General features: G+C 42.9%; 7 protein-coding genes across 12 annotated transcripts in view; 1 reads left to right on the plus strand and 6 right to left on the minus strand.

Annotated features, from left to right (window-relative positions):
• Window positions 1-281: 281 nt before the first annotated feature.
• Window positions 282-2,584, minus strand: LOC134031331 (uncharacterized PE-PGRS family protein PE_PGRS54-like). Its single transcript, XM_062474924.1, has 3 exons — window positions 2,472-2,584; window positions 2,175-2,196; window positions 282-1,755 (listed from the first exon to the last, which is right to left on the minus strand). The coding sequence occupies exon 3, from the start codon at window positions 1,727-1,729 to the stop codon at window positions 1,028-1,030; it is 702 nt and encodes a 233-aa protein (XP_062330908.1). The 5' UTR covers window positions 1,730-1,755; window positions 2,175-2,196; window positions 2,472-2,584; the 3' UTR covers window positions 282-1,027.
• A 150-nt stretch (window positions 2,585-2,734) lies between these two features.
• Window positions 2,735-25,324, minus strand: LOC134031046 (uncharacterized). 2 transcript variants are annotated; one of them, XM_062474518.1, is made up of 12 exons: window positions 24,993-25,324; window positions 8,647-8,847; window positions 8,132-8,316; window positions 7,985-7,997; window positions 7,620-7,730; window positions 6,762-7,322; window positions 6,333-6,395; window positions 5,859-6,212; window positions 5,373-5,570; window positions 4,925-5,103; window positions 4,628-4,649; window positions 2,735-4,208 (listed from the first exon to the last, which is right to left on the minus strand). In XM_062474518.1, exons 2-12 carry the CDS (start codon window positions 8,834-8,836, stop codon window positions 3,481-3,483), a joined length of 2,604 nt encoding a protein of 867 aa, XP_062330502.1. In that variant the 5' UTR covers window positions 8,837-8,847; window positions 24,993-25,324; the 3' UTR covers window positions 2,735-3,480. The 2 variants fall into 2 exon arrangements, with proteins under 2 accessions (XP_062330502.1, XP_062330501.1); XM_062474517.1 differs by lacking the exon at window positions 24,993-25,324 and adding an exon at window positions 9,235-9,879.
• On the minus strand, window positions 10,803-19,289 carry LOC134031047 (uncharacterized). Of its 4 annotated transcripts, none has more exons than XM_062474519.1 (14): window positions 18,954-19,289; window positions 18,157-18,357; window positions 17,797-17,981; window positions 17,497-17,515; window positions 16,574-16,861; window positions 16,370-16,393; window positions 14,516-14,713; window positions 14,158-14,342; window positions 13,992-14,010; window positions 13,239-13,277; window positions 12,867-13,064; window positions 12,524-12,708; window positions 12,296-12,311; window positions 10,803-11,976 (listed from the first exon to the last, which is right to left on the minus strand). In XM_062474519.1, the coding sequence occupies exons 1-14, from the start codon at window positions 19,018-19,020 to the stop codon at window positions 11,663-11,665; spliced, it is 1,938 nt and encodes a 645-aa protein (XP_062330503.1). In that variant the 5' UTR covers window positions 19,021-19,289; the 3' UTR covers window positions 10,803-11,662. The 4 variants fall into 4 exon arrangements, with proteins under 4 accessions (XP_062330503.1, XP_062330506.1, XP_062330504.1 ...); XM_062474522.1 differs by having other exon boundaries at window positions 10,803-11,826; window positions 18,954-19,287; XM_062474520.1 differs by lacking the exon at window positions 16,370-16,393.
• A 42-nt stretch (window positions 25,325-25,366) lies between the features above and the next one.
• LOC134031686 (mucin-2-like) lies at window positions 25,367-33,989 on the minus strand. Its single transcript, XM_062475391.1, has 23 exons — window positions 33,259-33,989; window positions 32,915-33,115; window positions 32,569-32,753; window positions 32,392-32,410; window positions 31,928-32,070; window positions 31,761-31,776; window positions 31,514-31,537; window positions 31,048-31,248; window positions 30,702-30,886; window positions 30,444-30,462; window positions 29,980-30,122; window positions 29,813-29,828; window positions 29,572-29,595; window positions 29,106-29,306; window positions 28,760-28,944; window positions 28,502-28,520; window positions 28,038-28,180; window positions 27,871-27,886; window positions 27,630-27,653; window positions 27,164-27,364; window positions 26,804-26,988; window positions 26,511-26,529; window positions 25,367-26,252 (listed from the first exon to the last, which is right to left on the minus strand). The coding sequence occupies exons 1-23, from the start codon at window positions 33,281-33,283 to the stop codon at window positions 25,747-25,749; spliced, it is 2,700 nt and encodes an 899-aa protein (XP_062331375.1). The 5' UTR covers window positions 33,284-33,989; the 3' UTR covers window positions 25,367-25,746.
• A 1,900-nt stretch (window positions 33,990-35,889) lies between these two features.
• LOC134031335 (heparan sulfate glucosamine 3-O-sulfotransferase 2-like) lies at window positions 35,890-38,613 on the plus strand. Its single transcript, XM_062474927.1, has 2 exons — window positions 35,890-36,669; window positions 37,510-38,613. Exons 1-2 carry the CDS (start codon window positions 36,185-36,187, stop codon window positions 38,126-38,128), a joined length of 1,104 nt encoding a protein of 367 aa, XP_062330911.1. The 5' UTR covers window positions 35,890-36,184; the 3' UTR covers window positions 38,129-38,613.
• Window positions 38,614-46,403: 7,790 nt separating this feature from the next.
• On the minus strand, window positions 46,404-62,937 carry LOC134031582 (ubiquitin carboxyl-terminal hydrolase 31-like). 2 transcript variants are annotated; one of them, XM_062475285.1, is made up of 17 exons: window positions 62,405-62,937; window positions 61,563-62,184; window positions 58,549-58,686; window positions 57,845-57,933; window positions 57,576-57,668; window positions 57,166-57,301; window positions 56,499-56,646; window positions 56,031-56,220; window positions 55,747-55,858; window positions 55,415-55,509; window positions 55,095-55,172; window positions 54,716-54,845; window positions 52,708-52,827; window positions 52,286-52,511; window positions 51,993-52,151; window positions 51,615-51,767; window positions 46,404-51,239 (listed from the first exon to the last, which is right to left on the minus strand). In XM_062475285.1, exons 2-17 carry the CDS (start codon window positions 62,076-62,078, stop codon window positions 49,708-49,710), a joined length of 3,915 nt encoding a protein of 1,304 aa, XP_062331269.1. In that variant the 5' UTR covers window positions 62,079-62,184; window positions 62,405-62,937; the 3' UTR covers window positions 46,404-49,707. The 2 variants fall into 2 exon arrangements, with proteins under 2 accessions (XP_062331269.1, XP_062331268.1); XM_062475284.1 differs by having other exon boundaries at window positions 62,378-62,937.
• A 420-nt stretch (window positions 62,938-63,357) lies between these two features.
• The window catches only part of cog7 (component of oligomeric golgi complex 7), a 7,474-nt gene continuing 2,146 nt past the window's right edge, over window positions 63,358-68,685 (minus strand). The window contains exons 7-19 of the mRNA XM_062475264.1: window positions 68,530-68,652; window positions 68,028-68,226; window positions 67,643-67,770; window positions 67,116-67,270; window positions 66,834-66,950; window positions 66,574-66,639; window positions 66,111-66,297; window positions 65,884-66,024; window positions 65,522-65,605; window positions 64,937-65,051; window positions 64,463-64,606; window positions 63,801-64,083; window positions 63,358-63,673 (exon numbers count right to left, since the gene is read on the minus strand). Coding sequence (XP_062331248.1) covers window positions 63,917-64,083; window positions 64,463-64,606; window positions 64,937-65,051; window positions 65,522-65,605; window positions 65,884-66,024; window positions 66,111-66,297; window positions 66,574-66,639; window positions 66,834-66,950; window positions 67,116-67,270; window positions 67,643-67,770; window positions 68,028-68,226; window positions 68,530-68,652 — 1,626 coding nt within the window. The 3' untranslated portion in view covers window positions 63,358-63,673; window positions 63,801-63,916. The remainder of the gene's footprint in view (window positions 63,674-63,800; window positions 64,084-64,462; window positions 64,607-64,936; window positions 65,052-65,521; window positions 65,606-65,883; window positions 66,025-66,110; window positions 66,298-66,573; window positions 66,640-66,833; window positions 66,951-67,115; window positions 67,271-67,642; window positions 67,771-68,027; window positions 68,227-68,529; window positions 68,653-68,685) is intronic.

Consider the following 68,685-nt stretch of genomic DNA (forward strand, 5'->3'; position numbering starts at 1 on the left):
AGAGAGAGAGAGAAAGAGAGAGCCAGAGGAGAGATCCTAGTGTCACAGTATCTTAGCAACTGCCTCCATCTCCTTGGAGACAAGACCTGACATCATTTCCCGTCTGTGAGAAATCGCTTTTAGTTTGTACACGGTGTGTCTGTGTGTATGTGTGTGTCTATGGAAGACTATGGTGTATGGGTGAGTCTGTGGTCATATTTAAGTTCCCAGGCGTGCTTGTAATGTGTGTGCAATATAGATAGGATTCATTCCAAGTATGTATAAAATGAATCAATTTTGGATCACTATAAATCTAAATTTTATTTTAATATGTAAAAACAACATTCATGTTTTAAGGCAGTGATCTTTTCAAATAATTATAAAATGTAATGCTTACTATATCAATTATTTTCGTGCAGAATACTCTTGAAAAAAGGCAGACCCTTCCTTTCAAATGAGGAAAAAAACACATAACTTGCACATGCACAGCATAGGTATACTATAATCATGTTCAAACTTATTTTTACATTCTTGCTATTATTACTGTAAGACTCCTCTTTTGATGGGAACCAGATTACCAGGTCTTTCCTGCCATCTTGTGGAGAAAGATATGAACCAGTTTTATTTGTCTCTGAATTCTCACAGGCTACTATAGCAGGTTCTAGGAGGACAAGAAGTGTATCTTATGGTACATGAAGTATTCAAATATGGGGGTTGGAGTTACAGACAATACAAATGCATAATTATACATATTTTTGTAAACCAGAAATGACTAAACAAAAAGGATGTGTAGAACACAAAACTGAAAAAGTTAACTCTAGGTGTTTCCTGGAAATGTATTGAAACAAATTAACCATAATTATGTATTACACAGAAAATGAAGAGGAATAAAAAGGAGTTTCTTAAGTTTATATGCAAGTTTAATTATGTCTCAAATTGGTTTACTGTCTGAGTTCAATCTTCCCATTTTTTGTGAATAATGTGTGAATGTTAAGTCCCTCTTTATTCAACCTAACACCCCTGTTATATCTATCTATTAGAAGTCCTCTTACTTCCTGTTCAGACCACCCAGTCCTCCAGCCCTGAAACCAGAGTCCTCTGACTTCATGTTGGAACCAGCCAGTCCTCCAGCCCTGAAACCAGAGTCCTCTGACTTCCTGTTCAGACCAGCCAGTCCTCCAGCCCTGAAACCAGAGTCCTCTGACTTCCTGTTCAGACCAGCCAGTCCTCCAGCCCTGAAACCAGAGTCCTCTGACTTCCTGTTCAGACCAGCCAGTCCTTCAGCACTGAAGCCAGAGTCCTCTGACTTCCTGTTGGAACCAGCCAGTCCTCCAGCCCTGAAACCAGAGTCCTCTGACTTCCTGTTCAGACCAGCCAGTCCTCCAGCCCTGAAACCAGAGTCCTCTGACTTCCTGTTCAGACCAGCCAGTCCTCCAGCCCTGAAACCAGAGTCCTCTGACTTCCTGTTCGGACCAGCCAGTCCTTCAGCACTGAAGCCAGAGTCCTCTGACTTCCTGTTCGGACCAGCCAGTCCTTCAGCACTGAAGCCAGAGTCCTCTGACTTCCTGTTGGAACCAGCCAGTCCTCCAGCCCTGAAACCAGAGTCCTCTGACTTCCTGTTCGGACTAGCCAGTCCTTCAGCACTGAAGCCAGAGTCCTCTGACTTCCTGTTGGAACCAGCCAGTCCTCCAGCACGGCAACCCGAGTCCTCTGAGGTGTTCTGTCTCTTCAGTGGCGGGCTGTCAGACATGTTTTGCTGCCTCTTCTCTTTAATTCCTGACACAGATAATAATATCCATTACACAGTCTGAATCCTACAGGTAAGTATATAAAATGTTCACCATGGGTTTGCAGTTATGTTAGCTAAAGAATGAAAGGTCCCTCCTACTGAAATGTGACCATACAGATTTCGCTTCAGCTTTATGACAGGTATAGTTGATTACGGACACAAACTGTCTATGTACTTACTGTAAGTCGCTCTGGATAAGAGCATCTGCTAAATGACTAAATGTAAATGTCTATACAACGTCACAAACTTGAATTCATATTTTATCAAAATATATCAAAGTAATATATGCATCATAGTTCACAAGACACAGTGTAGACTAGGAATCCAAATGCTGACTTGTAAGGCCTGACAGTTATAAGGCTATTCACCTCTATATTTAATTTGCAACAAGTAAGTGATACCTTACCTAGTATACCAGTAGGTGCCAGCTGCAAAAGAGAACATTGGTATGGATGTTAATTTAAAATGATGATCAAAGTTTGGAAGAAAAGTATGTAAATCCATATGATTATTCGTATTCAGCTGTTATAAACATTTGACCAGTTGAGATTAGAAACACTGGGAGTAAGGCCAGAATTGCCTTGGAATTCTCTCATTTCCACTGTAACCCGTCAAATCTTCTCATACATTATTAAAGGATCTTTGATAAAGGCAAATTCAATTTGTTGTATTAACGACTGTATTCACATTAGGCTTTACGTACCCTCTTGAGGATATGTTTGACAGCTGCTTCATTGTGAGGACATTTCAGTAGTCCTTCCTCACTAAACAGACAGTTCACTGTGAGGATGACATCACTTCTGGTCACATGTCTGCTGGTGTGTCTGTGTGTATGTGTGTGTCTATGGAAGACTATGGTGTATGGGTGAGTCTGTGGTCATATTTAAGTTCCCAGGCGTGCTTGTAATGTGTGTGCAATATAGATAGGATTCATTCCAAGTATGTATAAAATGAATCAATTTTGGATCACTATAAATCTAAATTTTATTTTAATATGTAAAAACAACATTCATGTTTTAAGGCAGTGATCTTTTCAAATAATTATAAAATGTAATGCTTACTATATCAATTATTTTCGTGCAGAATACTCTTGAAAAAAGGCAGACCCTTCCTTTCAAATGAGGAAAAAAACACATAACTTGCACATGCACAGCATAGGTATACTATAATCATGTTCAAACTTATTTTTACATTCTTGCTATTATTACTGTAAGACTCCTCTTTTGATGGGAACCAGATTACCAGGTCTTTCCTGCCATCTTGTGGAGAAAGATATGAACCAGTTTTATTTGTCTCTGAATTCTCACAGGCTACTATAGCAGGTTCTAGGAGGACAAGAAGTGTATCTTATGGTACATGAAGTATTCAAATATGGGGGTTGGAGTTACAGACAATACAAATGCATAATTATACATATTTTTGTAAACCAGAAATGACTAAACAAAAAGGATGTGTAGAACACAAAACTGAAAAAGTTAACTCTAGGTGTTTCCTGGAAATGTATTGAAACAAATTAACCATAATTATGTATTACACAGAAAATGAAGAGGAATAAAAAGGAGTTTCTTAAGTTTATATGCAAGTTTAATTATGTCTCAAATTGGTTTACTGTCTGAGTTCAATCTTCCCATTTTTTGTGAATAATGTGTGAATGTTAAGTCCCTCTTTATTCAACCTAACACCCCTGTTATATCTATCTATTAGAAGTCCTCTTACTTCCTGTTCAGACCACCCAGTCCTCCAGCCCTGAAACCAGAGTCCTCTGACTTCATGTTGGAACCAGCCAGTCCTCCAGCCCTGAAACCAGAGTCCTCTGACTTCCTGTTCAGACCAGCCAGTCCTCCAGCCCTGAAACCAGAGTCCTCTGACTTCCTGTTCAGACCAGCCAGTCCTCCAGCCCTGAAACCAGAGTCCTCTGACTTCCTGTTCAGACCAGCCAGTCCTTCAGCACTGAAGCCAGAGTCCTCTGACTTCCTGTTGGAACCAGCCAGTCCTCCAGCCCTGAAACCAGAGTCCTCTGACTTCCTGTTCAGACCAGCCAGTCCTCCAGCCCTGAAACCAGAGTCCTCTGACTTCCTGTTCAGACCAGCCAGTCCTCCAGCCCTGAAACCAGAGTCCTCTGACTTCCTGTTCGGACCAGCCAGTCCTTCAGCACTGAAGCCAGAGTCCTCTGACTTCCTGTTCGGACCAGCCAGTCCTTCAGCACTGAAGCCAGAGTCCTCTGACTTCCTGTTGGAACCAGCCAGTCCTCCAGCCCTGAAACCAGAGTCCTCTGACTTCCTGTTCGGACTAGCCAGTCCTTCAGCACTGAAGCCAGAGTCCTCTGACTTCCTGTTGGAACCAGCCAGTCCTCCAGCACGGCAACCCGAGTCCTCTGAGGTGTTCTGTCTCTTCAGTGGCGGGCTGTCAGACATGTTTTGCTGCCTCTTCTCTTTAATTCCTGACACAGATAATAATATCCATTACACAGTCTGAATCCTACAGGTAAGTATATAAAATGTTCACCATGGGTTTGCAGTTATGTTAGCTAAACAATGAAAGGTCCCTCCTACTGAAATGTGACCATACAGATTTCGCTTCAGCTTTATGACAGGTATAGTTGATTACGGACACAAACTGTCTATGTACTTACTGTAAGTCGCTCTGGATAAGAGCATCTGCTAAATGACTAAATGTAAATGTCTATACAACGTCACAAACTTGAATTCATATTTTATCAAAATATATCAAAGTAATATATGCATCATAGTTCACAAGACACAGTGTAGACTAGGAATCCAAATGCTGACTTGTAAGGCCTGACAGTTATAAGGCTATTCACCTCTATATTTAATTTGCAACAAGTAAGTGATACCTTACCTAGTATACCAGTAGGTGCCAGCTGCAAAAGAGAACATTGGTATGGATGTTAATTTAAAATGATGATCAAAGTTTGGAAGAAAAGTATGTAAATCCATATGATTATTCGTATTCAGCTGTTATAAACATTTGACCAGTTGAGATTAGAAACACTGGGAGTAAGGCCAGAATTGCCTTGGAATTCTCTCATTTCCACTGTAACCCGTCAAATCTTCTCATACATTATTAAAGGATCTTTGATAAAGGCAAATTCAATTTGTTGTATTAACGACTGTATTCACATTAGGCTTTACGTACCCTCTTGAGGATATGTTTGACAGCTGCTTCATTGTGAGGACATTTCAGTAGTCCTTCCTCACTAAACAGACAGTTCACTGTGAGGATGACATCACTTCTGGTCACATGTCTGCGGGTGTCAGGTATAGTGTAGTCTGTGTTGAAGGTGTGGTGCAGCACGACCAGGATGACAGGTTTACCTGCAGACAAGAATGGGAGGGACCACAAACATAAAGGTAAAAGTGGAAATACAACCTATGAGCGTAAATTAATGATGATTATTAAGATCATTATTCTTTGCTTTAGCCTTTCTCAATCCTGGTCCTCAGGACCTCCTACTGCCCTGCATGTTTTAGTTGTACCCTGTTCCAACACACATGGTTCAAATGAAGGGGGGCGTTATCAAGCTCAGAAGAAGTCTAATAACGACCCGTTGAGAAAGAGATGACACTCTAATGTACTACATTACCTTCAGGGATCTTTTTACATGCCTCTTTCATATCAGACTCAGCACGAATTGGGACAGTGGGACAGAAAGCTATGATGACATCACACTCCTTTTGTGTCAAAACTTCAGTTATTCCTTCCTTCGTTAGTTGACTCATTAAGTCCTTGTGAGATCCCGAAGTGCGCCCTGTTACAAATGTGTAACACCTCTCCATGCTCCCTGCAGAGAGAAATGCTTTCAGACTCATGTTTATGACTACTGTGTTCATATATCAGTAAGGTCAGTGTTGACTAAATGTGTAATTGGGAAGAAATTATAGTTGAACTGTGGCTAAAATAATATGCTCAAATAGTTCATTGTTAACTAAACTGAATCCAACTGCCCATGAGGTTAAGCTACATTATTTCAATTAAAAGCAATACTTGCTCATCCATATCCTTCCTTTTGAAAAACATGTTTTCTTACAACTGGTCAATACTCGTCCTTCACGTCTCTCTTTAAGTTTACCTTCATATTTCTCCAGTCTGTTGCTGTCTTTTAGCTCTTCATCCTTCTCTCTCAGTCTACGGTCTCTCGCCTCCCGTTCAGACTCTTCCTCCTGCAGCGGGACATGGAGGTTCTGTAGCTGCTTGTTCTTCTTCTCCTGGTTCTCCCCCGCAGGCTGCTTGTTCTTCTTCTCCTGATTCTCCCCCGCTGGCTGCTTGTTCTTCTTCTCCTGGTTCTCCCTCTGAGGCTCCAGCCGTCTCTTCTCCACCTCACTGGCAGCGTTCTCCACCGGTCTCTCCTCCTCATCGTGACTCCGGACCAAAAACTCACACACCAATCTGACTGTCTTGTTTCTTAGATCAGTCAGTTGCTGTGCTGTTATGAAAAATACGGTAACAGTAAACACTACTCATGGTTGTGACAGAGTTAAAGGGATTAGTTGGTTGGAACAAATATAAATGTTGTGGATATTTCATCCTTTGGAGAAGAACTCACCATTGTCCTTGGCAGAGGCCTCACTTTTTCGAAGGTCTTTCGTCAGATCCTCCAGGTGTTGTGCTGAAATGACAGAGGTAAACTGTGAGGTATAATTCTGTAAGTACTCAGCCAACTGAGATCAATTCAAACCCTTTAGTCAGCCTAAGATAGGCATGTATGTTTGAGAGATATCTACGATGAACATGTAGGGGACATCATCTACCCCTCCATACAGCGCATGTAACACCGTTATTGGACAACAGCAATTTTAGTCTACTATAAGAGATATCCACAAATATGTCTACAAAGCATTAGCCTTTGGGCCAGGAGGCCAGCTTACAGCTCTCAGTATGAGTGTTACAATAAATAGAGTTGTTTCCTGTTTCCAAGCACACAATTAATACCGTACACATACATGTAAAGTATACAAATAATCTTTCTTCTCACCAAGTTCCACATTTCTTGATGGATAATTCACCACTTGCCATTCCTCGCATTTAATTTTGTTTTTTCTTTCCTTCAATAGTTCATCCTGGAGGCCCTTCAGTTGTTGGTCCCTCTCTTTCATTTGTTGCCTCATTTTTTCCAGGTCTGAGTTTTTAGCATCTAGTTGTTTGTTACATTCATTTAATTTTTCTGTCTGAACTCGCACTACGTCCTTTAGTTGTTCCAGTTCTCTGCTGAGAAGTGTTTGATTCTTAACTTCCAGTTGTTTATCTTGTAACATCGATTTGTTGACCAACTCTTCTTGTCTCTGATTCAAGTCATTCCCCTGGTATCTTTCCTTCAGTTGGTTCTCTTTTAGGTTATGTTCCTGCAAGTCCTTTGTTAGAGCCTCCACCTGTCTCTTACAATCTTCCAGTAGTTGTTTTGGATCTGCTCCAAATGTCAAGAAACCCATCCTGCCTCCGGCATTTTCTATTAAGGATTTGATCTTGGGAAGTCGTTCATTTATTCTCCTCAGTGTGTCTCCCTTCATCAGGTTGGATTCACTGGTATACTTCTCCCCTGGAGAGACATTTATGAATTAGGCTACTGTTGAACTGATCAATTCAATAGTTAGTTAGTTCCTTCAGTCACCCATGTACATACACAACAACAACAAAAATGTTTCGGGTTTTAAATGAGCTCTTAGCCTGACAAGAGAGTAAACAGGAATTGACATCAAAACAGTATGCCTATGTCTAATTTGAGTATTTGTAAATACCATCTGTGTATTAATTTCTAGGTAAACCCACACACATACACACGCCCACCCCCCACCCACCCACACACACACGCCTTCCCGTCTCTGTTTAAGTTTACTGTCTGGTTTCTTCAGGCTGTCTCTATGTTGCTGTTTGTTTGTTTCTTCTTGTTGAGTGTTTCTGTCTTGTGATCCTTTTTTCTCCGTCTTGTGTTCTCTCTCTGTCTTGACTACACAGTTCGGACGAATACAAGTGTTACAAGAACTTCATTTGTAAATGTGGTATGATTAATTAATCTGATCAACAGTATCACATTCCTCCAATCCATCCATCCATTCATCCATCTGTCCATCCATCAATCCACGTCCGTCAATCCACGTCAAGTGACACACTCATCATGCAAACACATTTCAGGAATAGGAGTCTGCATGTGCTCCAGAAAGAATGCATGTATAGAAACAACTTTGTGGTCTAACACTGTACCTGCAGGTGGCAGCTGCAAAAGAGAGAACATTTCAGTTAGTGTTCAATAACATTCGATCAAACCTTGTAAGAAAGCTGACAGAATTACTAAACAAACTGCATAGGTGAAAGCAACTGAACTCTGATGATTCAAACCGAGGCATTCACCTTCCTGAGAATCTCCTTGACAGCTGCGTCATTTTGAGGACATTTCAGTATGCCCTTAACAGAGTCATGAAACAGACAGTCCACCGTTAAGATGACATCACGCCTGGTCACATATCTGCTGCTGTTTTGGGAAGTGTAGTCTGTTTTGAAAGTGTGATGAAGCACCACCAGGATGACAGGTTTACCTGCAGGGTAGAGTTGGTTTGAACGTTCGTGGAGACAAATATTTCCTTTTCAAGCTACATGCCAACACTACCCCACGCTCTGCTGCTAGTTATTATTGGGGACGTTTCTATGGTGTGTTTACATTGGTAGGAACATGTCTTTACTGTGTGTCCATAGACCTACGCCTATGCTTGGAATCAAGAGACAGAGGATAAACATCAACATTGTAAATTGAGTAATATCTGAAATTGCCTTTGTTTTAAGCAAACCCTTAGTTACTTTATGATGACAACTGTACAATCCACAGTCATGATCTGGAATATTTATGTTGCTTTGTGTATTGTGAATACCTTCAGGGATCTTTGTAAGGGCATCTTCAATATCAGTCCCAACACGACTGACAATGGGACAGAAAGCTATGATGACATCACTCTCCTGTGGCGACGTCACTTTAGTTAAACCGCTGTTATTTACATGTCTGATTATGTCCTCATGAGAATCCAAAGTGTTGCCTGTTACCAATGCGTAGAACTTCTCCATGTCTAGCTTCCCTGTAAAACATTTACACTTTATACTGAAAATGACTTACTTGCTGGATTTATGTGTACAGTATGTGTGTAGTGTACTGCAAACTGTACACATCAGAAATGCAAATTAATGTTGTGTTTCAAAAATAACTTTGTACTGCTACGTCTGCTGTCAAAGCAAATGTTACAATCATTACATTTCCCTGTGACTTGTCGACCTTTGGAATCATCCATTTTCATTTTATCAGAAAACTTGGTAGAACATTTATCATGATGCAACAATAATAGGCACAATTTGTATTTTTTATCTGAAAAGAACAAACGACTTTATTTATTCAGTCCTAAATCTTCGAAATGCTTCTTTTTTTTTACAATGATAAAATGTAAATGCTTGCGGAGACCGACACTTACCTTCACCGCTTCCAACGTTGTCAACTTCAATAAACGGCAAATAAGACAGGTAGCCTACCAAACGCAAGATATCCACAAACAAACTCAATACACGGTGTCATACAGCATTTAATACCAGATGTACAATCATAAATTCAGCATCACTGCTTTAACAATAATGAGCCTTGACCAGTTTTATTGAACACACTTTCACTTTCATGTTCTAGTAAAGGGTGGAGATGAACCAATCGGCAGCAGCAGAAGAAGCTCCTCCCTCTCCGTAGTTACGGTGTCACGAGGCACAGCTTTCCTTCCACTACAGTTTCCAAGATCTTAGATGGGTAACTTGGTGTACTAAATCCAAGGGCGTAGGTTTGGTTTGAACATTGGTGGGGACACAGTTTTACAAAATCCTTAACAAATCCTTTTACAAGTTTGCAGGTACTAGCTAGCATAGCTTCGACCGCAACTAGGGGAGACTGGGGACGAGTGCAACACTTTTTGCATTTCTCTCAGTTACTCAGACTATTTGGACTAGACCAACCAAATTTGTATATATTAAACTTGCATCTGTCTGCTAATTACCCATACCATTTAAAGATGATTACATATGACATATCGTTCACAGTATTTATTTGAATGGAAGAAGCCAGATGTTGCAACTGACCCCAACCCAGGGGACAGTTGCAACACAGTCAAGGACGGTTGCAACATGTTAAAAATACCTTAAATGTCACTAATTAACTTTAGCTTTTTGTCTCAATGATCATATAATTCTGAAAATAGTAACTGTTTTACTTTTATGTTGGAGTCAGGTGGCTGAGCGCTTATGGAATCAGGCTAGTAATCTGAAGGTTGCCAGTTCGATTCCCGGCCGTGCCAAATGATGTGTCCTTGGACAAGGCATTTCACCCTGCTTGCCTCGGGGGAATGTGTAAGTCGCTCTGGATAAGAGCGTCTGCTAAATGACTAAATGTAAATGTAATATTAAAGTATTATTTATTTGTACAATAATATTGTATTATTTATTTTAGTAACATTTATCAAATAAGTTATTGAGTTGTGTTTGTTTATGTGTAGAACATAGGCCTACATAGATTCAGTGTGCAGGTGTTACAGATGCTATTCAATCTCTCCATATTTCAGTGTCAGACAGGAAGAATTGAACCATTTGCAATCATGCTCGTTGCAAAATATTGAGGGGAACCCCTGTTAATAACCCTCTTCCTCACTCTTGGCATACTGAAAACTGAATAAAACCATCCTTCTTACTATCCTTTTATGTACCCCACAATGACTTGTTTATGTTGAAAAATACTGTTGTGTGGTCTGTTTTGATATGGCTGCTTAGCTTGGGGACAGTTGCAACAACTTGTTGCAACCGTCCCAACCCTATCAGCCATGACAGATCATCATGTGCCAGCTAGACACACTGACCATGACACATGCTAACCATGTCACAGAAGTCAACAAAACAATAATTCAAACTAAGTAAGTTTTGATTAATTCATACAAAAGGTCAAGCCAGTATGACAAATACAGCTCATGAAAAATGTACTGTCTTCTTGGTGGGAGGGGGGGGGGGGGGTGTCTAACTGCATGTGCAGTATGAGTGTCATCTGATTGGAGGAATAAGACTTGTTGCAACTGTCCCTTGTTGCGCCTGTCCCCAGTCTCCCCTACTAAGTTGTCATTCAATTCCGTAGTTGTGTTCCAGAGCTAGCAAAGCCTCGTAAATGTTAGAAATATACATTTTCAACAATAATATACAGGAGTGTAATATAATTTGATTTATCGTTTATTATTCACTCAATGTTAACGAATACCTTACAGGAGTAGCCTGCCAAAAAGCCAATCATTAAATCTCTTCTCAATCCCGTTTCGACACTCACTGACCACTAGTGTTAGCTGACAGGCTGATACACATTGTGATCAGCGCTCTCCTGCCAATAAGGAGTAACGCTGACCCAGAGCCATTTAACATTTTCTATGGCTCTGCGCTGAGTTAACAGAAAGTGGAGCAGAAAATGTTAAGAATGAAAACAAATTTACACTCGCAATTATTGGTGGGGACAATTAGGCTACATGTTTCCTAAACATTGGTTTGTGACATGTCCCTACCGTCCCACCCTAAATTTAAGCCTATGACTTATCGTCCTAAACCTTTTCAAACATCATTCAATGTAGAATAAAACCATGAACAAATTGACAATACTGTGCAATGAAAATTATATATTTTATAAAGCTAAGAAGGAAAATCATGTTTAAATCTGCACTACATAACATACAATAAATTAAAATAGGAGAAACAGAACACCTAATTCTTGTCAGAATTGTCTTGAAATTGACACAAAATAAGCCAAGGAGGAAGGAACGGCTCTGAGGAAGTCACGCCTCAAAGCTGGCCGAGGGTCAAGGCTGGAGGTGAGATTGAGGCTGGGGATAGAGGTCAGGTCGATGGTGGGCCTGGGCGAGGTGAGGTCGAGGTCAAGGCCGGGTCTGGAAGTGGGGTCGAGGCCGGGTCGGAAGGTGGGGTCGAGGCCGGGGCTGGAGGTGGGGTCGAGGCCGGGGCTGGAGGTGGGGTCGAGGCCGGGGGTGGGGTCAAGGCCTGGGCTGGAGGTGGGGTCGAGGCCGGGGGTGGGGTCAAGGCCTGGGCTGGAGGTGGGGTCGAGGCCGGGGGTGGGGTCAAGGCCTGGGCTGGAGGTGGGGTCGAGGCCGGGGCTGGAGGTGGGATCGAGGCCGGGGGTGGGGTCAAGGCCTGGGCTGGAGGTGGGGTCAAGGCCGGGGCCAAACGGAAGGAGACAAGCAGGCAGGCTTGTTAAAACTCTCTAATCTGCAGATTGCTAATACTTCAATAATTCAACTGAATTTAGTCACTCAATAAATGAAGAGATTGACAACTCTTAAAATCAGCAATACATACGTACAGGACTTAGTACTACTAACATTAAATAAAGCGATAACATTTAAGTGGTTCTTGACAACATAGAAGAGAAGAAAGCAAGGCTATAAAAAGAGTGAATGTGTGAAATAGTAATTTAAAGACGGGTGAGAACGAGCAAGTAAAGTAAAAGTAGTTTACCTGAACATGATGCCAGCTGCAAAAGAAAACACATTTCAGGTATTGATAAGCACTCTGGAAGATTTCGCTACCTTATTAACAGTTGCAGGCATGTAGATGGGGGGGGGGTTCGGGTAGTTCGAACGCCGCCGCCCCTCCCGCCCCCCCCAAATAAAACTATTAACGCGGAGGATTTAAAAAACGTCATGAGGGTAAAGTTTTCATAATTCAACTTGTATTTATAATTACCTTTTTGATCAATGTTTTGACAGCTGCTTTGTTGTGAGGACATTGCAGTAGTCCTCCCTGACTGTTGTGGAACAGAAAGTGCACTGTGAGGATGACATCACTTCTGGTCACATGTCTGCTGGTGTCAGGTATAGTGTAGTCTGGGTCGAAGGTGTGGTGCAGCACCACCAGGATGGCAGGTTTACCTGCAGACAAAGGTGGAAAAAAGACAAAACATAGTAATAAGAAGGTTTAGTATTCCTCTTCTGCTGGCAAAACAAAATGATCAACAACCTGATCTCATTTGTCTAAATCGGGTGATGGATGTAAAGGGACAATATTGAGGATGTTACGAATTTGTTACCTTTAGGGATCTTGCATAAGGCCTCTTGAATGTCGGTCCCAACTCGACTGACAATGGGACAGAAAGCTATGATGACATCACACTCCTCTTGGGACGTCACTTCAGTTAAACCTTCTTCAGTTAGTTTTTGCATCAAGTCCTCATGGCAACCCAAAGTGTTGTCTGTTACTAAAGCATAGAACTTCTTGTTTGGCTTCCCTGTAAAATGAGTTTCATTTTATTCATAGGAGTAATAATAAGATTACATACTACAAATAAATTATTAGTGCGGGCAACACCAAGTTGAATTATTGAATGATCATGTAAAATCATGTATTGCTTTATAGGCTATCGGCATGCACAAAAGGTTTGTACTGCAAACGTGCAACTTACCGGTTAATGACCAATCAGCAAATGGTTTTTTTATTTCCCCTGTGAAATATTTATAATAACTCACTATTAAATTGTGTTTTTGCTAGAACACCAAAAATTACAGATATGGTATAATTTGTTGTATTGATTTCAATAGAGAAAACATTGTTCTCCCTCATTGTGGCAACATTTAGTAGTCTTGTTCTCAAGGGATAGTGTGTTCAGCTGTCCTCATTACCAAAGGATCCCATTTGGTTGTTTATCATATTGGTCCATCCACCAACCTACCCATATAATGTATACATACAGTACCTACATACATGCATAAAGACAGACATACAGTATGTATAACTCATGAATGGATAAAATAAGTGAAGACCGTGGACAAAGAACTGCGACATCCTGCATGATGATTTGCAGGTTTAAAAAGTCAAACTACAGTAAAGTGGAATCAACATAATATACAAAGGGAACGCTTAGTACTCAACTTGTGTGATTCAGAACCCTTCATGCATAGCAAGTTTTAGTTCAAGCAAAATGAAAATCGTCTTTTCCTGAAACCTAAAATCACAGGTACAGTACCATTTGTTGCATTCATTTCAATATAGAAGATGTTGTCACTTGGTGGTATTCTGATGGAATTACCCTAACCCTAAACACACAAGCCTAATACCTATCCACCCTAGCCATAAAACAACATTTCCAGACTAGAAAGAGAAAATGTTATATTTGGCACCAATTCATTATTAACAAGCAAATTATTATTATTTTTACCTGAATACCATGGTGTCAGCTGCAAGAGAACACATTTCAGGTATTGATAAGCGTTTGGAGATGTATCTACATCATTACCAGCTGTCTAACAATATTGAGTCAAACTGAATAAATAAAAACTGTAAATGGTAAAATGTTCATAATTCAAACTTTTATTCATATTTACCTTCTTGATCATTTTTTCAACCACTGCATTGTTGTGAGAACATTGAAGTAGTCCTCCCTTATTGTCGTGGAACAGACAGTCCACTGTGAGGATGACATCCTTTCTGGTCACATGTCTGCGGGTGTCAGGTATAGTGTAGCCTGTGTCGAAGGTGTGGTGCAGCACCACCAGGATGACAGGTTTACCTGCAGATAAGAGATGGAAGAAAGATAAAACATAGTAATAAGAATGTTTAGTATTCCTCTTCTGATGGCTAAACAAAATGATCAACAACCGGATCTCAATTGTCTAAATCAGGTGATCCTATGGATGTAAAGGGACAATATTGATGATGTATTGAATGATATAAATTAGTTACCTTTAGGGATCTTGCATAAGGCCTCTTGAATGTCGGTCCCAACTCGACTGACAATGGGACAGAAAGCTATGACGACATCACACTCCTTTTGGGACGTCACTTCAGTTAAACCTTCTTCAGTTACTTTTTGCATCAAGTCCTTATGGCAACCCAAAGTGTTGCCTGTTACTAAAGCATATAACTTCTTGTTTGGCTTCCCTGTAAAAATAGTTTCATTTTATTCATAGGAGTAATAATATATTTGTAGTTATGTAATCATATTAGTACGGGCAACACCAAGTTGCATTATTGAGTGATCAATCATGTATCACAAATGTATTGCTTTATATCAGGGTTCTCCAATCCTGGTCCTCGAGGGCCGCTGTCCAGGCCGGATTAACCATTATATTAGGGCAACTGGGCACATGACATCTAAGGGGCCCTGGACAATGTCAACTAAAATGTTATCACTTTATGAACGCAGTCCTAACTTTCCTTAATGTGAGTACTTTATTGCAACTCGTTCGATATTATGTTAAATCACGTCAAAAACAGTTTGTGTAGTCTAGTAGCCAGTGCCGCCGCTCCCATAACGCTCACTACGCGCTGTGCGTAGGGCACCAACTCCTGAGGGGGCACCAAAAATTAGCCAACTGAAAAATCATAGTTATAATACCGATATAATTTTTGTATAGAAATATTAGGCACGTATATTACAAAAGGCAGAACAAGAGATATAGCCTATTTAAATGCTCAAAAAAAAGTTACGATGGTGACCCCCCTCCACAATCTCAGTGGCCTGACGAACTTTGACAGCAGGCTAGGTCAACTTTTCTAAAATTGGCTTAAAAAGATAACAGGAGTCAGGGGAAGAAAAAAAAAAGAAAGACTGCGAGATGGTGCCCATGCATCACTTTCAGGTAAGCCCATGTTTAATCATTGTTAAATACGGGAAATGTGCTGCTAATTTAATGGTTAGCCTATGCATAAACCTCAAACTGAGCCTTGTTGCCCAGGGCACAGAAAATTGTTAATCCGGCCCTGGCCGCTGTCCTGCATGTTTTAGATGTTTCCCTGCTCCAGCACACCTGATTCAAATGAAGGTCATTACCCGGCTTCCACAGAGCTTGATAACAACCCATTCATTTGAAACAGGTGTGCTGGAGCAGGGAAACATCTAAAACATGCAGGACAGCGGCCCTCGAGGGCCAGGGTTGGAGAACCCTGCTTTATAGGCTATCAGCATGCAAAAAAAACTGAAGGTGTTGTACTGCAAATGTGCAACTTTATTTCCACTGTGAAATATTTATAATAGCTCACCATTAAATTGTGTTTTTGCGCGAACACAAATTAGATATGGTATAATTAAATTGTATTTATTTCAATAGAGAACACATTGTTCTCTCTCATTTTGGCAACATTTAGTAGAGTCTTGTTCTCAAGGGATAGTGTGTTCAGCTGTCCTCATTACAAAGGATCCCATTTGGTCAATAGTACATCCATCCACCAACCCATATAATGCATACATACAACACCTACATACATAAACACAGTACATAGCTTTTCACCCTAAAACAATACATAGTACTGAAATATACATTAAATAAAGCAGGAATTTTGTCAAATATGCAATAATCTCATTTTGGATGCAATTTAGGAGGCGAACGCATGCCTTTGAAAATAATGAATTTATTAAATAAGAGATCGTGGACAAAGAACTGCGACATCCTGCATGATGATTTGCAGGTTTAAAAAGTCAAACTACAGTAAAGTGGAATCAACATAATATACAAAGGGAACGCTTAGTACTCAACTTGTGATTCAGAACCCTTCACGCATAGCAAGTTTTAGTTCAAGCAAAATTAAATAACTCACCTGAAAATGGTCTTTTCCTGGAACCTAAAATCACAGGTACAGTACCATTTGTTGCATTCATTTCAATAAAGATGTTGTTGTCACTTACTGTGGCATTCTGATGGAATTACCCTAACCCTAGCCATAAACCACATTTCCAGACTAGAAAGAAAGTTATTTGGCAACAATTCATTATTAACAAGCAAATTATTTTTATTTTTTTACCTGAGATCGAGGCTGGGCCTGGAGATGAGGTCAAGGGTGGGGCTGGGGCTGGAGATGATGTCGGATACGGGGCTGGATCTGAGGTCGAGGTCGGGGCTGGAGCTGAGGTCGAGGCCGGGGCTGAGGTCGAGGCCGGGGCCAAGGCCAGGGCTGAGGTCGAGGCCGGGGCTGGAGCTGAGGTCGAGGCTGAGGTCGAGGCCGGGGCTGAGGCCAGGGCTGGAGCTGAGGTCGAGGCTGAGGTTGAGGTCGAGGCCGGGGCTGGATCTGAGGTCGAGGCTGATGTTGAGGCTGGAGCCAAACGGAAGGAGACAAGCAGGCAGGATTGTTAAACTCTCACTCTAATATGCAGATTGCTAATTGTCAAGAATGCAAGTGTGGACCCAAAAGCAGACTCGAAAATATGCGTCTTTCCTCCTTTTATTGGAAGTAGAAATAATATACAAAAAGCAGATCGTCAAATAGCATAACCAAGGAATTCTAACTCTGTGGCATGTGAGAGAAAACTAAGCACAGAACTAAGAATCCAAGCCACTTAAAAAGCACAGAACAAACAAGGCACAGGTGAAAACAATATGTCATTATGAGAACAGATTAACAGAACCAAAACTAAGAAAAAACACAGGGAGGGCCTCTGGTGGCCAACAAAGGGTCACAACCCTGACAGCTAATACTTAGAAACCCCAGAATTCAACTGAATTTAGTCACTCAATTAATGAAGAGATTGACAAAACTCTTTAATCATCAATACATACATTCAGTACAGGATTTAGTACTACTAACATTAAATAAAGCAATAACATTGAAGTGGTTCTTGACACGACACCATATATGAACAGAAGAAAGCAAGACTATAAAAGGAGTGAATGTGTGACATAGTAATAGGAAAGAGAGGACAAAGAGTAAGTACAGTAAAGGTAGTTTACCTGGACATGATGATGCCAGCTGCAAAAGAAAACACATTTCAGGTATTGATAAACAATCTGGAAGATTTTGCTACATGTTTGCTACATGCCTGCAACTAACAGTTGCAGGCATGAGAGGAAAAACTGCAAAAAGGTCCACTTTTGAAAGAAAAAAATGTTTTCCACTAGGCTGGCTACGGGCCTGAGTTGCCTAACAATATTGAGTCAAACTGAATAAATAACATTAACTGTATTGCCGGGGAGAATTAAAAAACTGTATGAGGGTAAAGTTTTCATAATTCAACGTTTATAGATATTTACCCTCTTGATCAATGTTTTGACAGCTGTGTCATTTTGAGGACATTTCAGTAGTCCTCCCTGACTGTCGTGGAACAGAAAGTCCACTGTTAGGGTGACATCACTTCTGGTCACATGTCTGCGGGTGTCAGGTATAGTGTAGTCTGTGTTGAAGGTGTGGTGCAGCACCACCAGGATGACAGGTTTACCTGCAGACAAGAGATGGAAGAAAGACAAAACATAGTAATAAGAATGTTTAGTATTCCTCTTCTGATGGCTAAACAAAATGATCTCAACAACCTGATCTCAATTGTCTAAATCAGGTGATCCTATGGATGTAAAGGGACAATATTGATGATGTTTGGAATTATATAAATTAGTTACCTTCAGGGATCCTACTTAAGGCCTCTTGAATGTTGGTCCCAACACCACTGATAATGGGACAGAAAGCTATGATGACATCACAGTCCTGTGGTGAGCTCCCTAGAGTTACACCTTCTTCAGTTAGCTTTTGCATTAAGTCGTTATGACAACCCAAAGTGTTGCCTGTTGGAAAGGCATAGCATCTCTTCATGTTTGGCTTCTCTGTAAAAAGATAGTTTCATTTTATTAAAAGGAGTAATAATAATACATTTGTAGTTACGTAAGAACCTTATTAGTGCATGCAACACTAAGTTCTTAAAAATCTGAAGGTCTGTACAACAGGTGTTGCACCACAAATATGCAATTTACCAGTTGTTCGCCAAAAACCTGCAATTTTTTCACTGTGTGAGTAAGAAATGCATTATTACCACATCATCTTGTAAACTATTACAGTAACACAGCCTGCCCCTTCTGGTGGAAGTTGTGGGTGTGGGATTTTTCCAGAATATTAATTTCAGGCTACTGAACATGTTATAGGTGGTACATGAACACGGCTAAAACACCTTTAAACTTTTCTCATCAAAAATGTCTTCAAATGTTTTCAACACTATAGGCAAAAATATAATAATTATTGGTAGTGCTTAACTTTTACTGATGTCTAGACCTACTATTTTGTAGTTTGTAATAATCTTATTAGTGCGGGCAACAAGTTGCATTATTGAGTGATCATGTAAAATCATGTATTGCAAATGTATTGCTTTATACATATCGGCATGCAAAAAACACTAAAGGTGTTGTACTGCAAATGTGCAACTTACCGGTTAATGATCGACCAGCAAATGGTTTTGTTATTTCCCCTGTGAAATATTTATAATAACTCACCATTGTGGTTTTGCTAGAACACCTAAAATTACAAATATGGTATAATTTGTTGTATTTATTTCAATAGAGAACACATTGTTCTCTCTCATTGTGGCAACATTTAGTAGAGTCTTGTTCTCAAGGGATAGTGTGTTCAGCTGTCCTCATTACCAAAGGATCCAATTTGGTCAATAGTTTATCACATTCATCCATCTTTCCATCCACCAACCTACCCATATAATGTATACATACAACACCTACAGTACCTACATGCATGCATACATACATATATACATACATACATACATCAGTGGCAATTTATTTAAGACTGCAAGGGAAGCTCAGCGTCCCCTAAAATTTCAAAAAATGAATGGTCAAATATTTAGTATTGTGTTAACATTTTAAATGCGTTAGAACACGTTCATATTGAAGACGAGTTCTTTCAGAATCAGATACATATATTAGCAGGTCGACTGACTGATTTCCTTCTCATACATTCCCGTAGCGTCACAGCGCATTTCCCTGTTGAAGCTCAGCTTCCATGGACTTCAATGGGGCTGCTTTCAACAGTTTTTTTCAGTCCTTCAAAACTATACGTTCATTGGATGAATGCTGAGATTATGTCCCGCCTCGGACGCTCAGCGTCTCTGGGGGTGAATGGAGGAGTGGGCTGGCCTGGACGCTGAGCTTCCGTGTGATGATTGGAGGGTCTGTCGAAAGACTGCATCTCCTTTTGATTGACAGTAGTTTTGTACTACAAAAAGTCACCGAAGCTGCAGCAACCTATTTCTTGGTATTTGCTTGGCGAAATTGATAACCAATTTTCATCATACATTTCATACAATTACACACCACGTTTCTTGTTTCAGTTTAACCTAATTTCCACATTTCCTCCTTGATTAATATTGTTTTGTTAGATCGTTCGTTCATTCATTCAGTAGGCTAGGCTAGTGTCATAGGGGTGAACTAGCCAGTGAATAGCCAAATAAATAAAACATTTTTAGGATGTAGGCGAAAATGAGCTTCCCCTCTTTGAAAGACCAGCAGCCGCCACTGACATACATACATACATACATACATACATACATACATACATACATACATACATACATACATACATACATACATACATACATACATACATACAGTTAGGTCCATAAATATTTGGACATTGACACAATTTTCATCATTTTGGCTCTGTATACCACCACAATGGATTTGAAATGAAACAATCAAGATGTGCTTTAAGTGCAGACTTTCAGCTTTAATTTCAGGGTATTTACATCCAAATCAGGTGAACGTGTAGGAATTACAACACATTTGATATGTGGCCCCCCCCTTTTTAAGGGACCAAAAGTAATTGGACAATTGGCTGCTCAGCTGTTCCATGGCCAGGTGTATGTTATTCCCTCATGGGAGTTCGTTATTTCATTGACAAGGAGCAGATAAAAGGTCTAGAGTTCATTTCAAGTATGGTATTTGTGTTTGGAATCTGTTGCTGTCAACTCTCAATATGAAGTCCAAAGAGCTGTCACCATCAGTGAAGCAAGCCATCGTTAGGCTGAAAAATCAAAACAAACCTATCAGAGAGATAGCAAAAACATTAGGTGTGGCCAAATCAACTGTTTGGTACATTCTTAAAAAGAAAGAACGCACTGGTGAGCTCAGCAACACCAAAAGACCCGGAAGACCAAGGAAACAACTGTGGTGGATGACAGAAGAATTCTTTCCCTGGTGAAGAAAAAACCCTTCACAACAGTTGGCCAGATCAAGAACACTCTCCAGGGGGGTGTTCCATCAACGTCGCTAACGCAAGTCGCGCTAACACGAATAAGTCTCACTTGGGTAAACGTCAACTTAGACTTAAGCCTCAAGCCGTTCCACTAACGTTCCGTTCCACTAACAGGCAACGCTAATTCAAGCTAGACCTCAATAAGCTTAGACTGTGCAGCCCAGATCAGGCGATCGTCGAAAAGAGGAGTTATGTCGCAAAAAGTATAGCGTAAAGCAGCAGAGGTGTGTTGTTTCAGCAGCGTAAATTGATTTTTTGAGTTTTTTTGTCCCCAAAAAGGGCAATGCGCAATTAACATGACAAGGGAGACAACTTGTCAAACCATTACGACCGTTAAAATGCGTAAATTGTAGACCTACCAAATCTACTTAACATATATATATATATATATATATATATATATATATATATATATATATATATATATATATATATATATATATATATATATATATATATATATATATATATATATATATATATATATGCATTTAGGCATACTGATAATTAGCGTAATTTGATGAGCTGTCTGAAACCGTTCTGACAGGCTAGCCTATGGTCGATATTCTCAACAGGAGATTGAGAATAATAGCCCAAAAAAGAACGTGGCAGCAATTGAAAATTGTAGGATAAAATTCAAAACACTGAAGAAGGCCATGGTTAATTGCACTTGATGTGGGCTAATAATGTTTTTGTCTTCACATCTTGAACAAAATCAAAAATTACTTCAAAATAACTTTGCCACACACATTTATTAACTGATAGGCTAAATGCTGAGCTTTAAGATAAAAGGGAAAGATAACCATGACTTAAATGGGGATTCACTGAAATGACTAGTATTGCACAGATCCAGCACTGACTTTTTAGATCAGAAGGTGACCCAAACTGCACACTTTGTTTGGCAGAACAGTCATTTAAAATTGCTCAGCATGACTATCATTATTATATTACGAGTATTTCCAATTAACATAGTCTGCCTCCACAGATCCAGAGGGGGCTTGGACAGTGACAGACTGTGGCTGTGCCAAGTGTTGTCACAGACTCACTTTGGGAAAGCATGCCCTACTGGGAACATTAGGGGAGACTGTTGGGCACAGAATCTAATTGTCTTCTTTGGAAAGGGCAACATTTGGGACACTGTCATGTAGGGGCAGCATAAAGGGCACTTCATAACAGCACCTTTTTCCACTGGAAGTAAGGGCATGGGAACAGTCCAATTTAGGCCATTGTAAGGGCACCTTATAGGGTACTGCATCACATTTTCTATACTATAAAGGAACTCTTTTTACATTTATAGAGGGCACACTGTCATTTATTGCATGGGGCATCCTGTGCACTCAAGCATATTTCACAATGTGAATGGCAGACAGTAGGGCACTTGGTCTAATTTTTGCCACTCTGAGCATTTTAGAAACGCTTTCAACCATGGGGGCACCAGGCAGTCACCCCCTGAGTCTTCCAATGGGCCTGGATACACCCATGGGGACAGTATATTGCACCTATAATATTGGGGAAGCCAGAGGAGAGGTAATATACAGGCTTGTCAACATATAGGCTACTTTAAATAATGAAAATACTTTATACAATTGAATAAAAAGTCCTCCTTGATTCTTTGTGTTTCAAGATTACCTGAAAAACTGATGATAATATTCAGGTACTGCTTTGGAGCAAGGTATACCCTTCATATTTCCTGGCATAGTTGCCCGTTCAAGAATGTCCCACATGCAAAGACACAGACAGATGCAGACAGACTGAACAGTGTCAAGGCTTGGCTACAGTGGGTTTGCTTCCTTGTGTGTGATTCCAGCAGACTACATAGTCTAGGCCTACCTACATAGACTGCAGTCTACTACCCTCCTTTCTACTATTATAGTCTACTCTCCTTTCTATTACTTTTTACAAAGGATGGTAGGCTGCTCTTATGTGTTCATTGCCATCCTTAAGAGTTGCTAAAGTGTTATTTCATATATATATATATATATTTATGTTTTTTTTTTTTTTTAAGAATGACAATTACATTTATCTAGATAAACTATGCTGGGCCTGCTGAACCTATACTTCTTCCACAGATACTGGTCAGGGAACCATTACTTCTGTCTCTGAAGACCCTTGGGGCTGGTGGGATAAACGCTCTTTGTATAATCTGAGCACCTTCATCCACCACAGGGTTGTCAAAGAACGGATACGCCATAATTGATTGTAACTTGTCTAGACGCTCTGCTTAGTTTCTAAGTCCTTATTTTATGTCAATTAACCAATGGCTTTTGAAAACAAAAGTGACATTATTTCTTAACTTGTTTATTTAAATTAATATATTTTTTGGAGATGAAGTAAACATGTAGCTAAATCATTAATGTCTGCACTTCAAAAAGTCTGAATTTACGTTTCCGAACACGGGACTAAAGTGGTTTGCGCGCAGGAATTTACTTGACGGAACTGTCTTTTGAGATTCTGTTTCCGCCTGTTTGAAATTATTTGCAACACATTTTAGTTTAGCTTGACTTTTAGCCTGACACGGATCAGGCTAGTTCCGAAGTATAAGTTACCTTGGTTACGTAGCTAGAACTAAAATAAGCCACCTTAATGGAACGGAACTCTCGCTAAAGTAAGTGAGACTTGGCAAGATAAGTCTAGCTTTTCCTAAATCGACGTTGATGGAACACCCCCCAGGAGGTAGGCGTATCTGTGTCAAAGTCAACAATTAAGAGAAGACTTCACCAGAGTAAATACAGAGGGTTCACTACAAGATGTAAACCATTGGTGAGTCTCAAAAACAGGAAGACCAGATTAGAGTTTGCCAAAAAACATCTAAAAGACCCTGTACAGTTCTGGAACAACATCCTATGGACAGATGAGACCAAGATCAACTTGTACCAGAATAATGGGAAGAGAAGAGTATGGAGAAGGGAAGGAACTGCTCATGATCCAAAGCATACCACCTCATCAGTGAAGCATGGTGGAGGTAGTGTTATGGCGTGGGCATGTATGGCTGCCAATGGAACTGGTTCCCTTGTATTTATCGATGATGTGACTGCTGACAAAAGCAGTAGGATGAATTCTGAAGTGTTTCTGGCAATATTATCTGCTCAGATTCAGCCAAATGCTTCAGAACTCATAGGACGGCGCTTCACAGTGCAGATGGACAATGACCTGAAGCATACTGCGAAAGCAATTTTTTAAGGCAAAGAAGTGGAATGTTCTGCAAAGTCAATCACCTGACCTAAATCCAATTGAGCATGCATTTCACTTGCTAAAGACGAAACTGAAGGGAAAATGCCCCAAGAACAAGCAGGAACTGAAGACAGTTGCAGTAGAGGCCTGGCAGAGCATCACCAGGGACAAAACCCAGCGTCTGGTGATGTCTATGGGTTCCAGACTTCAGGCTGTCATTGACTGCAAAGGATTTGCAACCAAGTATTAAAAGTGACAATTAGATTTATGTTAGTTTGTCCAATTATTTTTGGTCCCTTAAAAAGGGGGGGGGGCACATATAAAATGTGTTGTAATTCCTACACCGGTCACCTGATTTGGATGTAAATACCCTGAAATTAAAGTTGAAAGTCTGCACTTAAAGCACATCTTGATTGTTTCATTTCAAATCCATTGTGGTGGTATACAGAGCCAAAATGATGAAAATTGTGTCAATGTCCAAATATTTATGGACCTAACTGTACATACATACATACATACATACATACATACATACATACATACATACATACATACATACATACATACATACATACATACATACATACATACATACATACATACATACATACATACATACATACATACATACAGTACAGTACATTACATTACATGACTTTTCAAACTAAAACTAGCCTACATAGTACTGAAGTAAAAATTAAATAAAGCAAGAATTTTGTAAAATATGAAATAATCTCCTTTTGGATTCAATTTAGTCAAACTTCTCCATGTCAAAAATAACTACTGTATAGCTACGTCTACTGTCAAAGCAAATGTTACAATCATTACATTTCCCTGTGACTTGTCGACCTTTGGAATCATCCATTTTCAGTGTATCAGAAAACTTGGTAGAACATTTATCATGATGTATAGGCACACTTTGTATTTGTTTATCTGAAACGAACAAACTAGCCTATTTATTCAGTCCTAAGCCTTCAAAATCGTTTTTTTTTACAATAATAAAATGTGAAGGCTTGTGGAGACCGACACTTACCTTCACCCCTTCCAACGTTGTCAACTTCAATAAACGGCAAATAAGCCTACATAGTTTACACAATAGCCTACCAAACGCAAGATATCCACAAAAAACTAAATACACGGTGTCATACAGCATATAATACCAGATGTACAATCATTAAATCAGCATCACTGCTTTAACAAAAATGAGTCTTCACCAGTATTATTGAACACACTTTCACTTTCATGTTCTAGTAAAGGGTGGAGATGAACCAATCGGCAGCGGAGGAAGCTCCTCCCTCTCCGTAGTGAGAGGCGGAGCTTTCCTTCCACTACAGTTGCCAAGGTAGTGGGAGAGTGAGACTGAACATGGATCTTAATAACGTCGTGTACTTCAAACTTTTATGAGATCATTCAATGTAGAATAAAATAGAGGATACTGTGCTATGATATTATATTTTATTTCAATTCTAAATCCACTTAGTATAGCTAGTTCATGTACCCTTAGTATAGTTAGACTTCATATTAACTTTTTGAAGATTCCTATATGTTTAATGTATGCACCTTCCTGCCAAAGCAAATTCCTTGTCTGTGCAAACTTTCATGGCGATTAAAACCCATTCTGATTCTGATTCTGATAATTATATATTTAATACAGAAAAGAAGGAAAATCATGTTTAAATCTGCACTACATAACATCATACGATAAATTAAAATAGGAGAAACAGAACACGTAATTCTTGTTGGAATTTTCTTCTTTCCTCAAACTCGAATTACAGTAAATTGTCATTCTAGGGGCCTGGGCCTGGGTCTAGAGCTGAGGTTGAGGCTGGGTCGGAGGTTGAGGCTGGGTCTAGAGCTGAGGTTGAGGCTGGGTCTGAAGCTGATGTTAAGGCTGGGTCTGAGGTTGAGGCTGGGTCGGAGGTTGAGGCTGGGTCTTGTGCTGAGGTTGAGGCTGGGTCTGAGGTTGAGGCTGGGTCTGAGGTTGAGGCTGGGTCTGAGGTTGAGACTGGGTCTGGAGGTGAGGTTGAGGCTGGGTCTGGAGGTGAGGTTGAGGCTGGGTCTAGAGCTGATGTTGATACTGGGTCTGAGGTTGAGGCTGGGTCTGGAGCTGAGGTTGAGGCTGGGTCTGGAGGTGATGTTGAGGCTGGGTCTGAGGTTGAGGCTGGGTCTGAGGTCGAGGCTGGGTCTGGAGGTGATGTTGAGGCTGGGTCTGGAGCTGATGTTGAGGCTAGGTCTGAGGTTGAGGCTGGGTCTGAGGTTGAGGCTGGGTCTAGAGCTGATGTTGAGGCTGGGTCTGGAGCCAAACAGAAGGAGACAAGCAGGAAGGATTGTTAAACTCTTTATCTAATCTGCAGATTGCTAATACTTCTTTAATCATCAATACATAAATACAGTACAGGACTTAGTACTACTAACATTAAATAAAGAGATAACAAGTGGTTCTTGACAACATAGATAAACAGAAGAAAGCAAGGCTATAAAAAGAGTGAATGTGTGAAAAAGTAATAGTAAAGACAGATGACAAAGAATAAGTACAGTAAAAGTAGTTTACCTGGACATGGTAATGCCAGCTGCAAAAGAAAATATATTTCAGGTATTGATAAACACTCTGGAAGATTTCACTACCTCACTGAGGCATGTAGACATGGGGGACCCCTAACTGCCAAAGGCTTTTTTTTATACCTCATAATTTAATACAAAATGAGAGGAAACACTGCAAAAAGGTCCACTTTTGGAAAAAGAATAACCCCTTATTCCGCTAGGCTGTCTACGGGCCTGAGTTGCCTAACAATATTGAGTCAAACTGAATAAATAAAAAAAACGGTATTAACGCGGAGGATTTACCTTCTTGATCAATGTTTTGACAGCTGCTTTGTTGTGAGAACATTGCAGTAGTCCTCCCTTACTGTTGTGGAACAGACAGTCCACTGTCAGGATGACATCACTTCTGGTCACATGTCTGCTGGTGTCAGGTATAGTGTAGTCTGTGTTGAAGGTGTGGTGCAGCACCACCAGGATGACAGGTTTACCTGCAGACAAGAGATGGAAGAAAGATAAAACATAGTAATAAGAGTGTTTAGTATTCCTCTTCTGCTGGTAAAACAAAAATATCTCAACAACCAGATCTCAATTGTCTAAATCAAGTGATCCTATGGATGTAAAGGGACAATATTGATGATGTATTGAATGATATAAATTAGTTACCTTCAGGGATCTTACAAAAGGCCTCTTGAATGTTGGTCCCAACTCGACTGATAATGGGACAGAAAGCTATGATGACATCACAGTCCCGTGATGAGCTCCCTAGAGTTACACCTTCTTCAGTTAGCTTTTGCATTAAGTTGTTATGACAACCCAAAGTGTTGCCCGTTGTAAAGGCATAGCATTTCTTCATGTTTGGCTTCCCTGCAAAAAGATAGTTTCATATTCAAGTTTCAAATAAAGCAAGAATTTTGTCAAATATGCAATAATCTCCTTTTGGATTGAATTTAGGAGGCGAACGCATGCCTTTAAAAATAATGAATTTGTCAAATAAGTGAAGACCGTGGACAAAGAACTGCGACATGCTGCATGATGAGGTTCGCAGGTTTAAAAAGTCAAACTACAGTAAAAAGTGACATCAACATAATATTTTTAGTTAAAGCAAAATTAAATCAATCTAATAACTCACCTAAAAATGGTCTTTCCATGGAACCTAAAATAACAGGTAAAATACTATTTGTTGCATTCATTTCAATAGAGAATATGTTGTTGTCGCTTACTGTGGCATTCTGATAGAATTACCCTAACCACACAAGCGTAATACCTAACCACCCTAGCCATAAACCACATTACCAGACTAGAACAAGAAAATAATGTGTTTTTTGGCACCAATTCATTATTAAGAAGCACATAATTATATATTATTTTACCTGAATGTGATGTCAGCTGCAAAAGAACACATTTCAGGTATTGATCAGCACTTTGGAGATTTATCTACCTCACTACCAGTTGTCAAACAATATTGAGTCAAACTGAATAAATAAAATAAACTGTGAAGGGTAAAGTTTTCATCATTCAAACTTTAATTTATATTTACCTTCTTGAAAGATGTTTTGACCTCTGCTTTCCTGTTCGAGGTTAGGCCTGGATGTGAGGTCAAGGGTGGGGCTGGGTTTGGAGCGGGGGGCTGGGCTGGGGCTGGATCTGATGTCGGATACGGGTCTAGAGCTGAGGTTGAGGCTGGAGCCAAACGGAAGGAGACAAGCAGGCAGTATTGTTAAACTCTCTCTCTAATCTGCAGATTGCTAATACTTATAAAACTCAGAATTCAACTGAACTTAGTCACTCAATAAATGAAGAGATTGGCAAAACTCTTTCATCAGCAATACATACATACAGTACAGGACTTAGTACTACTAACATTAAAAGAAGCAATAACATTTAAGTGGTTCTTGACACCATAGATGAACAGAAGAAAGCAAGGCTATAAAATGACTGAATGTGTGAAATAGTAATATTAAAGACAGAGGACAAAGAGTAAGTAAAGTAAAAGTAGTTTACCTGGACATGATGATGCCAGCTGCAAAAGAAAACACATTTCAGGTATTGATGAACACTGGAAGATTTCGCTACCTCACTAACAGTTGCAGGCATGTAGAGGGGGGGGGGTTCAGGGAGTTCGAACACCCCCCCCCCCCCCCCCCCACTGCCAAAGGCCCAGAATTTAAGTCAGTTTTTTTATACCTGATAAATAAATCAATAAAAAAGGAAAAACGGCAAAAGGGGGAAAATCTGAATTCAACGTTTATTTATATTTACCTTCTTGATCAATGTTTTGACAGCTGCTTTGTTGTGAGGACATTGCAGTAGTCCTCCCTGACTGTTGTGGAACAGAAAGTGCACTGTGAGGATGACATCACTTCTGGTCACATGTCTGCTGGTGTCAGGTATAGTGTAGTCTGTGTTGAAGGTGTGGTGCAGCACCACCAGGATGACAGGTTTACCTGCAGACAAGAGATGGAAGAAAGATAAAACATAGTAATAAGAATGTTTAGTATTCCTCTTCTGATGGCTAAACAAAATGATCTCAATTGTCTAAATCAAGTGATCCTATAGATGTAAAGGGACATTATTGATGATGTTTGGAATTATATAAATTAGTTACCATTAGGGATCCTACTTAAGGCCTCTTGAATGTTGGTCCCAACACCACTGATAATGGGACAGAAAGCTATGATGACATCACAGTCCTGTGGTGAGCTCCCTAGAGTTACACCTTCTTCAGTTAGCTTTTGCATTAAGTTGTTATGACAACCCAAAGTGTTGCCCGTTGTAAAGGCATAGCATTTCTTCATGTTTGGCTTCCCTGCAAAAAGATAGTTTCATATTCAAGTTTCAAATAAAGCAAGAATTTTGTCAAATATGCAATAATCTCCTTTTGAATTGAATTTAGGAGGCGAACGCATGCCTTTAAAAATAATGAATTTGTCAAATAAGCGAAGACCGTGGACAAAGAACTGCGACATGCTGCATGATGAGGTTCGCAGGTTTAAAAAGTCAAACTACAGTAAAAAGTGACATCAACATAATATTTTTAGTTAAAGCAAAATTAAATCAATCTAATAACTCACCTAAAAATGGTCTTTCCATGGAACCTAAAATAACAGGTAAAATACTATTTGTTGCATTCATTTCAATAGAGAATATGTTGTTGTCGCTTACTGTGGCATTCTGATAGAATTACCCTAACCACACAAGCGTAATACCTAACCACCCTAGCCATAAACCACATTACCAGACTAGAACAAGAAAATAATGTGTTTTTTGGCACCAATTCATTATTAAGAAGCACATAATTATATATTATTTTACCTGAATGTGATGTCAGCTGCAAAAGAACACATTTCAGGTATTGATCAGCACTTTGGAGATTTATCTACCTCACTACCAGTTGTCAAACAATATTGAGTCAAACTGAATAAATAAAATAAACTGTGAAGGGTAAAGTTTTCATCATTCAAACTTTAATTTATATTTACCTTCTTGAAAGATGTTTTGACCTCTGCTTTCCTGTTCGAGGTTAGGCCTGGATGTGAGGTCAAGGGTGGGGCTGGGTTTGGAGCGGGGGGCTGGGCTGGGGCTGGATCTGATGTCGGATACGGGTCTAGAGCTGAGGTTGAGGCTGGAGCCAAACGGAAGGAGACAAGCAGGCAGTATTGTTAAACTCTCTCTCTAATCTGCAGATTGCTAATACTTATAAAACTCAGAATTCAACTGAACTTAGTCACTCAATAAATGAAGAGATTGGCAAAACTCTTTCATCAGCAATACATACATACAGTACAGGACTTAGTACTACTAACATTAAAAGAAGCAATAACATTTAAGTGGTTCTTGACACCATAGATGAACAGAAGAAAGCAAGGCTATAAAATGACTGAATGTGTGAAATAGTAATATTAAAGACAGAGGACAAAGAGTAAGTAAAGTAAAAGTAGTTTACCTGGACATGATGATGCCAGCTGCAAAAGAAAACACATTTCAGGTATTGATGAACACTGGAAGATTTCGCTACCTCACTAACAGTTGCAGGCATGTAGAGGGGGGGGGGTTCAGGGAGTTCGAACACCCCCCCCCCCCCCCCCCCACTGCCAAAGGCCCAGAATTTAAGTCAGTTTTTTTATACCTGATAAATAAATCAATAAAAAAGGAAAAACGGCAAAAGGGGGAAAATCTGAATTCAACGTTTATTTATATTTACCTTCTTGATCAATGTTTTGACAGCTGCTTTGTTGTGAGGACATTGCAGTAGTCCTCCCTGACTGTTGTGGAACAGAAAGTGCACTGTGAGGATGACATCACTTCTGGTCACATGTCTGCTGGTGTCAGGTATAGTGTAGTCTGTGTTGAAGGTGTGGTGCAGCACCACCAGGATGACAGGTTTACCTGCAGACAAGAGATGGAAGAAAGATAAAACATAGTAATAAGAATGTTTAGTATTCCTCTTCTGATGGCTAAACAAAATGATCTCAATTGTCTAAATCAAGTGATCCTATAGATGTAAAGGGACATTATTGATGATGTTTGGAATTATATAAATTAGTTACCATTAGGGATCCTACTTAAGGCCTCTTGAATGTTGGTCCCAACACCACTGATAATGGGACAGAAAGCTATGATGACATCACAGTCCTGTGGTGAGCTCCCTAGAGTTACACCTTCTTCAGTTAGCTTTTGCATTAAGTTGTTATGACAACCCAAAGTGTTGCCCGTTGTAAAGGCATAGCATTTCTTCATGTTTGGCTTCCCTGCAAAAAGATAGTTTCATATTCAAGTTTCAAATAAAGCAAGAATTTTGTCAAATATGCAATAATCTCCTTTTGAATTGAATTTAGGAGGCGAACGCATGCCTTTAAAAATAATGAATTTGTCAAATAAGCGAAGACCGTGGACAAAGAACTGCGACATGCTGCATGATGAGGTTCGCAGGTTTAAAAAGTCAAACTACAGTAAAAAGTGACATCAACATAATATTTTTAGTTAAAGCAAAATTAAATCAATCTAATAACTCACCTAAAAATGGTCTTTCCATGGAACCTAAAATAACAGGTAAAATACTATTTGTTGCATTCATTTCAATAGAGAATATGTTGTTGTCGCTTACTGTGGCATTCTGATAGAATTACCCTAACCCTAACCACACAAGCGTAATACCTAACCACCCTAGCCATAAACCACATTTCCAGACTAGAACGAGAAAATAATGTGTTTTTTGGCACCAATTCATTATTAAGAAGCACATAATTATATATTATTTTACCTGAATGTGATGTCCGCTGCAAAAGAACACATTTCAGGTATTGATCAGCACTTTGGAGATTTATCTACCTCACTACCAGTTGTCAAACAATATTGAGTCAAACTGAATAAATAAAATAAACTGTGAAGGGTAAAGTTTTCATCATTCAAACTTTAATTTATATTTACCTTCTTGAAAGATGTTTTGACCTCTGCTTTCCTGTTCGAGGTTAGGCCTGGATGTGAGGTCAAGGGTGGGGCTGGGGTTGGAGCGGGGGGCTGGGCTGGGGCTGGATCTGATGTCGGATACGGGTCTAGAGCTGAGGTTGAGGCTGGAGCCAAACGGAAGGAGACAAGCAGGCAGTATTGTTAAACTCTCTCTCTAATCTGCAGATTGCTAATACTTATAAAACCCAGAATTCAACTGAACTTAGTCACTCAATAAATGAAGAGATTGGCAAAACTCTTTCATCAGCAATACATACATACAGTACAGGACTTAGTACTACTAACATTAAAAGAAGCAATAACATTTAAGTGGTTCTTGACACCATAGATGAACAGAAGAAAGCAAGGCTATAAAATGACTGAATGTGTGAAATAGTAATATTAAAGACAGAGGACAAAGAGTAAGTAAAGTAAAAGTAGTTTACCTGGACATGATGATGCCAGCTGCAAAAGAAAACACATTTCAGGTATCGATGAACACTGGAAGATTTCGCCAAAGGCCCAGAATTAAAGTCAGTTTTTTTATACCTGATAAATAAATCAATAAAAAGGAAAAACTGCAAAAGGGGGAAAATCTGAATTCAACGTTTATTTATATTTACCTTCTTGATCAATGTTTTGACAGCTGTGTCATTTTGAGTACATTCCAGTAGTCCCTTGACAGTGTCGTGGAACAGAAAGTCCACTGTGAGGGTGACATCACTTCTGGTCACATGTCTGCTGGTGTCAGGTATAGTGTAGTCTGTGTTGAAGGTGTGGTGCAGCACCACCAGGATGACAGGTTTACCTGCAGATAAGAGATGGAAGAAAGATAAAACATAGTAATGAGAATGTTTAATATTCCTCTTCTGATGGCTAAACAAAATGATCTCAATTGTCTAAATCAAGTGATCCTATAGATGTAAAGGGACAATATTGATGATGTTTGGAATTAAATAAATTAGTTACCATTAGGGATCCTACTTAAGGCCTCTTGAATGTTGGTCCCAACACCACTGATAATGGGACAGAAAGCTATGATGACATCACAGTCCTGTGGTGAGCTCCCTAGAGTTACACCTTCTTCAGTTAGCTTTTGCATTAAGTTGTTATGACAACCCAAAGTGTTGCCCGTTGTAAAGGCATAGCATTTCTTCATGTTTGGCTTCCCTGCAAAAAGATAGTTTCATTTTATTCATAGGAGTAATAATAATACATTTGTAGTTACGTAATAATCTTATTAGTGTGGGCAACACTAAGTTCCTAAAACACTGACGTTTGTACAGGTGTTGTACTGCAAATGTGCAACTTACCAATTCTTGGCCGGAAATTAAACATTTTTTCACTGTGTGAGTAAGAAATGCGTTATTACCACATCACCTTGTCATCTATTACAGTAACACAGCCTGCACCTTCTGGTTGAAAGTTGTGGGTGTGGGATTTTTCCAGAATATTCATATGGGGCTACTTTTATCAAAGAGACTATTTCTTATTCTCAGAAACTCTACTGTCCTTACCCTTAGAAATGTTTGTATATGTACAAATAGCTACCCTCCTACCTACAACATCCTCACGTTCTCCTGTTCAGATTGCGATATTCACATACCTATACAATACCTACTATTCATAAGAACCAATACAAACCAAATATATCCTATCATAGCATATCACATCTGACATACAAGCATGTTTATGTTACGTAACTGCCTCAACAAATGTGTGTCGTTAATAATGACTGGAGAACCACGCTTTCACTTTCATGTTCTAGTAAAAGGGTGCGGAATGACACAGGGGCAGAGTTCCTCCGGCTCTCCGTAGCTGCTGTGTGTGCTGATGTGGATTGAGGAGCGCTGCTGTGTCACGAGCCTGCGCTCCTTCCAAAGTACAGGTGCCTAGAGGGGGTTCTATCGTTGATTCATCTAAAAAATTAAGCCCCCATGCAGCATGAGGCTGGTTTAGACACATATTTTAGATAGATAGGATCTTAAAATGTTTTTTCGCCTGGATACTAAACTATACTAAAACACATTTGAATAACTTAGAAAATTGGTAGGTGTAGCCTACTAATACGTTTTATTCATCGATTATATTGTTTGTGAAGCTGGTTTACACAAGACTGTATGACTGATAATAATGTATTTGCTTTTATAGGTTCATATGCCAGTCTATCTGTTACAAAATTGTACAGTAATGTAAATCTGTTGGTCAGATTTGGTCAGTTCATGACGAACCATCGCTTTCATAAGCCTTTTTTCACCGTAAGACATTGATTGTTACTATTACATTCATGAGACCACCTTACAATAGTTTATATTCCTCACTCGTTGTTGGTTTGGCATATTTGAAAAGTGCCTTTTTGATGCATAATCCTTACCTTTGCGTTTTTGTGTTCTCTCCACAATTTACCGGCAATAGATTAGCGCCTTACTTTCATTTTCACTTCTGAAACAACACCTCCTACGTCACATACTGTCAGTCGCGAGTCGATTGGTGTAGGCCTATGCAGTGTTAGGTCAATGTGTGTAAGAGTGAATCTTGAGGAATTCAACCACTAGATGGTAGCACGGTTCTTGAGCATACAAAGAAAGAGACGGACGGACGGACGGACGGACGGACGGACGGACGGACGGACGGACGGACGGACGGACGGACGGACGGACGGACGGACGGACGGACGGACGGACGGACAGACAGACAGACAGACAGACAGACAGACAGACAGACAGACAGAGAGAGAGAGAGAGAGAGAGAGAGAGAGAGAGAGAGAGAGAGAGAGAGAGAGAGAGAGAATCCTGATGGCAAAACTGTCTGTCTGTTTTGTTGTTGTTGCTTTATCTCTGTTCCTCAACATAATTTATTTTGTCAAGAGAGGTCTGTCATGAGAGTTTAAGTACTTATTTCCCATTGTATAGCCAAGTACAGAAAAGTACTTTTAAGTATAGGCCAATATGATTTTACATTACATTTTGTGAGTGTCCGATCAGGTTTTGCTTAGACTAATCGGATACCGGCTTGCCCCGCGGTTGACTGTGTTCTTCATTAATCTGTAGGCCTACAGGTGTCACAATAGCTACTGCGATGATAACATTTAATCATATTTCTCTCTATAACCACACACAGACACAGTCCAGTCGTAAACGCAGGTTTGATTTAGCCCAATACCCGCCCTCTTCTATGGGTGAAAACTCATTCAGGAAACGGATTGTTGAGCGGGGCTGTCCGACCAGCCCAATAAATCATTCTTTAATCAGAGCGCCATGAGATTAGGTGCGGACACTCAAGGGAGCGCAGTGTGACACCTGGATTTTTCCGCCTCCCTGTATGTCAGGGTTAAGCGCTCAACACGCTCAACGTTTCCTTTCCTTTCCTTGTCTAGTTTGTCAGCATTTGTTTCGATGATCCATTCTCCACCCAGCCGACAAACTACTGAGGGTGTGGGTCGTGGGTCGCGGATCTGTACCCCTTTTTGCCCCCCCAACCCCCCTCCATGACCTGTAGACACCCAACGTTATCTCAGCCTCACGGTAACAGAAGTAGCACTAAACTGTTCAGCATCCATACACCAACATGTGCTTCACACTGTTTCTGCTTAATTGTATCAATAATTTGGCCAAACGCACCAACATAAACTACATTTGTGGCTTCTGCGTTACCTTAAAATGTGTAATCAGTCTTAATATGGTTATCGTTTGCTTAACAATGTGCGTGGCAATAATTTAAAAAAAGTGCCTATAGTAACTGACGTCAGGGGCACATCTGAATTTTTCTCCATGCTCTTTCATTTGACATGCAGTCTCGAGGAGATCCAGCGAGAGTGCGTCCGTTCTAGCCAGCTCGTGCACAACGAGTGCAGGAATAGGTTCAAGTTGCTGTTTTTTGTTGTTGTTGCGAGTTTTAGCATATAGTATTACATTGTTGATATGCTGATTTGATACCAATATGGATTACAGTACTTTTGTCTCATGTTAACATTATTTCAGGGCTTGCTTTAATGGAAAGTAGCAAAACATATTGAAAACCACGAGCTTTTTTCGGGGAGGAATCGAGTGGAATACCTTATAGCGGACACCAAATGCGGTTTGCTACAGTTTGGATTATATTCTACTGTTCACTGTAGCCTAAACGGTGGCATGAAAAACGAATGTTTAATTGCTCAAGATTATTGAAGATATCAAACGAAAACGCAGTTGCCAAGTAATAAATCAACTAAAAACATGAACCATCTACTCCCATGGAGACATGCTTATTTTACACAGAGTTGTGCCGTTTTCATCTAAACTCACACGGACGTGTATTTGCTTGTTCTCTCTCTCTCTTTCCCTGTCATATTTACTATACTGTCTTCTCTTCTCCTCTGAAATGGTCATGCTAAAGGCAAGTGATCCAACGCAGAACTGTCTTCGCGTCAGGAGCTATGGTGGCAAAAAACTTAGAAAATCTATAGCTTGCACTTTGTCATTGGATGCGATACGGAATGATATATCACACGGCCAAGGATATATTCGCAACACACTCCGGAATAACACAGTTGATAGTTCATGGAACAATTTGGGTACGGTGAAGTTTGGGAATAAAAAGCTTCCCAAAGCCATCATAGTCGGCGTAAAGAAGGGCGGGACGAGGGCTGTCTTGGAATTCATAAGAATCCACCCAGATGTGAGGGCAGTCGGAACCGAGACACATTTTTTCGACAGAAATTATGACCGTGGCTTAGACTGGTACAGGTAACAGTATAAACCTGCAAAAACGACACTTTCTGGATAAGCCCTCTTTATCCCACAATTTGAAAGACCTGTTAGTTTTAATTAATGTACGTTAATTACGTACGTGCATATGGGCCAATACATGGGCCAATACATGGTTTAGCCATGCCAGTCTCTTCCAAACGGAGCAATACCCAACTCAGTAACTTAAAAACATAAAATACATAAAAACTACTAATACAGTTTATTCCATAACATTCCCATGTTGTTGTTTTCTAGTAGTCAGCTGTAAAATGTTAGAAAACATCTTTCTGTTCCTAAAACTATGGTGGCCTACTTATTTGGCCCAGAAATGACCCAGAGCCACTGTCCTCCATCGGATCCCCATTCTGTTAGTGATTTATTACTCTTAAACTTGGGACTTGGCCAGTGAAACATGAAAGACATCCCGGCCAATTCTCCTGAGACGCAGCCTGCTGTGCCCCCGCTGCCTTTTGATGTCATTATTATTGGGAACCTGGAAACTGTCACCATATCTATGTTTCCCTCAAGGAGCATGTATACAAACTAAGGAGGGAACCAAATCAACATAATCTTATAATAGAACATATTTAATTGGCAATTACACCCCGTATGATTGATTCAGTATGCACATTCTTACATTACTGATCGCTAAACGTCAATATCAACTACCTGTGTTTTTCCACAAGTGATGGTGGAATCTGCATATTGCTGCGGTCACATCAGTGGACACAGGGACATTTTTACAGGGGCACTGGCCCCTGGAGGCCCCCGTGTAGAACTGCCACTGGGTCACATTCATGTTACTTCCTTGTCTGTGTCTGTATTCTCTCTATCCAGGGGCTTAATGCCACGGACGCTTGACAGCCAGATCACCATGGAGAAGACGCCTAGCTACTTCGTTACCAGAGAGACGCCCCGCCGGATCTCTACCATGGCCCGGGACACCAAGCTGATCGTCGTGGTGCGTGACCCCGTCACCCGAGCGATATCTGACTACACCCAGACTTTGTCCAAAACGCCCGAGCTTCCAAGCTTCCAGGAGCTCTCCTTCCGGAACCAGAGTCTGGGCCTGGTGGATACCTCCTGGAACGCCATCCGGATTGGCCTGTACGCTCTGCACCTGGAGAACTGGCTGCGTTACTTCCCCCTGGCTCAGATCCACTTCGTTAACGGGGAGCGGCTGATCGCGGACCCGGCTGGGGAGCTAGCCCGTGTGCAGGACTTCCTGGGGCTGAAGCGCATCGTCACAGACAAGCACTTCTACTTCAACAGGACCAAGGGTTTCCCCTGCCTCAAGAAGCCTGAGAGCAGCAGCTCGCCTCGCTGCCTGGGCAAGTCCAAGGGCAGGACTCACGTTCAGATAGACCCGGACGCCATCGAGCAGCTAAGAGAGTTCTATAGGCCCCACAACGACAAATTTTATGAAATGGTGGGTCACGATTTTAAGTGGGACTAGAGAGTTTTTGATAGAGGATCCATAAGGAGAGACGAGGTGTCTTCCAGGAATGCAAGCACTTTTTCAAAGGATTCTTGGATGTGCATGAGGTTTATGTATTAGAAAATCTGGACAGGATTTGTTTCACACAAGTTTGTAGTTTGCAATAAGTAAAAAGAGTTGGCCTGTGACACGCTTTGCTTTAAAAACTAATTAGCATGTCATGTCACCCTTTTTTTCAAATACATAGACATAGTATTAGCACTCCAATCATCTTCATTCTGTTACTGGCTACAATATATGTGAGCACCAGAATTCTGCAACAGGAAAACTTTCAAACAGCAATATATGCACTTATGACTGATTAAGACCTTTCGATCGATTTGTGAATCACCATGACCTAGTTTTGTCATTAACCAGGTACAGTTCACACATGTTTAAAAATGATAACAATCTGTAACAGAAAAAGTGTAATACTGAACTGTTGTTTACTATCATGATGCCAGGAATCGATTGTCTTGGTTAATAAACACACAACAGCTCACATGATCCCACTCCTGTCTGGAGAGGTAAACCCACCCACTGAAAACTCACCATCCATAAGATGAAGAAAGATGAGATAAATGCACTAAAAGCCACCTGCTAACAGTCAAGGTACTTCTAATAAATGTTTTCACTTAATGGCTTTACTTTAAATGGCTAGGTATAGATGTTCTCAGACTTCTCTAATTTAGGTGTTTTCTTCCCTGTAGTCTTTTGTCTTTCTAAAGATATAGCCAAGATATATACATTTTTGTTCTTGTGTAATCTTATTGAACGCTTTCTATCATAAATCTAGCTCAGTCGACCATCAGTGTTGGGAGAAAACCAGTCTGGGTCTCCCCACAGAAAAATAAAGATTGCATTTGTATGGATAACTTCTCTGCATGTGATAATGAAAATGTTATTGTATCACATCCTCCATCCTTATCAGTTACTGCTTGACGATGGGCAAGGATTTTGGCAAGCTACTTAGATGTTTTGATTGGAGACGGAATATATCCGTGGGGTTCAGAATTCCAGCCCGTTCTCAAAGACAAAGGAGAGAACGTCTAGTTGTGGCAGGTTGTCAGATAGATTCTGTGCCGACTAGTGACATGATTGCATTGAAAAAGTTCGGATTTCGGTAGGAATGTACCAAGTGGGCTTTCTAAGGCTGTGCCTGGGGCTCACTCAATGAGAGAACTGCAGTGACAAAACGGCTCGTCATAGCTGTCTGTATTTTTCCATGGGAAGCCAGTCTGAGGAGACACTGCCCATGAAATAGTTGGTAAGTCTTGGGAGAGAGCATGCAGAGTAGTTTGCACATTCACACATTTCTTCTTTATTTACTTTCTTTATAATTTAAGAAGTAGAAAGTACAGATATTTGTGTAAAAAATGTAAGGAGTGAAGGTAAAAAATAAATAGTGAAGCAAAGTACTGACAACAGAAAAATCTACTCTGCTCATGATCACATTTTATAGACAGATTCTGTAAAAAAAAACTGTAAGACACTGTAAGAAACTAAAACGATGGGATTCTCATTCCTTTACAGACCTAGGTGTTTTTCCTTCGTCATTAAGAAGAGGAGGAATTTAAAACAGGATTTCACTGTCCAGTGAAATATAGGACGCCAGTTCTCCTGTGTCATCCACTCACTGTACCTCTGAGCTTTGACACTGTTATTTAACAGTCAAACTGCAAATAAAGGCTCTTCTCATTAAAATTACCCACAAGAACTTTTCCTATGCAGACCTACATGTGACTGTACAGAACTCCCGCTTTGAAATATACATTGCCGACACAGAATTCATTATGTGGTGCTAAAACCACATGTACTCTCTCTCTCCCACTATCTCTAACGATCTCTCTCATCGCCATCTGTCTAACTGTCTCATTTTTTTCCTTTCTCTCTGTCTCCCTGTCTTTCCGAACATTCATTAAACCTAGAGGACCTCCTGGTTTGGCGGAGGCAGGGGGGGAAGGGAACGGGTTACTGCCGCCTCCTCTGCTCCTCCTGTCATGCTCCACCCTCTGAAGATCATTTCTAGGGCCTGTTGAGGACACACAGGTGAGCTCCTATCCAACAGGCACGGTTAGAGGCAGCTCTCGGTGTGGTACACATGGGTCCTAATTAGGCCTCTGGGCTGGAGCGGAAAGATTCCCCCGAACACACATCAGCCACTGTCTGATTAGACCTGTGGCAGAGGAAGCCTCTCCTGAGATTGCCTGCGGGTCAAGGCCCTTTTCTCTCCCCACGATTTCTCTTCTCTCCTCTCTCGTCTGTCTTTCCTCTCTTTCTCTGTCTCTCTGAATTTATGGACCAGAAAGTACAGTATGTATGTTTTCTCTCAGTAAGGAAATTGTGCACAGGTAGGGAAGCCAGGGAATTGTGATAAAGATACCTACCAACAATCCAAAAAACACGAACAGCTTTTATACGACATCTCTCATGGTTTGGCACACTTATCTCTTCAATTTCATTTTAGCTAGCAAGTCATCATAGCACACACAGGATCCAGGCAAAGCATAAATCTGCCCACATATTTTAGATATATTATGGAGAAGTGTGTACTGAGTGAGTCGATGGGTATTCAACTGGCATGGTTTTCATTCAAAGAGAATATATATCCTCAAGCTGGCCTGTGAAGGTGGAGAAAGTCCTTTAGTTTTCATGCTCTTTCAGTTCAGTACTTATTACTGTAATCACATTCTGTTCTACACCCCTACCGATTATAATCATGCAGTGTTGTATAGTTGATGAATCAAGACAGTGCATTAACCTCATCAAGCACTTTTAAGTAAACTCCATTTGAGATTCCCTAGGACTTGATTGTTCTTTGGTATGAGCGTGACACCAATAGCAGGTAAAACTGCAGCTCAGAGGAGGCAGACATGCTGTTCCAGGTTCAGCTACATTTGAGGTTTCCTGCTGCAGGGACGACAGAATGTCCCAGTGGTAACCTCGCTAGTGGCTGTAGAACCATATTAACATGAAGGGCTGACAGGAGTGGCACCGTCCCCAGAACCTAATGACACAAGAGATACATTCTCCTACTACCTGCCCTTCACCATAAACCAAACCTGAAAAGCCCTGTAGAGATTGTGTCTGTAAATGAGTGTGTATGTGTGTGTGTGTGTGTGTGTGTGTGTGTGTGTGTGTGTGTGTGTGTGTGTGTGTGTGAGAGAGAGAGAGAGAGAGAGAGAGAGAGAGAGAGAGAGAGAGAGAAGCAGAAACAGAAACAGAAACAGAGAGCAAGAGGGATCACAGTGAAATGGATTTCAGCATATAGGAAGTAAAGAAGGACCGGCTGATATTTTAACTCGACATGAAGATGAAAAATAAAAAAGATGAATCTGCACTCTTGGTCTCCTCCTGGCCTGAGATAAATTGATTGCTATCATCATTAAAATAATGAAACACAACAATAGGTCATTTCACATACATATTACACTGCTCTGCTCTGTACTAGATATTCTTGTATTATATTTTCTAATGTATTAATATGACATAAGGTCGAGTTACCAGCGTTACACTAAAAAAGGTAGTAGTAATGGTTACTTTTTACTTGAGTATATGACAGAGCCCATACTTCTTTACTTCAACTTGAGTGAAAAAGTGTAGTTAATACTTCAACTTTTACCCAAGTCTTTTAAAACATGAGTTTCTGTACTTCTACCTGAGTGAAAGATGTGTGTACATTTGCCATCTCTGGATTACTTTTAGCCTACCAGCAAACATACAGTACAGCACATCTATTTCAGTCCTCAAATCTGCACTACAGATTGGCTGGTGACTTGCAACCTTTTCTCAAGTCTTCCGAAGAGAAGACAATCTGAGAAATACCAGACAATAAAAGACATCTCTGATGTGCCTCTGTTCTCTGAAGTTCAGCACACAACCTCCAAATTAGAAACAGCTGTTCATAGCCATTGCCTTGTTGTTGTATGAATTTGTCAGTTTGGTGAAAGCCAGTTTTCTCCCCGTTTGTAAGGAGTAGAGACCGTAGGTAGAGGACTGATTAAAAACGAGAGACGGCCAGGCCTCGGAGGTCCTCTCTCCAGGAGTTGTGTTCTAATTAGGCAGCGTGCCTCACATCTTCTCCAGGAGAATAACAAGCCCTACCCTGAGCACACCGAGAGATGAACCTCCCTGTTCAGGCTGACACTGATGAAAACACATCCTGATGTAGAAACATTTTCCAGGCTGTGTGTCTGCACACCTACACAAACAACCGATGTACAGGAAATTTGAAGTGGCTCCCAGCACAAGGACTTTCTAGAGTTTTAGATCTGAACTCTGGACAGAGGGCAGTGTGCGAGATTAAGTGATATGCGTTTTATTGATTTAAAGATTATTCAGATTACCATGATATGTCTTAATCTCACACTAAGCAGAAAAAACTTTTAAGCAATTAATTTACAGTGTGTGGAACATATATTCCGAGTTTAAATAACTTTAACCAGTTAACCAAAATTAATTATGTCTCTGTTGTTTTACAGTACCATTTCAAGGTTCAGAACCTGATATTTAAAAAATGGATTTAAAAGTTTGACAGTTCAGACAGAAATTGATGCAATTACTGTCATCTCTGGACTGTGAAACCAAAAGATTCATGCTGGGGATATTGACTGACTTTGATTGGTTGAACGGATGGATAATTTAGGAAAAACAAGAGTTGGCATAGATTTGTGAGACCCAGAAAAACACATTCTGCTTCATAGTACGCGAAATATACCATTTACTATTTAATACACAAGAATGATTTGAAGGGAAGCCTAAAAGAAACATGTTTAAACCTTTGATATCACATTAGACATCTTTGATGGAGGGATTTCTCCCTTCAGGAAAGTGCATGTCATTATCACACACACATAAGCATGTATGCCTACAAACAGATTATCCCCCTCTGAGGAAAGATAGAATCAGATTGGATGTCAGATGATGTAGACAGTTGCGCTCATCACAGCTTTAATGAATACATTACCTTTTAGGTTCCTCCAAACACCTATTTTTTGAAAAGGCCAGAGATACACACCCTAGGCTCTGAGGAACTAAAACACAAACATCCATTCACACTAAGTGTTCAATACAAACATCCCGAACCAACATGCGTTTGTCTGTGTGTGTGTGTGTGTCTCAGTTTCTCAAACCCATGCGCATGCGCATGGGTTTGAGTACCAGTGATTTGTGAAATTTCAAAGTATTTTTGCCTCCATGCCCATACCACAACATCAAGGCTACCCCACACTCCCCTCAAAACCCAACTTTTTTCTTTAGTCAGACTTAAATTTGACCTTAAAAATAAAACTTAAATAAATATACGTAGCAAGCAACCAGGAAAAAACAATAAAAAGAATCTTACGGCGTAAGAAATAAATTACTTGTAAATCCAAAGATATCTGTAACAACAACAAGAAAAATAGATATATTTTTTGTCAGGTAGAGAACAAACCAGCAACATCACATGAATTTGACTGACATCTCTCCAGTTCTTCTCATTATTCCTGTGAAGTTGGTCCAGATATTTTGGTGCCAGAAACCACGTTGGCTGATGCAGCAGTCCTGTAATGTACGTCTGTGTGTCTGCCAACCAGCTGGAGGAAGCATCATCAAGCTCTCGATCACTCACATCACAAACAGCTGATGGAGTAGGACGGTCCTGGAGGATGCATGTTGGATTAGACTGAGGACATCTAGCAGGAATGCTACATAGTCCCATAGCATTGTAGTATTGTGGGCTCCTTTCAGAAAGGCAAATCTGAGAGGTTGTCTGCATTATTCAGGTGGCTTTGGTCTGTGGTGGCACTGGTTCTTGGTACACTTCATTATTTCCTTTAGACATTACTGTCATCATGATGATCAACTGAGTGTGTCAATGAGCCTGATAGAGTCCAAACTAACCAGAAAAACTGCATTGACGAACATATGATTGAGTTGAGCACCTCAACAATGCAGGTGTCAACGGTACTGTCATTTTTCTATAGCCTTGGTCAACTGATAGGTAAATACATTGGATTATAATACAATAAAGCTTTGTGGAAACTTAAATTGAAAGTTTTCTACTGTACAGTTGGAGCCTTTACTGAAAGGATCTGTCCATGGTCCTGAAAAGGCATCTAACGCTTTCTAATACACAATATATTTTCTTATCCCAGCTCTCTGCCTCGGGTTATATAACGTTGCTGCGCTGGGGCCATTTGGCATCGCATCATCATACATATTACATCACCTAAAGAGCTTCTGTATCAAGATGCACTCCGACATGTTGGATTTTTAATCTCCAATTAAAAAGGAATTAAAGTAGCGCAGTCGGACTCAAGAGGAGAGAAATAATTGACATACTCTTTCCACATCCAAGTAAATTATTGACTTTGTTTTTCATTTGCTGCAGAAATGTACTCGCCATTGGGAGTTGCCATGGTCTCTGCTCAGGAAGAACGGGGAAGATGGTGATGAGCTGCTCTACCACAGCAGACAGGAGGAAGTGTAGACGGAGGGATGGAAAAGAGAGAGAGAGAGAGAGAGAGAGAGAGAGAGAGAGAGAGAGAGAGAGAGAGAGAGAGAGAAAGAGAGAGAGAGAGAGAGAGAGAGTCTCTCTGTAGACGGAGGGATAAAGAGCAACATGACAGGGGGAAGCACGAATCAAGGGAGGGAGAGAAGAATGCAGGAAAGATAGCAAGGAAGGGAGTGAGGAAGGAAGGAAGGAAGGAAGGGGAGGGAGGGAGCATTAGCATGCCTACTAACTCTCTGGATGTACTGTAGGTGGAGCAATTCGGGAGAGGAGACTTTTAACAATCTCCAAAAGACAACCACAAAAATAACTTTCCTTCGGATTTCAAAAACTCACATCATCAATCTAGCTGGTATAAAGTGGTAGGCTCCACCTCTCTCTCTTCGCCTCACTAATAACGTTCAGCGTCCACAGAGAGAGTCTTAAAATGGATTCTTTCAGGCTAGGCATCAAGGAATAGAGATGGCCCCAGGAGACACCATGAGATGATCAATAAGAGGAGATTGGCTGTCTACATATTGCAGGGCTCAGCAACCCAGAAAAATATCTGATCTAGACTGTAATCAACACACTGAACGTATAATCCTAAGAAGACAAGACATAATTTCCAGGTTCACGTGTTAAATAGGGATTGTAAACAAGTCACAGATTCTTCCTCTCAGGTATTGCTAATTGGATCTACAACACAACAGACAGGAGACTATCTCACTCAGTGCCAGAACAATTAGACCTTCTGATCAGATGGGGTCAGGTGGCTGAGCGGTTAGGGGAATCAGGCTATTAATCAGACGGTTGCCGGTTCGATTATGGCCGTGCAAAATGACGTTGTGTCCTTGGGCAAGGCACTTCGCCCTACTTGCCTCGGGGGGAATGTCCCTGTACTTACTGTAAGTTGCTCTAGATAAGAGCGTCTGCTAAATGACTAAATGTAATGATCCCAACCTCAACACTCCATGAATCGATACTCACAGGTGTTACCAGGAAATGTGTCCTTCGTGAACAGATAGATATTTCACAGGGCAGCATGATGTACATATTGGTGTGTCATGGCTATCCAAGCCCCACTCATACAGACTTTTCTGGACCCCCGCTCAATATTTCTCTCACTCCTTTTACCATGCCCCTGGTTGGCCGTTAAACAGGTAACAGCTTGCCTGTATTAATGTCATGATACAGAGAAGAATACGTGGCAGGATATCTTATTTTCCACGATGGGCTACTGTAACCTGACATTGTGAAGAGCATGGAGTTATCGGAGGCCCAATCAAAGGCTTACTTTGTGAAGGTAAATTCAGTTCTCTTTCAGGGCCTCCAAAAAATGAAAACAGAAGACATAAACACAATTTCTAAAACCGATGACGGCGTTAAATGAAATTATAGGGGAAAAAACCCAGAGCTTATTTTGTTACATCTTAATATCCCTCAGCCTACAGCAAAACTAATATAACCATAATTCAATCTGTCACAAATAAAGGATGGCCCTTAATATGCCACCTGACACCTCCTTGGATGACAATATTAGATCTGATGGACCGATATGTTTTGATAAAGGCATGACTCTGCACACAAGACACCTCACCGGGAACAGATTTGGAACAAGTTTGATTTTGTGGAGACTTTATTTGCCAAAGTCATCAACATTAGGTTTTTGCAATGGAAATGCATTGAGTGCCACCAAGTGGATAGATTAGGAACTGAACGATGAAAGAGGAAAGAACCGGAACACAATTGAATCAAAGCAATATAAATCAACAATATATATATTTTTTTATATGATATTCTTTTCTTTCATTGCTAAACCAGTGGCATGTATACAAACATTGCACCTCTCTCCAAAGTAATGAATTATTTCAAAAGTAAAAAAGGACCATTAAAAGTGCATTCCATTCATTAAAATATCACAGCGTAAAAAATAAACCTAACTTAAAAGCATTGACATTCTCATGCACAAAAACAATTAATCTTACTCTTTCAGTACCATTTCGACCCAAACAATAAAGATGTATTGATTTCCAAGCTTGTTTGAACCAGACATATAACTATTCTGTTCAATGTCTCCCTTTTTTCTCACCACCAACATCCCCCACTGAACAAAGATATATACTGTCGTGTTGAGGTGGCATTAATCTACTGTCATTTCGGCAGCCATTCATGAGGTAGAAAAATCTGCCCTAACTACCCAATCTGGTGTACGTTCTTATCTCTCAAACTCTTCCATAAAATAGTAAACATGACCAGACACTGATGCAAAGTCAAATACCCTGTTTGTTGTGCACAGTGTGCCGGTGTAAAATGTGTATTACATGTGCAAAACACATTTCAATATCCGTAAGTATATATTTTGATACATATTCTTTCATAAGTCGTCACTATTGCACTGACAGCATCAACGTGTTTGATTTTAATATCTGGAACAAAACCTTTTACACAGGAACTTGTCGGTGCCTGACGTCTCTGCTCACTCTCCCTTGCATCCATGCAAACATACACATTCCTCAACTGTCCAACTGTTAAGCTCTGGGATGTGACAGACAACACCATGACTCCGCTGTGGGTCACTACTAATGGAGTCAGGTGGCTGAGCGGTTAGGGAATTGGGCTAGTAATCCTAAAGTCGCTGGTTTGATTCCCGGCCGTGTCAAATGATGTTGTGTCCTTGGGCAAGGCACTTCACCCTACTTGCCTTGGGGGGAATGTCCCTGTACTTACTGTAAGTCGCTCTGGATAAGAGCGTCTACTAAATGCAAATGCTATCAATATAGACAAACAGGATTTAAGTGGAGATTATCCTTTAGAACATAATGATCTTATGAGCAATGTGTTTCAGTTTAAAAAATGATGAACAGAAAGGCAATCTGGCATCATAGGACCAACTGATGAGACTGTTAGAATCCTCTACCATGTCTCTGATTAATACTGACCCATACAGCGAGACACCAGTCACTGAGCAGGTTAAAGGAAAACACCAACTGTCACATGGTTTGTTTACATTAACCATCTGACAGCAGGAACATAATCTAATAACACAGTGTTATAACTGTACATACCAGAGCGAACCAGGACGAGTAGCTGAACAGAGTAAGCTTTCACATTCATTTCTGTAGTCTATTAATTTGTTGAGTGTTTTTTTTTATGTTGCATTCAGACGCGCGGGTTTGATTCTGTTTTAATGTTAAGTAAGCCAAGCGGAGGCAGGAGGCCAAACAGGACAGGAGCCCACAGGATCTCCTGCTGTGCAAGTACACCCCCAGGACAGGACATCAGTCCTACCTTTTAAAAACCATTATCTTTGTACAAATTGTTTGGAATCAAAACGTGACAAAAATCAAACACAATACAGAAAGAATTATTAGCGTGTGAGTTGATTTACTTAGAGAGGGTGAATGAGCAGTACCTATCATTCATACAAAAATTTATATTTGAAGAAAATGTGCAAACAAAGCATTGAAGTATGCCTAAACATGCTCTCTGATGTTGGCATTTTGAAAAATATACAGAAATATAGTTAGAAATATATACACATTGAAAAGTAGCTGTTTAACATACTCAGTGTGGACATTAGCAAGAGTTGCTTGCATAGTTCAGTGCATGCATTAGCAATATATCATGCAAAGAATTGCTGACATACATTTCGTAATGGCGGTTCTCTGTTCTCAGTGTACTTCAGTGCATTCAGAAGAATCAGAATTCGACTCCCATCTGCTCGGTAGCATAAGACAAAAATGTGCACAAGCTGTTATGTGAGAGAGAAAGACAAAGGGGGAGGAGGCCTGTCTGAACTCACCATATATATCATCTGTACATATACGGTGCTCTATAAAGACATTCCGTTAAATAGTCTTTATATATATATATATATATCTTGTTAAATATATGTGTAGAGAAATGAGCGTTGTGTTTGTGTAGCTTTCTACATCAACCCTGTGTTTGTCTTTTACGGAATGTTTCAAGATGGCAGTTGGTGTTGGAGGTCCCCCCCTTAAGGCCCCGCTGTGCACCCGCAGTGACGGCCTCCAGCCCCCAGGGGGGCAGCGGTGGGGGGAGGAGGGGGGGCTGAGGGGCCATTAGAGGGCCTCCATGTCACTGCTTAAGTCTTGCTACTGTAGCTGTTTTGAGTCCCCGTTAGACTACGGCAGGTCAGAAGGTCTAATCTGGGATAAATAGAGGCTGCTTAAATATGGTTAAACAATCACTACCACCATGAGCGGATATATCGGTATTGTTGTCAACATTATGAAAGGGCATAGTGTTGACTGGACTTACAACTATTATATCTTCGAGCTTTTCAATTGGCTTTGCAAGTTTTCTACTACTTTGAGCAACTGAAAATGATTCTCAGTGGTTAATTAATGTTAAAATCTTAATACAAATGTATCTACGTCAAGAGTTCATAAAATACCTTACAAAGAAATGGGGGTTTCTTGGTTTCACAAAAATATTAAAGAGTGATTATCTGAGGCACTGCAGTTTGCTGTTCAGATGTGGCTCTCTGCTGTTTACGCAAACTGTATGTTGTGAAATCGTTTGGAAATGTTTCCCAGTGTACCAGTCGTCTTTCTCAGGTGCAAAGTTATATCATGTCTGTAATTGAGTCTGGTGACTGAGCAGTCCATATTTGATCCATAACACTGTATGAGCTGTCATTAATAGGGTTTATCTCTAACTTTGAACCGTTTCACAATCTTGATCGCTACTACTTAAGTACTCACTTCCACATCTGCCCGAGATGAACGATGACAGTATGCTACGGGGCCAGGTAAAAATGACATTACATGTGCAGTTCATACATTTATATAATACTATATAATAATCCATATGATTAATACAATTCTTCAAAAACAATGCAATCCATACAAAGTGCTTTGTTTAAATCCATTCCTATAGAATCATTTAATAAAGTGAACAGTGACGGACATGTCATTCATGTGTGGCAGCGGCCAATCATATGGACGATTGATGAGCCGGCGATGCTTCGATTGGTCCATCTCCCCCGAGGAGATCAGTGAAGTTGGTCGAGAAACATTCTAGCTGCACTGTCGAGTCACTGGGGTCTGCACCGGGCGTTTCACTTGGACTTGTGGGTGGTCCGTGTAGAGTTGATGGGGATCTTTCTAGAAGGCATGATCTTTTTGTGAGGGTCTTTCCCGTTGGCCTGCGTGGACGCATCAGCTCCCGAAGACTTGGACTTGGCGGAGGACAGAAGCGAGCGCTTGGCTGGGGTAGACGTCTTAGAGGACTCCTTGTCTTTGACCGAGGCCGTGTTCTTCTGGGCCTCTGACGCCCCCTGCTGGGACCTCCTGCCGGCCCCGTCCCCTTCCCCGTCCCCGACCAGGTCCCCACCCCCTTCCTCTGGGCTTCCCCTGGCCTCTCCTCCCCCTGCCTTGGCGGTGCTGGAGGTCTTCCCCTCCGTCGATCTGCGTGTCTCTTTCTGCCTTTTGAAGAAGGACAAACCCTTGTCCTCCGTCTTGCTGTTCCTCCGGGGGCCCCTCGGCGGGGGCGGAGCCGCGTTGGCGGGCGGAACGCCCACGCTCGGCGATCGAAGGCTGGTCATGGACGAGCTGCTGCTGGAGCTCCGCCCACCCGGCCGACTCTCCGCCCCCCGGCCTGACCTGCCGTCTGGCCGGCCAGCGGACGCGCCGGCGTCCCCGCCCCGCGCCGCTCCTCCGCTCGCCCTCGAGGAGGCCCCGCCGTGGCCCGTCCCCTTCTCAGGCGCTGCGCCGGGCCGCGAGGCCTCCCTGCCGGTGCTGCGTTCAGCTGCTCTCACCCTGCCGGGCGCTGAGCTCTTCTCCGCGGCCCCTCTGGGGGACGTCTTGCGTGGCGGGGGGGCACTCCGTGAGCCCGGCGAGCTGCCTCTCTTCTTCTGCTGCGCCGAGTCGGGGTGCAGCGTCTCCTGGGCGTGGCCCGTCCCCTTCTTCGCCGGCGTGGCCGTTTTCGAAGACGCGGTCTTGCTGGTTTTGGCGGGAGCGTCGCTCTTGTCCTTGGAGGAAGCTGCTGCGGCGGCCGTGCTCTTGGTGTGCGACCTCGAGGGCGACCGGTCAGGCGTGGGAGAGCTGTGCTTCTTGGGGCTCCTCTCAGCCTCCTGAGCAGACTTCCCTGTGCTCCTCTTCGCCCCTCCGCTGTCTCCTCCTCCTCCTCCAGTGCCTCGCTGCTTGGTCTCCTTGGAGATGGCGCCATGCCCTGGACTGGCCTGCTCTGAGGCTGTGGTCGTGTTATTGTTGTCCGTGGTCTGGCTGGCGGACCTGGGCTCGGCCTGGCCCGCTGCCCTGGGCTGGGACTGCTCCTGGAGCCTCTTAGCACCTGCAGTACCTTCCAAAGCCACTAGGGTCTTACCTCCGGGAGGCCTGTCCAACTTGCCCGAGCCACTGCAGCAGGAGGTCTTGTCATCAGCCGCCTCGCCTATCCTCTCCAGGGTGGGCGAGGACGAGTGTGACTCCAGGGAGAAGCGGGAGGGCGAGTTGGAGCGCAGGTGGAGCTTGGACGAGAGCGACCAGGAGGGCTTGGTGCCGTTCTCGCTCAGCGCCAGGGGGCTGGCCATGGACGAGCGCGACGAGAAGGTCTGCCGGGGAACGCTCCGCATTGCTGGGCGAGTGGAGAGGCCTGTCAGAAGGGGGGGGCAGAGAGACACAACTAAAAGAGCTGACACTGGGCTGAGGACAATCACAAGTCTGCTCTCATGACAACGACGCCAAACCGTAAGAGTATGCCGTCATCCCGCCAGCATCGGATTTGCGTCACCTGATCAAAGCACCGCAAATGGGGGGGGGTCAGATGGCTGAGCGGTTAAAGAATCAGGCTATTAATCAGAAGGTTGCCGGTTCGATTCAGGCTGTGGAAATTTACGTTGTATCCTTGGGCAAGGCACTTCACCCTACTTGCCTCGCAGGGGGGAATGTCCCTGTACTTCCTGTAAGTCACTCTGGATAAGAGCGTCTGCTAAATGACTAAATGTAAATGAACACCCGCGCCACTCACCATCGTCTTCGCTGCGCTCGCCCGCGAACTCGGCCGACTCGGAGAGGGAGGCTAAAGACGTGCGTCTGGAGGATCCGGACGAGGCCTGGCTGGGCGGCCGGCTCCCCATCAGCCTGCTGATCCAGTGCTCACACAGAGACGAGCTGGTGGAACCTGCCGGGCGACACACACACACACACACACACAGACGCAGGGTTGAGTGGGTCAAGTGGATCGTTCTAGGGGTAATATACGGCAGTGCGTTTACTGTGGAGGCTGTGGGTGCTTGGGTGCAGGCGTTCTCGAGATGATAATAGAGAGAGTTCTTGTGTGTGTATGTGTGTGTGTGTGTGAGAGAGATGTATTCATTCTGCAGTACGGCTGAACGCTTAAAACTACCTGCCACAGAACTGTTCGCAGACCAGGATGGAATTGTGGCTCGCCTCTGATAAAACAGGATGTAGGCAGTCTGCTTGCAAACTTCGTCATCTGCGATGGCTTGCACATCGCTGTCGTCGAAGCAGTACCACTGGCCATCAATGGAATTCTTACAGTAAGCTGAGGGACAATTAAACAATGACATATTTGAAGGCTTGTAAATTTGAAAATATCAAACAGGAAACAGGAAACGGTCGACGTTGTGTTGGAGTAACGTGTGTGGCGTTCGTGAAAGCGTGCGTGCAGTCGGCTACCTGTGTAATGTCCTCCCTGCATGGTCCCGTGGTGGTTGCACACGGCGTAAAGGTCGTACAGGTAGTCCTCGGGGTCACGGCCCATCCCATAAGGCCGTCTCCACGGCGACCAGTGTGAGGGCAGGCTCCAGCTGCTCTGACTCCTCTTCACCATGTGGGGCGCCATGTCCATGCCCACCAGGGGGAAACGCACCATGTTCTGCATCTTCATCCTCCTGTCCCCATCCTGAAGGACACACACCCAACGTGTCAACCATGTTGGTTACCATGACCGCAGAGATGATGGAATGTCATGTGGTCATCGTGGAGGTGTGAGGGACGCCCGATGAGATGTGAGGGGTTAACTTGTTTTTTTGGATTCGGGATTGTGGATTGTGGCCCTGTGTGAGTGTGTGTGTGTGTGCATGTGTGTGTGTGTGTACCTGTCTGAAGCGTTTGAGGTGGAGGATGAGGATGTCTGGCAGGGTCCAGAGGCTCAGCTTGATGCTGCCTTGCTGCAGCTGCTTGCAGTGTGGACACCGCCAGGCATCGTCCGGAGCCAGCTAACACACAGAGACACAGAGAGAGTCTGTAGGCAGCTAACACAGAGAGGGAGTCTGGAGGCAGCTAACACACAGAGAGGGAGTCTGGAGGCAGCTAACACACAGAGGGAGTCTGGAGGCAGCTAACACACAGAGAGGGAGTCTGGAGGCAGCTAACACAGAGAGGGAGTCTGGAGGCAGCTAACACACAGAGGGAGTCTGGAGGCAGCTAACACACAGAGAGGGAGTCTGGAGGCAGCTAACACACAGAGAGGGAGTCTGGAGGCAGCTAACACACAGAGGGAGTCTGGAGGCAGCTAACACACAGAGAGGGAGTCTGGAGGCAGCTAACACAGAGAGGGAGTCTGGAGGCAGCTAACACACAGAGGGAGTCTGGAGGCAGCTAACACACAGAGAGGGAGTCTGGAGGCAGCTAACACACAGAGGGAGTCTGGAGGCAGCTAACACACAGAGGGAGTCTGGAGGCAGCTAACACACAGAGAGGGAGTCTGGAGGCAGCTAACACACAGAGGGAGTCTGGAGGCAGCTAACACACAGAGGGAGTCTGGAGGCAGCTAACACACAGAGAGGGAGTCTGGAGGCAGCTAACACACAGAGGGAGTCTGGAGGCAGCTAACACACAGAGAGGGAGTCTGGAGGCAGCTAACACAGAGAGGGAGTCTGGAGGCAGCTAACACACAGAGGGAGTCTGGAGGCAGCTAACACAGAGAGGGAGTCTGGAGGCAGCTAACACAGAGAGGGAGTCTGGAGGCAGCTAACACAGAGAGGGAGTCTGGAGGCAGCTAACACAGAGAGGGAGTCTGGAGGCAGCTAACACACAGAGGGAGTCTGGAGGCAGCTAACGCACAGAGGGAGTCTGGAGGCAGCTAACACACAGAGGGAGTCTGGAGGCAGCTAACACAGAGAGGGAGTCTGGAGGCAGCTAACACACAGAGAGGGAGTCTGGAGGCAGCTAACACACAGAGGGAGTCTGGAGGCAGCTAACACAGAGAGGGAGTCTGGAGGCAGCTAACACACAGAGAGGGAGTCTGGAGGCAGCTAACACACAGAGAGGGAGTCTGGAGGCAGCTAACACACAGAGAGGGAGTCTGGAGGCAGCTAACACACAGAGAGGGAGTCTGTAGGCAGCTAACACACAGAGGGAGTCTGGAGGCAGCTAACACACAGAGACACAGAGAGAGTCTGTAGGCAGCTAACGCACAGAGAGGGAGTCTGGAGGCAGCTAACACACAGAGAGGGAGTCTGGAGGCAGCTAACACACAGAGAGGGAGTCTGGAGGCAGCTAACACAGAGAGGGAGTCTGGAGGCAGCTAACACACAGAGAGGGAGTCTGGAGGCAGCTAACACACAGAGAGGGAGTCTGGAGGCAGCTAACACACAGAGAGGGAGTCTGGAGGCAGCTAACACAGAGAGGGAGTCTGGAGGCAGCTAACACAGAGAGGGAGTCTGGAGGCAGCTAACACACAGAGAGGGAGTCTGGAGGCAGCTAACACAGAGAGGGAGTCTGGAGGCAGCTAACACAGAGAGGGAGTCTGGAGGCAGCTAACGCACAGAGGGAGTCTGGAGGCAGCTAACACACAGAGAGGGAGTCTGGAGGCAGCTCTGTCAGCTGTTTACCAGCACACGCTGGTACACGCAGTTCACGCTGGCACACGCAGTACTCGCAAAACTGACATACACACACACACACACATATTATGTAGTCAAAGACACACTCACACACAGACACATAATGTACTCACACACAGACATACACATGCACAAACACACATATAGTCAGACACACACAAGATGTGCTTACACACAGACGTACACACGCACAAAGACACTCGCACGTACGGTCAAACAAATATCCCCGCAGACACACACTGACAGAAGACACACACACCTGTTCCTCTTTGGTGTAGAGCTGGAAACACTGTGCGATGGAGCAGGTCTGCGGCTGCAGGTGCTGTTCCTTCATCTGACGCACGCTCTCCGAGTCCGGGATGTACTCTTCCTCAGTGCGTTTGAACAGGCTGCACACGCACAAAACACACGTTCCCAAGGTCACGCGGAGGTCAAACCGTCAGCTTCAAAGCAACTCAACATGTTTTGACGTGGACTGGAAGAGGCCTTTGAAAGTCTGTTTGAAAGTTTGAGGGACAAATGGTGTGCACCAACTGTCCCCCCTCTGAACATTTGAGTGGGCTTCAGATGTCAGAAGAGGAAACCGCCTCCGTCAAATGACATGCGGCATTCGCTGGCATCGGCCATCTTTCACTCACTAGTCTTTAGTCTCCTTGTCCCATTCCACCACGATCTTCACATGAGGCGGCCCTCCCGGACCACAAGACTTGTATGCTCTGCCAAAAAAAGATTGGATCAATAGGAAATCAAAGAGAAAATCACTGAGCTTGCCTGTGCAAAGGAAACCTTAATATGACCAAAGCCCACTAAGATCAACAACCAGTACAACAACCACTGAACAACCATCGTAAAAGGTTAAGCACATTCAGAATAAGTCCTCCCATCAATCATTTACACAGGGATATTATATGTTAGGGGTGGGGCACCACTGCTCTCTGGTGGTGGCAGATGGTATTACCTCTCCACTGAGGGGTGACACAAGGGCTGTTCTTCTTGGGGCAACAGATAGGTGATTCCAACCACACCTACTACACGCAAACTGAATGGCCCAACCTGTAAAGGACAGTGAGTTACTGATTCAGCAGAGAGCCTGCCAACTGTAATCTTAAGTCTTTACCATTCGGAAAATGTCTGAGAATATTTGAATTCCTATCAAATATGTTTAGATAGATGATAGACGATGCCATAGATCCTTCATTCACCCCCAAGGGGACATTGTGAATCTTAACTGTGTGCAATTCAAATATAATGCAATTTATAATACAAAATAAAGTCTCTCAAATGTGTCACCTGAACATGCACCCCTGGACGCAAAAGATGTCTCATCTTCTCTAGAATCTCCTTCTGGAGAACATCCCAGGTCACTGTACGCTCCAAGTACAGCACAAACGGATTTCCAAACCTGGTAAAGGCCATGCATTTCAAAAACAAATTACAATTTTTCCTTGCGATGCTTCCTCGCGTGATACCTTAATACCTTTCATTAAAAAAAAGAGACCCACAAGAAGGTGGCTTGTTCAATGTTATGCTCCACTTTTGGTTTGTGTGCGGAATGTGCAGGATGGTTTGTGTACCTGCGGCCTTGCTGTCCGGCACAGGCCCTGTTGCACACCAGGAGAACGATCTTGTCAGCCTGCCCGCTGTTCTTATTAGGACTCTGGGGCGGCGTCACAGCCTCCTGTATTTGTGAGGACATCCTGTTGTTGTCGGTGCCATACTTCAGGTTGTTCTGGTTCAGATTCACATGTGGACTTCCTACAACACCTAGCAACAAATCATAAATACAAAACAAAAAATACAAGACATGAAGATACGTTGAATACAACAGATTTGTATTTGTTATGATACATTATACAGCAGTACACAATGGACACAATAGAGTTTACGCTGTCTGACTAACAAAATCATCTTGGGGAGAATTTGGTTAATCAGATCAAGATTAATACTGTTTGGGGGGTTTTGAGCTGCCAAAATCTAATTTCTAATGGATTAGTATGTCAAGGAGCCAAAGTGAAGGAAGGGGGAGCAGATAGAAGCCATACCCCTCTGTGAACGAATCTGCTCAGGTCTGAACAGCTCAGGTGTTTCAAAGGCAAAAATGGAGTCGCTCTCCTGAATGATCTCAAGGTCGTCCTCATCGTTGCAGAAGGAGCGATGAAAGCCGTCAAAGTACATTTCAGTAAGGACAATCTGCAGAGAGAACCGGAATGATAAACAAAGGTTGAAGCAATCTGAGATCCACAGCTCGTTAATAAATCAGGACCTCTGATGCGTGTCTATCATATTCAAAACATACTCTGAATATTATTGTCCCACAGACACAATATAGGTAAGACTTACAATTTGATACACTTGGAATTCAAGTGCAGAGGAGAGTGGATTGTACAAAGCATAAAAAACAGCCAGTGAACATCACAAGGCTGGAGGTTGCTACCAGGACCCTGGCGCACACATCAAACACAAGCGGTGGATTGTTTAAGATTCAGACAATAGATTTCTCTGTGACAGAAACCTTCAGCGAAGCCCCAGAAGACTAACCCTGACAGGGCTGAAACCGGTTGACAGTTATGAATCGGGCGATGCTTTTCAGTTTCTATTTGGTTGAAACATTTTGACACAAAGGAAAAAAAAATCACGCCTTTTTGTAAAACATTTGCAGGCACCCATGGCACTGTATTTGAGTGGAGCCTCCGTGTGTTGGTAAGGTACCTGTTCGGTGGGAATTTTGGTCTCCTGGGCCACAGCTTTCCTCAGTCTGGACACGGTGCTGGAGAGAGGCACAGCCACTCCCACCCTCATGCAGTGGGAGCACTTTCCCTGATAGACCACCGTCACGTACAGTGGCCTTGAACACAGACGACAATTGAAAAGAAAAATCACTCTTACGTAACTACTATCTCACCGTGGCTTTCGAAACCCGAAAACCAGCACCTGCCAGGATGTTTTAGCGAGCCAATACGTGACATATCACGGTCTCCTCTCCAGCCTCTCACAGTATTGAGACAGTCGAGGTCAAAATCGAAGAAACCAGATATCATACAAACTCACGGTGGAGCAAAACCTATGAATGTACGCTGGGATACTGTCCGACCAGAGACTGAGATGAAGTGTTGTCTTACCGAGTGTGTGGTACCGGGATGGGCAGTGAGATACAGAGGAAAGGGTCGAAGGTGTTGCTCTGTTTCTGGCAGTGTGGGCACGTCAGAGACGACCTGCGACAGAACACAGGAAAGGAACTCTGTGAACATTCCCTGGTGACATTCCAACATTCCACACCAGATTTCAAAGCTGTAATGATTTACCTCATTCGCAATCCAGTTATGACATATATCTTTATACATCAATGTTTATACATCAATCACAGGGGGCGTTTCAGGGAGAGTTTCACCTGTATTGAGCCTGGAACAGCTCCTGGACGAAGGAGCCTGGAGCTGGCATTGGAGATCCTTCAGCGACAGTCTCATCTTCTATTGTAGGCTGCAAAGACATGGACCAGATAACAGCTGTCATACATGCCCAGACAATACACAGCCACACGGTGAACAAGGTGTTCATAAGACCTCTGACGGCACAGGATGTACAGATCAGTTCTGGGCCCTGGGGACCACTGGAGGTTCAGTTTCAGTCCCGTCCCAGGTTTTGAGGGTTAAGTTGAATCACAGGTTTGACTGGGGCTAAGATGGATGAACACAAACCAAACATCCCTAATCTAACAAGCACTACTCACAGTGTTATTACACACTGACACACAGCACTCTGGAGAAAGGTGCTGATTATAAGCCCAGAGCAAATCTACAGTCTCAACACAACTGCCGCTACTGAACATATACATTTAGTCATTTAGCAGACGCTCTTATCCAGAGCGACTTACAGTAAGTACAGGGACATTCCCCCGAGGCAAGTAGGGTGAAGTGCCTTGCCCAAGGACACAACGTCAGTTGGAATGACCGGGAATCGAACTAGCAACCTTCGGATTACTAGCCCGATTCCCTCACCGCTCAGCCACCTGACTCCGACATATGGCCACATCGTCCCACTGTGGTCCCAGTGCTGGGGCAGTGAACTAAAAGGCTCGTCTCTGAGGACGCGTACCTTCCTGGGCGGCCTGCTGCAGGGGTGGACGATGTTGTTGAGGTCCTCGTGAACGCGATCCAGCAGCCACAGCAGGAACTCCTGGGCGTCGTGCTGGGCGTTACCACGGAACTGCAGGGCGCTCTTCGACACCACATTCTGAAAGACAACCGACGCAATACGTGACCGTGAGTGACAGATGTGGGTTTAATAAGTTTGACAAGAATATTGATTTTTACGTTCGTGTTTTTTTTGGTGGGGGGGGATATGACATTGTGTGTGTGCTGTTTAAATATTTGATATTACCCCAAAAAATTAAATGTTGTCCTATTTTGGTACACAAATGTATTGTAATATAGGGCCTACATTAAACAGTAGAATTATTTTTACATCACTTTCCGGTATGTTGTTCATATTTGCTGTTGGTGGAAAAATCTGAAAAAGCTTTTTCCATGGCAACAAAATGACCGTTTTATTGACATTATTTTTCCACTGTGACACTGTGAGACTAGTATCCAGTCAAGTGCGAGACCTCCTGTTCCAGTTTCCAGAACCTTCTAACTTTAGCGAGAGTCAACTGCATCCCCATAACAACACATTGTACTACTCAGAGCCTTCCTGCCAGACAACCTCTAGGGCTATCGAATGTCACACAAGGTCAAACATGCAACCAGGAGACAGAGCCGCCCTGAGTCTCACAGACGGCCCCGAAGGACCAGCCTCATCCTTCTCAAACCATTAGCAAGGCAGTCCAGCTTGATGCAATGAAAAAGCAAGCACTCCACTCAAGATCTCGTAAGCATGCGGACTTCGTAGGAAATCCAGGAAATAGATTAAGCCTGGCAAGGATTGTTTACTCCATTTGAAGAAAAGTACACAGAAAACCCTAAACGGAACAAAGCATGGATAAAGTGCATTCGAGTTGAGTAATGATCCTTTTAGGGGATGCTTGCTGTTTTATTCCTTAACGTCAATGTATTATTTGCCGTGCCTATGACTCGTTAATCAGTAAAGAGCGTTCTGAAGTTTGAACTGGATTGATGTGGAGGACAGTAAGCTCAGCTTCTCTGCAGCTCTGTATTCAATCGAGTATGGCTGATTATGTCCAAACCATCCATTGTGCACCTACATATACGTCAATGGATTTGAGTGTGGGTTTAAAAAGTACTTCATGGGCACATTTTCTGATAGTATGTAGGATATCATATCAGACAAGATTTATATGGAGGAGCGACCATACTAGCCTGGCTCTGCCCTCCTACGTACTTCTGCTCAATCCCCACGGGGTTCGGGAACAGTTTGATTTTCCAGCTACGGCAGCTAGCTCTGTTACAGTAGTGGTGAAGGAATTGGCTAAGGCGAACGCTAGCGATTGGTTATAGCAGATCAGAGTGGCTCTGGGCAGATCCAATAGTTATAAACTTCAACAGAGTACAACGCCTACAAGGAAGTCAACGCTTGTCAATGGAGTGAGGCCAGACTCTCTGTACAAATGAAATGTACGAGAGTCTGGTTAGGACCAGGCTACGACCATACTCCATGTGGTGTTTCATTCCATAAAGGAGCTTAGAATATATCCAAGGCTCCTTACTGTAGAGTGGTAATCTATATCCAATAAAACAGTGTGTACCTCTGGCTGGCAACCAAGGAAGAATAAACAGCTGGAAATAGAAACGGTGTCAGGAATGAGGTGTGTGTGTGTGTGGGTTGTCTTGTTCAATTCAATTCACCCCCGATATTTACTTCAAAGCCCTAAAACATGACACATAGTTTTCATTAAAAAAAAATTTTTTTAACTGTTCTTGTACCAAGAAAGAGAAGTCCAAATATGAATGTTTTGTGACTTTGAGTGACAGACGTCAGATGGAAACAAAAAAATCTGAGTTGACTAACTGGGGTAAACAAGTCAGTAGCATCCTGTGCCACACCTTATACCGCATGGGACCACATGTCAATACACAAACAAGCACACATACACTCAAGCACAAACAAACTACTTAAAAGTGGTTAGCTAATGGACAGCAGTGTAGGCTTTATTTAAGCCTAGTTCAAACACATTGTGTTGTTGGTTAGTTGATTCACCAAAGTTAATCTCCCTCTGGCTTTCCTTACAGTTGTATTGGCCTGTAAAACCTTATCACAAAATAAACAAAAAACCTTCCTACAAGTAAATATAGTCTTAATAAGAACTACACAAATGTTCAATTTAATTAATGTACAGAGAAGGGAAGACTACAGATTTACAGCTGTCATATATGATATCTTAACCACATCTGACTGCCTTACTAACTGATTTGACAAAATAATGTGATGAGATTATTGAAAGTGACATCTGACATGAATATATTACATTGCCAAGAGTGTGGTTATGACTGGCTACCTAATATGCTTCTGTGCTTAGGAAAGCATGCACTGTCTTCAGAGTTAATGTAATATTTGGTATTGAACATGGTAGGCCCTACCTGCTATTTGTTACTGTTTAGTGTGTTACCTGTTTAATTTGTTTTTGCTTTGTTTTTCCTTACATACTGCATGTGTCATGTAAAGGGGGACTGCCTTGTTAAACAATATTTTATATTGGTAGGCTGCGTATTTTGCAACATCAGCGATTGGAGTTGTGCTCGTTTCATAAACTTCGATTTTAAGAGGGATGCTTCCCTAGAAACTAATGTAAAGATTGCATTTGGATTGTTGCTGAACAAAGAAAAAAGGTTAAAGCTGTCATTTGCAGGCCGAAGGGGCTCACGCTCCATTGACTTTGCAAATACTATTTTCTCAAACGCAGCCTTCTTGTCTGGGCACAGACATGTAAAATAACACTAGCATTAATTGTAGGCCTGACTGTCACCAAACAAGTGTAGGCCTACTGAGGTTGTAAGTTACGCCTTCCTCGTACGTGCAAGCGTGCATCCTTTGATGAGTTGTGTAATTCGCGTGATTGAATTCCTAATCCAATTTCAGTTACACAATAGGGAACACTATGAATGGAAATTATTTACAATAGCTAGCCACTTGACTGCATTGCCATAGCCTACCTTGAATTCCCGACTGTGTTGTGGGGTGTACTCAAAGGTCCACAGCGCTCTCACCAGGCCCGAAAGTTGTTCAGTGACTTCACCTGTATCCTGCGGTGGCTTCTTTTGCAACAACAAACCATTCGACTTTGCTTTGTCGTTTACTTCCTCTCCGCGAAACTGTTCTAAGGCTAGATATTCGGCAAAGAGCTCGGTATTGCTCAAGCATTGTAAAATAGCGTTCATGAAACAAGTGTTGCCATGGTTCTTGAGTCCTGCAACCCCGGGGACCTTGTCCCCGAAGAGAAATCCGCCGCAGTCGCTATCGTCAGAGGGGACCGAACCCCCTGTTGTGGTCTGGATGAAAGTTGCGTCGTCCTTCTCATCGTCTGCGGCGTGCTCCTCGTTACCGAAGTGGGACAAAGTGGAAAGAGTCCGGAGAACTCGGTTCATAAAGCTCCCCACGGAGCGCACCGAGCCCCTCCGGAAAAGCTTCTTGCTGAAGGATTTCTTCTCTTTTGTGGCAGCTTTCGACATGGTTGAAATCGTGCTGGTTTTCCCAATATGTGGCCTAGATTCCAGCAAATATAGCCTAATATCTTGTCAATTACTTCATCAGCCAACCAGCAGTGTATGGATGGTCCTAATGTGACAAATGTGCAGACAAATGAAAGCTTCAGTATTAATCGCAATTAGTAATAGGCTATGTATGCTACAGCACATAAAATAAAATTAAACAGCAAACATGCCTAACACTGCGTCGGTTGCATAAACATGCTCTGTGGAGAGTCACTGCCATGCCACTTTACACCAAAACAGCAAGGTTTGTCCCTCACCAGCAAATGTTCATATTAAGATATCACCTCATTGGAATGGCATTCTGTTGTCACCTCTGGGATCCAAAACAATGCGCTCTCTTCGGAAACGTCAGTGGGTCATGATGCTCAAGCATCCAAAGCGATAAATCACTCCATAAATTGGGACCACAGTGTACCAAGCGGTGCTCCTCATGTTTTATTAAACAAACCGCAGCTCCACCCATACATTCCTTATTTCACGTCTTCAGACGATATGTTCACCCTCAATAGTAAACAAAACTCATGTCTGGCTGATGTTGAGATCCGTTGATGTCCTCCCTAAATCGCCTCTATCGTAGACGCGCTTGTAGAAGCTCTGCCCAAATGTGCAGCCCCCAGAAAGCCCGAAGGGAAGCGCCGTCCACTAGTCCCTCCATTCGGGGTAGAACTATCCGTTGTATAAGAGCAGTGAAATGTACATGTTTCGGTGCTCCGTTCGCGAAGTTGGGAGTGGTGTCTCATTCTATTATGACTTGTTTTCCTCCTCGTTGAGATTCATCGCAAGGCCGCTTCTCCCTGTCTCCATCTGTAGTCACCGATACTGCAGGCAGGCAGGGCGGTGACGGCTGACGTCACGGCCAAACACTGGTCCATGTTGGAAGAGCAGGTACAGCGGCATGTGATGCTGGCGAATTCACCATCGCTATTGCTCATATTAATGAATGACAAACAGTAGGCTACAGTCAAGTGTTGCCGACCGATACTTTTGCAACACGTAATCCCGTACGCATTAATGTAATAGGACTAATCGTATTCAGGCTACTTATGTATCAGGCTACAATTGTTTTAACATGTTAATGGAAAGGGTGAATATTGACAATACTTTCCAACCGTGCGTTGCATAATATATTAAGTTATTGAACGCTTCTCCCACACAACCCATCACGCTTTTACAGCTTTACATGTACACAATAGAGCATTTGTTTAGACACAATTAAAGAACTGTGGGAACACCATGCTCGAATGATTAGACAGGATTTTTAATTGACTTAATTATCAAAGTTTAGAACAAAGAGGACAGACAGTTATTAAATTAGGACAGATTCCAGTAAATAAATATAAACAAAAGACATCTTCGGACCTTGATATGTCTTGATGTAAGTGTAAATAAACCATAGAAAATCATACAAAAGACAACATGGTAGCTACTGGTAGCTATTGGTAACAACATGTGATGGTGCTGAAGCATCTAGTCTATATTTGAATAATAAGAGGTTGCAGAGCTGTTTCATGGTATCATCTCCACATGACATTCCAGCTGTCCGTTTGCTGCTTCTAGACAGGAGAGAGAGAATCAAAGTTTACAATTGAGATTAAAACCGGTTAACTTCTATTTACAAATAACAGATACAGATTTCTGATCAACAATGTCTGAGACTAACTAATGTATTTCATGACATACCACAGTAGTTATTGATAACACATCATCTGAGAAGCTAGATTTGCCAGGTCTGGTTTGGGCTCCCTATCTGATAAATCCTTCCCAAGTAGCAACTTGCTCACCCCCCCCCCCCCCGGCTAGTTGTCCAGGCCCCTGAGGGCAGCGATGGTGGAGGCCAGTCTGCGCGGCAGGAGCTTGGCTGTCTGCCTGTAGTCCTCAGGTTTGGCCCTCAGCAGGGAGACGATCTGCTTCAGGGTGCGAGAAGGCTGGAGACCCAGGGCGTCCATCACGTTGCTCAGGTAGTCTGTGGGAGACAGGGAGGCGTTTGATAGTGTGTTTTCGATCTTCAGTTGAAATGATTGTTTTATCATACTGCCTTTTCATATATTTTTTATATCAAACTACAGGCCCAAAATTGGCTTTGTGATTAACATGCTCTGTGATTGTTTATACAGTTTTAATGTTGTTAGCATGGGGATTCGGGATACTGCTTTCAACATTAGAACAGAAAGCAGGATTCCAGGAGAGTGGAACCAACACTTTTATACTTTATTTTTTATTTCGCCATGTATACAGATACTAGGAATTGGATTTGAGTCCAAAGTCATAAGAGAACTACAAACATGTTCAGCCTGCCTCAGGGGCCAGTGGCGGTGAGGTAGGGTAGGGTGGGGAGACAGTACCAATGTCAGTAGCCAGCTGCTTGGTGGAGTGGGCTGTGAGCTCTGGGATGAGCAGGATGGCATCGCAGTATGTCTGCATGGTTGCCCTGGCGATGGAACCCAGCCAGTAGTCGGCCGTGTTGTCCAACTCCGGAAGGTCATCACCTGAGAGAGACAACAAACACGTCAAACGACCACGCACACAGGGAACATAAGCCAGAGTGACGGGGGGTGGAGGATGGAGAGAGAGAGAGAGAAAGAGAGTGAAGGTACGGTAGGGGGATTTGGAGTTAGGGATGTGAGAGAGTAGGTAGGCATGTATGGAGGAAGAGTTTCAGAGCCGGATGGTGAAAGGTGACAGAGGTAATGACAGAGGTGACAGAACGGAAGAAAACAACCGGACACAGAAACGTGTTCTCTGTGGAGAAACCCCAGAGGGACAGAGGGAGGAGGGGAGGACAGAGGAGAGACAGAGGGTGTAAGTGAGCCTGTCACCTTGCTCGGGAGGGAAGGGCAGTTTTCCTGCGTGTAAGGCCAGTTCCAGCGCAGGGTCCTCTTGCGTCACAAAGGGCTCCAGGTGGAGAGGCAGAGACATGATGTACTGTCCAATCTGGAATGCAGACACACAGTTACACCTCCCTTGTCTGGTGCTCTCCATGTTACATTTACATTTAGTCATTTAGCAGACGCTCTTATCCAGAGCGACTTACAGTAAGTACAGGGACATTCTCCCCGAGGCAAGTAGGGTGAAGTGCCTTGCCCGAGGACACAATGTCATTTTGTACGGCCAAGAATCGAACCGGCAACCTTCTGATTACTAGCCCAATTCCCTAACCGCTCAGCCATCTGACTCCCCTTCACTCTGCTCACAGTGTCAACTATGACTATCTACACAACACTGACCTTTTACTTCACACTGATGCTAATCCCCACATAAGTTTGCTCAAATTGTTTTTAGTCACAAAAATGTATGATGGTTGTTTAATTATGACATATTTGTTCAATTAGATTGTCATTTCTATCACAAGCACTTTAAAGCTTGGTCTGCAGTACTGTGTGCCTGTAGTGAGACAGTCTTACATTGGTGATGTATTCTTGAGGGGACAAGCTGAAGGTAGGGAGATCTTCAGCGTAGCTTTCACCAAAGCCTCCTGCTTCTCGACTCTGGAGGCAGAGAGAGGAGGGGAAGACTCACAGAGTCTGAAATACACCCACACTCAGCACATACGCTTTCTCTCAAAACACACACTCAACACATACGCTTTCTCTCAAAACACACACTTAACACACACAATCTCTCAAAACACACACATTCTCTCAAAACAGCCACTCAACACACACATTCTCTCAAAACACCGACTCAACACGATTTCTCACAAAAGACCCACACTCAACACACACGCACAAACACACACTCTACTCCTCAACAAACTGACCCTCACCTCCATTGTGGAGACGAGGCAGAGCTGGTGTTTGATCTGCAGGAAGACCGAGTCGAACGCCAGCTGGTTGGCCTGTTGGTTGAGTCTGGTCAGAGCCACGCGCGGCTCCGCCAGCAGACTGGAGTTCCCCGTTCCCTTCTCCTGCAAACCAACAGAGGGATCGATCACACGCGGAGCTACCAGCCACCCGCCCGTGACCCTCACCCCGCATCTCCTGAGCCCCTCACCTTGAGGGAGTAGAGAACCTCCATCAGGCTGTTGTACTCCACCATGTCGCTCCTCTGGAGGTAGTTGTACTCCTGCCAGGGGTTCCGGGCGGAGCTCTTCCTCTCGGTGGAGCCCGCCTCCTGGATGCCTGCCAGGCTGCGCGGACTGTACGACTCCGACAGGTACTTACCCGCCGTGCCCAGGATCCTGCAGGGGCGAAGGGAGGAAGGGGAGGGGACGGATGGAAGGGAGGGATAGAAGGGAGGGATGGGGGTAAATGTCTATTATTCTAGTTTAGGAACTGAGAAGGAGTGTTTTTTTTATGATATTCACTTAGGTAGGTGTCTCAATGATATCTCTATAGACAGATGTCCGTGTTATCTCCATTGCAGTACATCTTGTCACGTACACTTTAGTACTAATGAGTAGTGAGGCTACTAGGCCTGTGTTGTACATCCCACTCTGACAGAACATGTCTCTCACTTGTTTGACAGCTGCTGTTCAAAGGCTCCACACTGTCTCAGTAACTCTCCACAAGTGGCAATGATCCTGCAAACACGATAGCCAAGAAGCATGAGTAAAACCGCCTGCATGTCAAATCACTTTTCTACACTAAATAATATCGCAATGTACAAGTATAGCGATACATGCAGATATTTTGCACAAATGTAAAAATAAATTTGCCAAAAAACTTGATGACAATTGTTGAATTCTTCTGGGCATAACCCACACATCACACCCACCTGACGGAGTTCTGGAAGGTGGTCCAGTCCTCCTGGAACGCCGCTGAGCTCGGCGTGTCTTCCAGCCTGCACTTTCTCCTCACGGACTGCAGAGTCGTGGAGAAGTCCGACACGTACCTGCAGACATACACGACAACATCTCTCAAAACAGCCACTAGACAACCTGTCATAAGCATCGTCAAACCATGACATTACTGGATGTGGTTTGTTTGGTGGATAAAGACATCGGGGATCGGAAACAGCATGTTTGTGGCGTGCGCACGTGCGTGTGTGTTTACGTACTTGGTGAAGAGAGCTTTGAGGGCCTTCAGGAGGCCACAGACAGCAAGGCCGTCGGTCAGTTTGACGCAGCGGTCCACAGCAGCACTCGCCAGACCAAACAGCTTCCCCACAGAGTGACTCAGCTCCTCCACACAGTCTATGACCTCACCTCGCTCCTGCATGGATGGGGGAGCCACACTCACATGTTCATCTTAATCACATCTTATTCATTACATTTAGTCATTTAGCAGACGCTCTTATCCAGAGCCACTTACAGTAAGTACAGGGATATTCTCCCCGAGGCAAGTAGGGTGAAGTGCCTTGCCCAAGGACACAACGTCATTTTCAGGGCCGGGAATCGAACCGGCAACCTTCTGATTACTAGCCCGATTCCCTAACCACTCAGCCACCTGACTCCACTATTCATTTATCGGACCGTTCATGAAAAGGTGTGGGTGGGATGTGTGGAAAGAAAGATGGTGAAATGTGTGTGTGTTAAGAGAGGGTGAGAGGGCGTATGTGTGTGTGTGAGTGAGTGTGTGACTCACCAAAGGCACAGCGCTGATCTGGATGAGGAGGTGGGACTCCTCCAGGTCTCCGTACTGGAGCTGGTAGGGCTTGTAAGGGTCGTACAGAGCACAGACCAGCTCATTCACCTTCAGCAGGTTGTTCTCACCTACAGACAACAAGCACATTATTACTGGATGATGTAATCTCAAGATTAATTCATCAGAATTTAAGATGACGTCAGTATGGTATTAATATATAAATGGTTATAAATAAATAATCATAAGTTATGAAGATAACTTGTTGTGATGATGTGGGAAATGTATTAAGAAAACAATATGACTATGTGAGTACGATGTGAAGCCAAGGTGGGTAAGCGTATAAACACAAGGTGTTGTGATGAAGTGGACAGGGTATGAATCGAACCCAGGTGAGGCAGCATGGCGCTCTCCAGACTCCTCCCGAAGGCGGAGGCGGTGTGGTGCAGCTCCAGCAGGCAGTCCAGCCGCTGCTCTGGAGGAGTGTGCTCCAGGGCCGAGCTCAGGCACACAGGCACGGCGGGCACCATGGCCCCCAGGGTCTGGATCAGCAGCACGGTCACCACCTCGTACGGGTTCCTGAACACCTGGGGAGGGACACCGGGCACCCTGCTGTTACTACGTGTGTGTGTGGGGATGTGCTACAGAGACAGAGCCTGTCTGTGCGTCTCTGTGTGTGTGTGTGTGTGTACTGAGTGTGTGTGTAACTGTGTGGATGTGTAATTGTATGTGTGAGTGTGTAATTGTTTGTAGGTGTGCATGTGTAATAGTGTGTGTTTATGTAATTGTGTGTGTGGGTGTCCGTACAATAGTAGTGGGTGTGAGGGAGTGTGTACTTGTAATCGCTGTGTGTGTGTGTGTGTTTGTGTGGGTAGGTTAGGATCAGGTACCTGGCCACTCCACTGCAGCTGTGAGTGCCAGGTGGAGAGGAGGGTGTCATAGAACTCTGCCAGCTGCTGGTTCAGACTCAGCTCACTCTGAGAGAGGTCCTGCCATACATTCAGCAGCTGTCCCTGAAACACACACGCGCGCCTTGGCCATAACGT

The sequence above is a fragment of the Osmerus eperlanus genome, chromosome 12 (assembly GCF_963692335.1).
Source record: "Osmerus eperlanus chromosome 12, fOsmEpe2.1, whole genome shotgun sequence".
NCBI classification, from domain to species: Eukaryota; Metazoa; Chordata; class Actinopteri; order Osmeriformes; family Osmeridae; genus Osmerus; species Osmerus eperlanus.

Excerpts from the sequence above, each read along its gene's own strand:
- LOC134031331 (XM_062474924.1), bottom strand. The coding sequence starts at position 1,729 with ATGTCTGACAGCCCGCCACTGAAGAGACAGAACACCTCAGAGGACTCG.
- LOC134031046 (XM_062474518.1), bottom strand. The coding sequence starts at position 8,836 with ATGGAGAAGTTCTACGCATTGGTAACAGGCAACACTTTGGATTCTCAT. Across the intron at positions 8,317-8,646 it reads CCTTACAAAGATCCCTGAAG|GTAAACCTGTCATCCTGGTG; the intron begins GTATTCACAATA and ends TCTACCCTGCAG. Across the intron at positions 7,323-7,619 it reads CAGCCTGAAGAAACCAGACA|GGGAGAAGTATACCAGTGAA; the intron begins GTAAACTTAAAC and ends ATGTCTCTCCAG.
- LOC134031047 (XM_062474519.1), bottom strand. The coding sequence starts at position 19,020 with ATGGTGAGTTATTATAAATATTTCACAGGGGAAATAACAAAACCATTT. Across the intron at positions 18,358-18,953 it reads TGCTGGTCGATCATTAACCG|AGAAGCCAAACATGAAGAGA; the intron begins GTAAGTTGCACA and ends ATCTTTTTACAG. Across the intron at positions 13,065-13,238 it reads TGCTGATTGGTCATTAACCG|GGAAGCCAAACAAGAAGTTC; the intron begins GTAAGTTGCACG and ends CTCATTTTACAG.
- LOC134031686 (XM_062475391.1), bottom strand. The coding sequence starts at position 33,283 with ATGTTTAATTTCCGGCCAAGAATTG. Across the intron at positions 33,116-33,258 it reads TAATTTCCGGCCAAGAATTG|GGAAGCCAAACATGAAGAAA; the intron begins GTAAGTTGCACA and ends ATCTTTTTGCAG. Across the intron at positions 28,945-29,105 it reads CTTAAGTAGGATCCCTAATG|GTAAACCTGTCATCCTGGTG; the intron begins GTAACTAATTTA and ends TCTTGTCTGCAG.
- LOC134031335 (XM_062474927.1), top strand. The coding sequence starts at position 36,185 with ATGCTTATTTTACACAGAGTTGTGCCGTTTTCATCTAAACTCACACGG. Across the intron at positions 36,670-37,509 it reads CGTGGCTTAGACTGGTACAG|GGGCTTAATGCCACGGACGC; the intron begins GTAACAGTATAA and ends CTCTCTATCCAG.
- LOC134031582 (XM_062475285.1), bottom strand. The coding sequence starts at position 62,078 with ATGTCGAAAGCTGCCACAAAAGAGAAGAAATCCTTCAGCAAGAAGCTT. Across the intron at positions 57,302-57,575 it reads ATCCCGGTACCACACACTCG|GCCACTGTACGTGACGGTGG; the intron begins GTAAGACAACAC and ends TCTGTGTTCAAG. Across the intron at positions 52,512-52,707 it reads ACCTCAAACGCTTCAGACAG|GATGGGGACAGGAGGATGAA; the intron begins GTACACACACAC and ends TGTGTCCTTCAG.